Raw genomic sequence first — 72,089 nt, forward strand, 5'->3', positions numbered from 1 at the left:
GCGTATGACGTAGAGGTTGTCCCTGTGGGCCACCATGCAGTGTCCATAGCTCTGGTGCTTCAGAAGTGTACTCACCAGAACCCACACATCCTGGTTTGGGATGTATTCAAAGATTTCATTAGTCTCCATCGGCTTCCACAGACATACAAAAATTCGTCCCATGGCTTTGGTGCATGCGACACCTGCTACCGGTCGAGGTAAATCTGCGGCGAATGTCCAATCCTTTGTGGTGATGTTATATATCTCAACGGAGGACATGATGGTTCTCCGAGACTCTCCTCCGATGGCATAGAGGCAGCCTTCTATCCCAATTAGGGTGAAGTTGTACCGTGGCTGTCTGGGACCTGGCAGCCAACTCCAGGTGTTGGTGACAACATCATAGCAAAAGCTAGCATCAACGGCCCTCTTGTCAACGCCATGCACACCTCCAACAATGTAGAGTCGGTTGTCCAAAACAGTCAAACCAGCCAGAGAGGTGCTGGCCTCCATGGGCAAGGCAGTGAGGACCTTCCAGTCCTCATCATCCTCATTGAGGTAACATACTGTCCTTGTGGCAGCAAGAGGAAGCTCATCCGCAGTGCAAGTTGAATGTGAACCTACAGCCACGAACACACTAGGAACCAGAGACTCTACATATTCAGTCAGCTCCTGAGGAAGGTTCTTCAAATTCTCTTGCAGGTCACGGTACATATTGCGGATGAACTGTGCCGACATCTCATGGAGTCCCCATAAGCCATAGGTGGCCGAAGCTTGATACATGAGAAGGCAGTTGTCGGAGTTGAGCAGATCTTGAAGATGCCTGGAAAGAGGTTCAGCTTGAAAGAAAGCAGCACATTCAATGGCTTCCAAAATCTCGTCACCATTTAGAATGGGTCTCTCACCACTGGCCACGGCCAACATGATTACGAACCCTTGAGCTTTGAGATTCCTCACGTGAATCTCTTCTTGATGGCACTCTACCATCCCCGATCTGTAAAGTGCCCTGAAGTATTCGGACTCTCTTAACAGTAGAGACTTGTTTGTTTCAAAGACACAATCCCCAACTCTTACCTTGACCATATCCATGTCTAGCAGCCTACTTGATTAAAGTGCTATTAGGCTACAAATACTCACTGTTGTTTAAACCCAATTGTAAGACTTTTAGCCTTTGCTTGCACTTTGAGCAATTGTATCTTCCAAAACTCTACCTTAGCCTCGCGTGTCAGTTAACAAAACTGCCCCCCCTCCCCCTCCAGCTGGCACATGGTGTGTTGGGATTTAGTTTTGTTACTAAGATAGCACTTCCTATAGATAGTAGCAGTGCCTCATGACATGACATTAAACAGAAATGGGCAATGACTTGAGAGAGGAACAACACACTCATAACACTTTTTAAGGTCAATGATATGAATTACACTGCATCTGCATCCTCATTTATTGTGATGATTGGTTGTTTGTTCATGCTGTCATGCTGTTTGTTAAGTGTCATTGTATCCAACAATTCAATTAATAGACTTGCTAGACTTTTATATTAAGGGGTATTTAGTGTGTCTTGCAAATGGGTTTCTAAACAGTAAAATAAATCCATATATTTCAACTTAAAGCAACACTAAAGAACTTTTCCTCTTCGGTCGCCCTACAGGTTGGAAGCGGAATTGTCCATTACCGCTGTCGTAAACAATTTAACCGCTCTGGCTTTGGAATGAACGATGTCCACAGACAAGGTAGAGTATGTTGCATGATTTCATGAAAGTATGATGTATTGCGACATCAGAAACAAAGAAAATTACTATTGTAACGCTTGACATAAAGCAAGTCAAATTTGTAGTTCAGTTGCTACCTTGAATTAGGTACAATCAAATTGGCTGAACAAGTCACTTCAACTTAATTTATTTTAAACTGACTTAAAAATCGAGTTAAAAGTAAAAGTTTTCATAAAAGTTGAACGTAATTTAAAAACATGTTGCAGTGACTTATCTATCATATCCTTTTTATAGTGTCAAGACATCAGACAGACGATAAAACAGAAGTAAATCCCAATGTAAATCCCATCGATTTACGGCGAAGAAGGGACCTGTGCCGTATCAAGGGAATAGCATAACCCATATGTCCATCCATTTTAATCCAGATTTTGGGATGGTGCATAAAAATTCAAGATGCACATAAAACTCCAAAATGCATGCCAAAAAAACTTATTTTTTCATAAATTTTATTTAGTAAAAAGACAAAATACGATGTAAACTAAACATGTTTAAACTAGTGCTGTCAAATTGACTAATTGCGATTAATTACAACAAGTATGTATGTATGTATATAGATATATATTTATATATATATATATATATATATATAATCTTAAATTAAGTTACCTGGTTGCCTTAATTTTGAGTTCATTGAAATTAAAAATTTGAGTTAATACAACAAAGGAGATTGGTTTAATAAAAAGAAACTCAAAATATTATGTTATCTGAACCACATTAACTTTCTAAGTTGATTTGACAAAAAAGTTGCAATAACAAATCATGAAAATATTTTACAGTGTATAAATATATATAGATATGTATGTGTTTATGTATTTACACTTAAAATCGTTTTGACAGCACTAGTTGATTTCTTTGATGCACCTCAAATGAGTCATGTGACTTTGCCTCAACAAGTCATGTGACTAAAGGATTTGCTTAGATGATTGGCTACTACTGAACACCCTAGCAACCACATAAAAACACCCTTGCAACTAAACAGAACACCAGGCATACCAATGCCTTGGTAACTACCCAGAACACCCAAACAACCACATAGAAACACCCTAGAAACAATCAAAAACACCCTAGCAACAATCAAAAACACCCTAGCAACCTCATAGCAGCTACATCGAACACTCTAGTAACAACCATCCAGAACACATTGGCAAGAACCTACCAATGCCCTAGCAACCACAAAAGAGCACCCTAGCAAACACACTTTTTAAAAATTCAAGTTTAGTTTACTTTGCTAGCGTGACTCCATCCTGAACTCTTCATCAGAACAGTTCAACATTAATGCTTTGTGGAGGTTTACCTCTCTATTAGAGTAGATCAGACACAGCAGAATACATCCCAACATGGGTCCACTCTCTGCTCTAATAAAAGGTAATTAACCCTCCTGCAGTGCAAGTTATGAGGTAATTGCAGGTCAGTGGACATGCTGAGGGCTTTCATATCTCTGTAAGAGATCAACCTTGGTTACCTAGAGTGCTCAGATTCATTATCTCCACACACCTAGACACAGCGGGTGCCCTCACGGCGTTACTATGGAAACCGTACCGGTGGAGTCCGCCTTGTCTGTCTTGAGTGTCAAGAATCCAACCCCAGTCTGCCTAAATGCTTATAGCACTAATAGAGTCAGCATGACTGTTGAACTTTGACACACACACGTGACACTGAGTATAACCGCAATCACGTGTCTTAGCCCTTGACAGCTGCTTATAATGTGAATTTGTGCTTTAAATGGCCACACGTGATGAGGACAGTGGAGACTCTTGACCTACGTGACCTCGGTTACTGATTCAACTATTGGTGATAGAAGTGATTTATATAATGGACCAGCTTGGCTGCAAGAAGACACGGTTAGTAAAAATTTGTCTAAAATTAACCACACATGCATGAACTAATGTGCCCCTGTGAGCTAAAAGCATGATACCAAATTTGTAAACAAAGGGAACAGCTTGATTTCGAACCATAACAAGTGAAAAGGTCAGCATGTGTTTATGTTCCCCGTGCTGAGTCATGGTGAGCCATGTGCTGGACCATGTGATCTCTTTGTTTTGATCATGTGATGGCAAATCCTGCGGGAGCGGGGCTAGGTAACAGGTTTCAGGCAGGATTGTGTTCAGTGGTGTAACTCATTGTGTAAGTTGGCTATTATAAAAGCTGGCAGTGACTTCACTGGAAAGATCCAGAAAATTCCAATTCTGCTGTTTATTCCCCTTTTCTCTCAGTGGAATCACACAAGAATTTTTTTTAAAGTTAAATTGAACACTTAAAGGGATATTTTACCCAAAAATGAAAATGTTGTCATCATTTACTCATCCTCGTGTTGTTCAATCAAAACCTGTATGAGTTTCTTTCTTCTGCTGAATGTTGGTAACCAGACAATTGACGGTAGCCATTGACTTCCATAGTATTTTTTTCCTACTATGGAAGTCACTGGGGTCCATCAACTGTCTGGTTGCCAACATTCTTCAAAATATCTTCTTTTGTGTTCAACAGAAGAAAGAAACCCATAAGGGTTTGGAACAACTTGAGGGTGAGTAATTAATGATTTTCATTTTTGGATGAACTATCTTTTTAAGATAATTTGAAGAATGTGCTGGCTGCACTTATCCATGCATTTACAAAGAACAATGAACTTTCAAGCTTTAAAAAGAACACAAAAGCTTCATACAAGTTTTTGGAAGCCATATAATATATTCTTGCAGTTTTCAGAAGGAAGAGCTTCATCGAGACCAGAACTAGACAGAGCGTTACTGACAGACCGGGAAGAGAGGTGCTGCAACAATGTAAAATATGTAAAAAAAAAAAAAAAAAATTGTTTTTTTCTACATTCAAGCATGAAAACTGAACCCAGAAACTAAATCAAGACTTTGTAAAAGGACATAATATGGCCTCTTTAAGTGTGCAGCAGTGAACTATATTTAGAGTAGTGTTACTATGAAATCTCTCACTAACACTGTGTTTCATCTAATAAATTAAAAAGCGAGGAAGGCAACCTAAAGAAAGGGAGCTTGAAATATCTTTTTTGTGTGGGTTACAATAGCTAAGTCAGGCATCTCATCAAATCCTATAATTTTATCTGAGAGTGGAGGAAGTGAATGGAAGAGTAGGAGTGAATTGAGAGAAGTGCGTCTGACTTCTTCAGAGAAAGAGAAAGGGTGAAAAGGTCCAATCGAGTGTGTTGTGCAACCGGCTTGATATTATCAAAGCACATTGACTGAACTACAAAAAAAAATAAGATCAAAGAGCACCCAAAAACTCCCCTCAATCAAAAACAAATCGATCACAATTAGAAACCACATCTACTACGGCGTAAAAGAAAGAAGCATACACATCCAAAGAAAGCACAAGCTTAGAGCACTTTAAAGGAAGTGTGTGGGAGGATATAAAGATAGAAGGTGAAACCGTCTATCAATAGGAGAGATCGTGTGTTGTTGTTCCCTACCAAAACACATGCTGGGACCTCTGCAGGACCAAACCACATCAAGCCCTTTGCTTCCCAGCTGCATAAAGGAGTTCGTGACTTCCACAGCCCACTACAAAGAGGGTAGAATGAATGCTCTGCCAACGGTAAAGGAGATGTTTACATTCAGCAAGACCTACAAAGCACACTTGGCAGGGCGATCGACACATGACGGCATGTGTTTCTGGCATTCCGTATGAGTAACTTTGCCACCTGCTTCTCTCTGAGTTCAGCAGGTGACCTCTGAATGAATTTTAAGCTGCCCAAATACTCAGATCTATGAGCTCCTAGTCAAAACAGCATGTGTCACCCTCTTTACATAACGTTTTTATGGATAAATATTATTTATGCAAGGTTCTTCAGAGGGTTGACTATCTGTTCCATATTCTAATTTTGCTCATTTGTGAAATTACACCCCTTATTTGCTCAAGAGTTAATCGTTCTAGCCTTTTAATTAATGAACAAAGCCACAATCATGGATCCTTGATGACTGTGCTAATTTGTCCATTGATTAGCTGAGGAACTAAACAGTGGGGTCGCTTTTTAATTGCCATCTGCTTAACTAGCGTTTTGGGGTGACAAGCAGATGACAGTGGGAGACGCCATCGGGGTCTTCACAACAGTGGCCAAAAATCCATGCCCACCTCCCTCCCACCACCAAAGAATGGTTTCTATAAATACATCACATAAACAAAATGAGGAAAGTTATGTAACATATAAAATATATAAACATTTTATGTTTAATTTAAATACATAAAGAAATAAAATGATAAAACAAATTTTCTTTATTAAATGTAAAATAAATACAATTCTAATTATATTGCCAGAACTTACATGCTTAAATAATAAAAATTAGTTTTCTTTTCAAATGTAATATAAATATATATATATTGCAAATAAAATTTAAATAATATTGCCAGAACAAATAGTAACTATTTGTGGGAAAAAATGAGAAATTATATATTTAAAACAAACAAACAAATAAATCAATTCATTCATTAATAAATTCATGATTTCAATTATATTGCCAGAGCAATAAGTGTCCAGCATATGAAACCTCTTTCATTCATTTTTTTAAAGGCATCCCAAGATGCACCTGAATGCTTATAATTCCTATTTCCATTTATGTTAAGACTTATTTTATTGACTATTATTCAAAAATGTGTAAAATAGTAATAATTAATGTGTAGGTTTGTTGAAACCTGACTGTAGTGTAAATATTGGGAAAGTAATAAAATCCTCTTTGTTTATACATTCACACTAATAGTGTCGATAGAATTGATTTCCTCCGAGTCAGGCTGACAACAACTGTTAATTGTACCACTCTGTGGGATGCAAACACACAATCCATGCATCTTTAAAGAGATGCATCCCCTATAGCATGCATTAAAAACAACAACAATGCATCCCAAAACACACATTCTCATATATCGTTTACTACCTCTTTTGTTTACTACCTCTGTGTCCATATGCTATGTGCATTATAAATATTGAGCTGTCTCCCTGGCTTTGTGTTTGAGGGGTGGGCTGAGGGTGGGGGGTAGAAACACTCTAGATGCGACTGTCAAATTGATTGACAGTTAAATTAAGGGCTAAAACAAAAGAATCTGTGACTCTCGGAGCATTTCATTTGAGATGTCAGATGCTTCAGACCATTGCGCATCAGTGTGCGAACAAGCATTTCATTGGCTGGTGTAAAGTCAAATCAATTGAGGAGGGGTTCAATTTTTTTTTTTCTTTTACTTGATTAAATTATAAAAAAAAGCTTCTGTATGATCATGTCAAGCAAAAAGAAAAGTAATTTCAGAGGCAGAGCAAGTTATTTTAGAGAGATTAAGAGAAAAACACACTGAAAATAAGACATGTACACAAAAGTTCGGTAAGGGGTCGGTAAGACTTTTAAAATGTTTTTGAAAAAACAATATTATGAACTATTATTACAATTTAAAATAAATCAAAATTCTAGTTTGGTATACTTTAAAATGTAATTCATTCATGTGATGCAAAGCTGAATTTTCAGCATCATTACTCCAGTCTTCAGTGTCACATAATCCTTCAGATATCATTCTTATATATTGGAGTCTGTAGAAACATAATTAGTGATATTACAATTCTGACCGATGCCAATAAGCTGATAATTATTGTATGCTACTACAAATAAATTTAAGCATCACAACATTATAATGCATGGATATGCATTTTGAGATTTGCATAAGATAAGATTTCCATAAGATATCCAATGTCATCCGATAACGATAAACTAAAAAAAATCGTCTGATAACCGATACAGTACCAATATATTGTGCATCCACAATGTCATTATAAAAAAGCTTTTTCTCTCTTTAATTAAGAATAATTAAATTCGGCATTAAATAGAAGTTGCGATAGTCTTCCCTATTGTTACTTATATATCCGAGTGAAACAGTTTCTCGGGGGAAAAATGTTGGGGCGGGACTTGATTTTGTCCATTGGGAATTTATTGGGTGGTTGTGGTTTGGTATTGGTCGATCTCATGTGATTGACAGGTTGCCCCGCCCTCACACCAGTAAACACATCATCAGAGAAGAGATGACGCTGCAAGAGGAAGGGGAATTTTTTTTTTCCAATCAAGATTACGAGGACATGAATTTAAAGTTAATAATGTGCATGGATAGATCATTAATCATAAATACTGCAATATTCCATAAAAAAAAATCCCCTCCCAGAAATGGCATCCAATGCATTTTTCCCCTTTTCTGTGCTCATTTCATGTGATGTACAAGCAGATACATCCATCCTTCTGATGAAGGAGATGAAAGAAAGTGGGCTCAGAGTGGGACAGTGTTATAAGAGCGGACTGAGCTTTCTTTTGGGAGAGCTCGGTGTGACCTACATTCCACAGCCCCCAGTCATAACACTGCAGGGTCATGTGACTACCGCCCTCAGTCAAAACAATAACATGAGGAGCAGCGGCTGAGGCTGGGGGCGGGGCTCCGGGATGCTTGCGTGCAGGCGGAGGCTTTGATGTCCTAACTCTTTGCAGGTGCCGAGAGAAGATGGCTGGGTGATAAACTCTCTCTTTACATGGCAACCACAAAAACACAACTGCTTCTTATTTCTGGGCAAAAACCTGCAGACATTGGACAGGAAACAGGCTTCGGTGTCATGACTCGACAGGTTTCACCATTACAGTGGGTTGATGTAACCTACATGACATTGTTAAAACAGCAGGGACCACCTTACAAAGAGGATCTTAAAGGAACGGTTCACCCAAATATGAAAATGCATTTTCATCATTTCTCACCCTCATGTCCATGTTGTGCGGGACACAAAAGAAGATGTTCACGCTGCTCTTTTCCATACAACAAAGGCATATGAATCATTACAACCCTTTTTAATTAGGTGACACCAGGTTCCAATGTCACACAAACCCAACGCTCTGAGTCCCAAATCGCATACTCTCTTACTTATTTCGAATAAGTAATTACTTCACGACCACTAAAAAAGTATGTTCTATATATGAATGGGTCTCATTCATGAAACACGAGCAGAACGAATTTTTGTGTAAATCGTGGTTCTGGCGTAAATTTTCGGATTCATTAAAATGTTTATATTTTACAAATGTTAGTTGGTACGAAAGAAATCTACACCTGCTCCCAGCCACGTGTAAATAGTGAGTTTAACATCCGAACGTTTTGCTCATTAATAACTAAGGCTGCATTTTAATTCACCTTAATCGGGTACATGCATTTTGAAAAAATATTATATATAGTAATTACATAAGTTTTTTCTTTTTACTTCTGAGACTGTTTGATTAACAGATGAAACTCCAGTAGCTGCATCTGTAATATGCTGCCAAGCTTCCTTTTTTTAGGACCTGATATGCCACTATAGCCTTTGAAAATAAAATATGGTGTTTTGAATGAACTTCTGATAATAAAACTTCGATTTCTGCATCTGAGAAATTTTTCTTTTTCATTCGCTTTTGAGAAGACATGTTGAAATCCTTCGTTTGGTGTCATAATATGATGCCCATATATAGTTGTCAGTCGGATTTAATGGGCGGGATTTATGGTAATTGAGAATGAGCGTACACGCGCGTCCCATTTACGACTGATTGGAATTCATTAACACACACACACATTTCACTATCACATCTGACGTTTACGAAGTATTTGTGAATCAGGAGATAGGTTTTCGGGAAGGTCTCTTTACGCGCAAATCACTCTCATATTTGCTCGTATATTTACAAATTTTTCATGAATGAGACCCAATGTGTGTAGGATGAATGTAATTTGGAATAACTACATTCGCCATGTTGTCATTATCATGTGACCTACCAGCGTCAGTTACGTCGATTCACTGTCATTCACAAATAATCTCCCGTGGCCTCACGGGATAGTAAAGTGTCCATCGTATGCACACTTCACAATCTCACTGGAAGTAGTAGGTCATCCGGGTACTTTATTCTACTCTTTTATGAGTACTGTGAATTCGGACATACTTCTTTTGTCACATACTGTTTTTCACTTACTATATAGTAGGGAAGTATGCGATTTCGGATGCAGCTTCACTCTCACCCCGAATACTGATCATCACCTGTTCCCCATCAGCACTGCATAAATGCACACACATAAAAGCATGCTCAGTCATTGTCTGTTCTCATCTATGGACAACGGAATACTTACCCTATGATTCTCCTTGTGAATCCACTACACTCCTTGTGATCTCCCCACGTGTTCCTGTAAGTTTGCCAGTCATCCACTACCTGAATACTCATGCTCGGCCAGCAACGAGGTGTGTGCTCCGTTCATCCTCTGATCCATCTTCAAGATCTCCTCTTCACTCTGGTAGCACAACAAGGACTAGTTAAAATACTATCAACCATAGAACCTGCAAATATTTCCATCCTCACCTGATTGTCTTTTCTGCACCTCTGTTAATAAAAACACTGCTGTGATTGGAAACTTCACCTGTCTCTCCGAGTCTGATGTTCCCTGACAATTATACTGGCATAACAAATTTTGGTTTAATATGGTACAAGCTAAGCTGACGTCTTGATAATTCGCCATCTCAAACATTTCTAAAACAGCTATTTGGAAGTGAAAAGTCACAGCTCAACATGTTTCAAGGTCCAAGTGACACCATTTGCATTTTGCTTGTCCTGTGTTTGCCAACTGGCAGTGATCTTTTATGGATGATGCACTCTCACTAAAAACACAATGCCCGAATTTGGTAGAAACCAGAATGTATTCGCAGAAAGCTATCTGAACTTGTGCTGACCTCTGATTTGCCAAAAGGAAGTATAGGGCGACCCTCTAGGGTTTAATTACATTTATGCTTTAGGTGTAATACGCCGTAATGCTGCACTCTAGCATATTGTCTATTTGTTATCCTATGCTTCCCACCCATATGTCATCTGATTAGACCGTTTTTACTAGAACTCTCTAATCCACGGAGATTAAAAGCCCTAATTTAATGCTGCCAGCTCACCTGAGCCTGATTTCTCCTTTTCAAATGTTGAAAATAAAATCAGCTCCTTGAGTTGTTGTTCTGGTCGCTATGTCAGCAAAATCTACAAATTATGAACAGACAAAAAAAAAATCTTATATTATCAATAATTATCATCCATCAGGGGGCTTTGTTTAACAAAACATAATGTTACATGCCATTATCTGATTAATTTGATTCATAATTGCCATATGTTAATGCACTGACACACTTTAATTTAATTGCACTTTTTAATTAATAGACAGCATTTTGTCCCACAATAGACATTTTAAAATGATATATTCAAAAGTATTTGGGAAAGTAATACATTTTTGAGATGCTACATGTCATAATTTAATTAATATCAATAATTCAAGTTAATTTGCATCATTCATTTAATTACATTTTAAACAATTGAAAGCTCTAGTTTCTGTAAATAACATTTATAGAATAATATATCTATTTATTATATATTGTACATATTTCAAAATAAATTGAACATTTTAGAGAGGATACATGTCGTTAATTTTAATTTCAATTAAAGTTTAACCTAATTATACTGCGTTTAACCCCGGGTTATTGCCATTCTAAACACCGCTTTTAACCCTGGGTAAAGGAAAGTAAAACGATGTGGTGTTAGAATGCTACGTATGTTACAACCAATAGCGTGCCTCATATTCATGTGCTTTGGACAGTCACAGAAACTCTGTGTGTTGTATAAACGAGAAATATAATTGCTGAACCACAGAACCACACGTCACAGCCGACTGAGGACAGCAACTGTGACTTTTTTTCTTGCAAAAGACTGACTTTTTCTCAGAATTGCGAGTTTATATCCCCCTCACTATCTTCTTTTCTCTCCAACATGGTAGATGAGAATGATCATGTTTTTTTTATTTTATTAACATTAATGCCACAGACAACAACAGGAATATTAGGCTGCTGTCACTTTGAGACTACAAGCATATACTGACACATCCTGTTTCTCTCTCAACTGCTCACTTATGACATAACCGAGAGAATACTTGCCCGAGACAGTATTTTGACGTAATTTTGTGTTTATGTGTCCATTCAAGCGTAAGTAAACGTGAAAGAGGAATCAGTTCGGTGTTCGACCCTGAAACGCACCTCTCTCTCTCTGTGTGCGCACCCTTTGGCTGTGGACACAGATAACAGTGCACGAGTTCCGAATTTCGCCTCTTCTTCCGCGTTTAAAATCATTTGAATGTGTAAATTGGCAAGACAAAACATCTCCAAATGATAAACTTTCACTCTATGATGGTTAAACTGAGCAGTTAATGCGCGAATCACATGCGTGCCGAACCGTGGAGCCTGGCCCGTACAGATCACGGATCAACTGCGATCCATTGCGTCCCTAATAATTAATAAACACACTTATCATTATGATTTCTATCTTACCAGAGAAGGAGAAAAATCCCACTCCAGTAAGTAAACGTGTCCCTGTCGCCAAAAAAAGCAAAAAATGTTGGTACTCAAAAGCGCTTCCTTCCACTGCTATATGCATCGTTTCATTTTTACCACGCATGCACACCAGACTTTTTTTCATAATTGCGAGTTTATATTACAATTTTTTTTTCTCAGAACTGTGTGATATAAACTCGCAATTGTGAGAAAAAAGTCAGAATTGTGAGATTATTTTTATAACTTTATTTATTATTTATTTTGTGGTGGAAACAAGCCTCCATAAACGTCATTAATTTTGTTTAATTTCAATAATTAATTGAATCAATTAATTGACCATTTAATTGCATGTTTGAAAATACATATATTCAATAATAAATTATAATAAAAAAGTACCTGAAAATATAATACAAAATAAACTGTCATACAATACAAATTTAAAATATGTAAATAGTGTATTTTCAGGTTTTGAACAATGCGTGTGGTTTGTGGAAGGAGCATATTTCATCTAATACATGTAATAAGTGATTATATTTTTCTTATCTTTGAATATTGGACCATATGTTTCAGCCTAGTGAAAAGGTAAGTGATTGTCTAACCCTGCCCTCCAGTTCACCTCTGAAGAGGATTCTGAACTGTGGACTAAAGCCCCTCTTGTCAGCGCAAACAGTGGGGGTCTTTGTGATCAGTCCGATTAGACGTGTAAAGCTGCATAAAGCCACTTTTGCTACAGGTTATCACATTTTCTTCGGGAATACGTCAGACAGAGGTCATTATGACAGAACAGCGGCTAACAATAGTCCAGTGTGGTTGGGAGATTTGCCATGTTTACTTTGCATAGAATTTACTATAACAGGAATAATCAAGTGTGAATGTATACTCACCAACTAAATCACACATTGGGGGTCTGTAGAAGCTTTTTGTTCACTTGGACACATGTGCTTTGGCCTTACATAAGGTAACTGCTGAAAACCTTGATGGATTTCCCTCCTGATTGCTCCAGTGTGTCTCATAAAAGCTCCCCAAAGCCTTGATGTCCTTCTGAGGTATGACCTAATGAATCTGGCATGAGATGAAAGTGAGGATATGCTCTTTTTTTTCTGGGAAGGTAGGCTATAGGAAAAGAATGACATGTAATAAGAGAATGAATGTCGCAAATTCACTGTCAGATGTAAGATGTTCAATTATGGCTCATTATGTTTTATTCTCAGAAACCATTTGTAGCACTTTACATAAAGTGCAGTCAGAAGTTATGTGTAATTGCACGTTTTATTCATCTTGCTCTGAGATATAGCTATTATTTATCAGACGTTTATGTAAAGGCTAAGCATCGATTTGACTGCAGTCTAATGGGTCTGGGGGGTACAGCTGTTTGCAGAGCATGTCTTATCATATGAATTTTCATAACGACGTTCATCCTCAATCACAGCAGGGGATCACTGTTTACCTTGTCTCTCTGTCTTTGAGACATCCTGTCTGCGTAGTTCCGTCAGCCTCTTTCTAAATTACCTCCTTAGATGAGCGAGATGATGAGGATTGATCTGGACAAAGAGATAATCCCAGAAAATAAATCTGAAAAGCTTCAGTCATATGCTTGATATAAGGATCTAACCGATTATTTTATATAGACCCTCATATAATCTTACACTCTATATCCATTGAATGCTACTTTATGATCTTACACCATACAGTTAGCCTACATGATCACTTATGAATTATAGAACTAAAAATATTTGATAAATATGACAAGTTTGTGGCTATCAATGACCCCACCAGATGCTTATAGCAATAATGTACAGCTGAATATGACTCGTTGCATTGCATTGAAACAACAACAGTATATATACATATAGTAAAAAAAATAAAAATAAAGATAAAACAGACAAATGTACAAGTGTGCTATATACAAATAGAATTAACAGGGATATACAGTACATGTGAATTCAGGTTGATTGGAACATTTACACACACTCAGGGTTTCACAAGGAGATATATATATATATATATATATATATATATATATATACACACTCACCGGCCACTTTATTAGGTACCCCATGCTAGTAACGGGTTGGACCCCCTTTTGCCTTCAGAACTGCCTCAATTCTTCGTGGCATAGATTCAACAAGGTGCTGGAAGCATTCCTCAGGGAGTTTGGTCCATATTGACATGATGGCATCACACAGTTGCCGCAGATTTGTCGGCTGCACATCCATGATGCGAATCTCCCGTTCCACCACATCCCAAAGATGCTCTATTGGGTTGAGATCTGGTGACTGTGGAGGCCATTTTAGTACAGTGAACTCATTGTCATGTTCAAGAAACCAATTTGAAATGATTAGAGCTTTGTGACATGGTGGAAGTAGCCATCAGAGGATGGGTACATGGTGGCCATAAAGGGATGGACATGGTCAGAAACAATGCTCAGGTAGGCCGTGGCATTTAAACGATGCCCAATTGGCACTAAGGGGCCTAAAGTGTGCCAGGAAAACATCCCCCACACCATTACACCACCACCACCAGCCTGCACAGTGGTAACAAGGCATGATGGTTCCATGTTCTCATTCTGTTTACGCCAAATTCTGACTCTAACATCTGAATGTCTCAACAGAAATCGAGACTCATCAGACCAGGCAACATTTTTCCAGTCTTCAACTGTTCAATTTTGGTGAGCTCTTGCAAATTGTAGCCTCTTTTTCCTATTTGTAGTGGAGATGAGTGGTACCCGGTGGAGTCTTCTGCTGTTGTAGCCCATCCGCCTCAAGGTTGTGCGTGTTGTGGCTTCACAAATGCTTTGCTGCATACCTCGGTTGTAACGAGTGGTTATTTCAGTCACTGTTGCCCTTCTATCAGCTCGAACCAGTCTGGCCATTCTCCTCTGACCTCTGGCATCAACAAGGCATTTCCGCCCACAGAACTGCCTCTCACTGGATGTTTTTTCTTTTTCGGACCATTCTCTGTAAACCCTAGAGATGGTTGTGCGTGAAAATCCCAGTAGATTAGCAGTTTCTGAAATACTCAGACCAGCCCTTCTGGCACCAACAATCATGCCACGTTCAAAGTCACTCAAATCAACTTTCTTCCCCATACTGATGCTAGGTTTGAACTGCAGGAGATTGTCTTGACCATGTCTACATGCCTAAATGCACTGAGTTGCCGCCATGTGATTGGCTGCTTAGAAATTAAGTGTTAACGAGCAGTTGGACAGGTGTACCTAATAAAGTGGCCGGTGAGTGTATATAGATAGATAGATAGATAGATAGATAGATAGATAGATAGATAGATAGATAGATAGATAGATAGATAGATAGATAGATAGATAGATAGATAGATAGATAGATAGATAGATAGATAGATAGATAGATGCTGCATTCAATTTAAGTACAATCAACTTGGATATTTAAGTCATTTCAACAACTCACATTAAACTGACTTAAAAATTAGTTGAATCTTGTAAATTTGTAAAAAAAAGTTGAAAATTGTTTATTTTGGTTAACTTGAATAACTTATTTTGATGAGTTAAAGCAATGTAAAAACATTTCATAACGTTTTGATCATAAAATTGTTTTTACAGTGCATGCTTTAATATTCATTATTGTTCTAATTATTATTTATAAAAGGTCATTTGTTGCTAACACACATCATTATCATACTATTAAAACATTATTATTATTATTTCATAGGCACAACCCAGCAATATTACTCCAATTAGTCACTGTGCAATTATATAAACTGTGCAACGTGGTTGGTCTTTTTATATAGCCCAAGCGCAAAGCTCTCAGACGAGGTATCAATGCGCGCCACGCACTATTTACCAGCACAGTATCCCTTTACTGCTGATGAATTGTCATACATTTATATTATCTTTCTCGATTTTGCCACTTAGTATTTTTTTCCCCTTTTGGATCGCTAAAGAATTTTGATGAATGTGTTTGTTTTTAGGTTTGAGCGTATTGAGTCTATCCGTGGCGGAAGGATCTGTGCAGCACGTCCAGCGCCCAAACACGAGAATTAAGAGTTAATACGGTCTCCCCGCTCGCTCTCACACACAGACACACATCAACTGAGCGCGCGCCGACCAGACTCAAAAGCGCAAACGTGTGCAGTTCTCTCTCACTATGGGTGCGCGGGGACATTTGTGAATAATTACCGGAGTTTGACACCTTTGCAGAAGAGGAGTCGGAATCGTTTTGCGACCATTTGTGGGATTTTTCGAGCGGAGTCCCACTACTAAATACATTTTTTGTAGGGAATTCGGTCTTTACTGTGAAGGACGGAGTGCCGGTGTTTCCCGGTCCTAAGCACGTTTACGCATCCTAAGGACTAACAATCGTTTTAAGAAGACAACGAAAAATGTTACTTTCCAAGTTTGGATCTTTTTCTCATATTTGCAACACAACCAACATCGACCACTTACCGGTGAAAATTCAACTTCAAGCAGGTAGGTGACGGTCTCATGTCATAATATATATATTTTTCCATTTTGCCTTTAATAGTGGGTCTTTAATCAGTTATTTGCTCCTAATTTTCCACGCGCCGCCGTTTCTAGATGCTTATTCGGCACGCGCCTGTCCGTGACCCGAGAATGGAGCCATTTTGTTGCCAACCGTGCGTTATACACACGCGGTTTAAATCACATTATTACATTAACGCTGTTTTCTCACTTTCATTTACAGCCAAGACCGAAAGAGAGCCGTTTGAGAAGGTGTATCATGTGGGTTCGGTGCTGGGAAGCGGCGGGTTTGGGACGGTGTACGCCGGTACTCGGATCTCAGACTCATTGCCGGTACGCGTTGGCTTTGTTTTGGTGGCAGCACATGGCCGCGTTTGGCGCCACAGTCACGCATTCATATGTGCGTTTTCTCTTTTTGTCTCTAGGTTGCGATAAAACACGTTTCTAAGGAGAGAGTGACCGAATGGGCTACGATTGTAAGTAAACTAGCATTTGATTTATTTTGATTTTTACTATTATTAACTAGGTTGTTTCTTAACTAGGTTGTTTCTAATACACGCGTATTTATATTCCAGAATGGGTCGCTGGTTCCACTCGAGATCGTTTTGTTGAAGAAAGTGGGAAGTACGTTTCAGGGGGTCATTAAACTCATAGATTGGTATGAGAGACCCGACGGCTGGTTGATTATAATGGAGAGGCCGGAGATGGTGAAAGATTTATTCGACTACATCACGGAGAAGGGCGCGCTGGATGAGGACACCGCCCGGGGCTTCTTCAGGCAGGTTTTGGAGGCGGTTCGGCACTGCTACAGCTGCGGGGTGGTTCACCGCGATATCAAAGACGAGAACCTCCTGGTGGATTTACGCACGGGAGATCTGAAGCTCATTGACTTCGGCTCCGGGGCCATCCTCAAGGACACCGTCTACACAGACTTTGATGGTGCGTGACTCTCACCCATCCTTCTTTGCACCTGTCACGCTTAACAACGCAGTGTCAAATCCTGGATAATAATAATAATAATAATGATGATGATTTCACTTAATAGTCAGCATTAAATTTAAAGAGAAGTACTTTGAGTGTTTCGCCCCCTGTTGGAAAAAAAAGGATTTGGTTTTATCTGATCTCCCAGCCTAAGGTTTTAGGCATTTTTTTTTCACCTAAAAATGGTCTTTGCTAGGTTGAAAGAACATCTTAAACCTGTTCAGATTATCCTAGACCTACTAATACCAGCAAACTATCTTTTTTTTTTTTTCTAAAAATATTTTGATTGAAAAGTGAAAGACTTCAAACAGAATGATGACCTTCCACTTTTAATCTTTTTACAACTCTGAGAACGTTTATATCGAAAAATAACACGTATAGATGTATGTGTATCAAGAGAGGGATGTATAGATGGATAGATATGTGTATGTTTGTGTAGAGAACATGTTTTGTTGATTTATGACCTTAATATCTGTACATTTGTTTTAATGTTGCTTGAAGGAATATTTAAACTATTTTGTTTGCACTTTAAAGTAATTTAATATAGGTTAAAATGATGAATCTGAGATAAGTTAGTGGGATCAGCTGTTACTGCGTAGCATCTGTTTGTTGTGAAACCTGAGTTGCAGGACCACGTGATCTCTTCACCTATCCCTGTTTTTGTTTGGTATCCAGGCGACTCCTGGTCTTTGGGGGCCTGTCACCAACCCCTAGTGAAGGTGCTTTTGTTGGGGGAAGTGACTCACGCTGAAAGCACGGGGAGTTGCCATGGCTTGTGATTGTTTGTACCTGAAAGCGTCCTTTTTAGATCCCCCTCCTGTTTCAGCTTGCTTGTATTTTTGGAACGAGCTGTTCTCCGGGCTCACAGCGAGACTGGAGGAGGGAGGAGCGTTTGTGCAAACGCCAGACCGCTGGCGCCCCCTTTGCTAGAGTCAGCTGACTAGAGTGGCTCATTATATAGTGCTGCAGTGTAATCAAAATCGGTGCTTTTTACGCCAAAAAGGGTGATTTATGAAATGAGCCAGAAATCTCCATCCACACAGGATTGAAAAACAAATGTTTTGTTTTTGTAGGCACGCGAGTGTACAGCCCCCCAGAGTGGATTCGTTACCACAGGTACCATGGACGCTCGGCAACCGTGTGGTCCCTTGGCGTCCTACTGTACGACATGGTGTGCGGCGACATCCCGTTTGAGCACGACGAGGAGATCCTGAGAGGACGGCTCTTTTTCAGAAGAAGAATCTCTCCGGGTACGTTCTAAACAGTCTGATCTTTCAGTTTTAAACCCTTTTGTAGATGAGAAGATTAACCTTGCTGCTTTTTTCTGTCCGTCAGTGTGCCAGCAGCTCATCAAATGGTGCCTCTGCTTGAGACCTTCAGATCGGCCCACTTTGGAGCAGATCTTTGAGCATCAGTGGATGCGGACGGAGGAAAGCCCGAAAGCAGAAAGCGTCGACATCACACTTCACTCTATCAGCACAGAATCGGGCAAAGAAAGCCTTTGACAGATGCGGGGACACCGAGTGAACGGACTCTGAGACCTTTTTGCCCTTGTTCCCAGTCTGTTGGTTATCAGGACTTTGATTTATGTTACATAAATGTCTTTTTTTTTCTTTTCTTCTTCTTCTTGCTAAGGGTGAGTTGTTACCCGTAGGGATTGCGTGAGCAGCAATGCTTGTGATCCTTTGATCTTACTGTTTGCTCTTATAGAGCTTGGACATTATTTTCCTTTTAGACTATCTTTTTAGTTTTCGGTGCCTTTTTTGGAAAGCTGCTTTTATGGGATTCAAGTCACGACAGACGCCAGGTGGATTTTCATGGATTTTAGGGGAACTCCCCTGGATTCATGGGAACCTTCAAAGACTGTATCTAGTTATGTGGTGGGTCTCCCTTGCCCTCTAGTGGTCGAATACTTGAAGTACACACTTACTACTCTCTTAACACTATCTCTGCTGCTCTGCCATTTCATATACACTATTTAGATGGTTTTCCCTTCTGTTGTTGTTTTCTGAACGTCTTCCACTACATCTCTGTTGACGTCGCTTTTTAGACTTTGCTTGGCAGAGACTTGAGTGATGTGCACAATCAATGCAATATTCATGGACTCACTTATCTTTTCCTAATTTCAATTTTTTTGAACTTTTTTTTATTTTTAAATACAAGAATTTGTATTGTATGTATGTACATTAACTTCCATGTATCTTATTTATTCATGCAATACAAACATTCCACATTCAGTGGCTATTTATTTATTTATTCATTTTATACCATCTGCAAAAAGTAAATTGTAAATGTAAGGGTTCCCTGTGCTTATCTTTAGTTTAACCTAAAGCAGTGTTTCTCAACCTCTCCTGCAGGGACCCCCTGACAGGCCATGTTTTTGTTTTAACTCTGAAATGGCACACCTGATTCAAGTAATTAAAGGCTTAATGAGTAATTAGAGTAGGAATAGTTCAATTAATCAATTAGTCAACTACTCATTAAGCCTTTAATGACTTGAATCAGGTGTGCCATTTCAGGGTTAAAACAGAAACATGGCCTGTCAGGGGGTCCCTGCAGGAGAGGTTGAGAAACACTGACCTAAAGGATAATAGACACGCTAAAGCTATCTAATACTGATACAAATATAAGATTGAGATGTTTAGTGATGCCATTTTCTGATGTAGTGTAAAATTTAGAATCAGTTTTTTTCTCCATGTGAAGTGGAAGTAAAAATGTGTTTTAGTCCTTCCACTGTGACAGTGTGGATTTCTTTTTTTTTTTTTGAACTGGTGAAACATTTATTTTTTATATTGGACACAATAAATTCCTTTCATATGTAACATGTTTGGTGTGTCTGTTTTTAAAATAGATAATAACGCCTCTGCACTTACTCCTGATTTCTCAGTCAATAAATGGGAAAACAAAGTAACTTGCGTTACTTATTTGAAAAGTAACTATATTTTGTTGTAAATGTATAATGTGACTTACTTATTACTTAAAGTAATTTTGCAATTCAGTTTAGTCCATTCCCATATTTGAGCTTGAGAGAGGAAGCTACAGATAGTGTATCTGACTCACCCCTTCCATGAAATGTCCAGAAATCCTGATGAATAGTTAATATTACCCACGTTAGTCAACAGAGTATGCAAATGCAATGATGACACATTGGCGTTAAAGTATTACCGTCAAAAAGCTGAATAAGATTTTAATGATTCATTGTTATGTAATGCATGATTCAGATGTAGAATCACCTGAAATCAAGTTTAGTTGTAGCAACCTACTTAAGGTATCAAATATAGGCTACTAGTAGTTACTAAATTAATTTGACACGTAATGCCCATTACAGTATAGGCCATATAAACCTTAAATCGTCATCTAAACTGGAATTATATAAGACCTGCCTTTTGTTATGGTGCCTGTATTGTGACTGGAGTAGTTTACTCAAGATAACTACCAGTAATCAACTTTAGCCTAGGATTTACATTAACATATAAGACCATAATCATAATGATAAACCTGATAATAAGTTGACAGCTGATAGATAGGCCTATTTCAATAAATCAAGCACTTTAGACTAGTAGCGAAACTAATTTTAGGTCCCAATTTTCCCACCCACAAAGTGACTTTCCCATGATTTGTGATTAGCGTAGATCCATTTTACTGCCTATATAAATCCTTAGAACTCAGACAAAACCACTCATTTATTCAGATGATTCAATCACCGATTCATTAATTGAAAAGATTTCGACTAGAATGTCCACATACTTTTGGCCATATAGTAACCTATATTTTAGAGCTGAGCATACCGCAAGAAAAAAAGTACACACTCACACGCACGCGCATTTATTCATAAGCAACAATAAGAGCTGCGCTCTTTTGGTACAGAGCAGACCCGACACATAAAAGGCAGCTATAGTAGGCGAGGATATTCTATAAACGGGCATTTAATTGTGGTCTTTATTTTGCAATGTACAGTCTAAAGTGAATTAAAATGAATAAACCAACAATTTGAATCACACAGAAGAACACACTATTTATTGTGCATTTAATCTAAAAGAAGACAAGAGGCGGGGCGCTGCCTGGTGTCCACTTCCTTGTTTTGACAATGAACGTAATGACGCTATGCGTACGGCGCCGTGCGCGATGACGCAGTGCGTAAGGCGATGGAGAGCTGCAGCCGCATTGTTGTGGGGGGAAGAGAGGCGAGCTAGCCTGCTAGCATAGTGTCCATACGGCCAGCCCAATAACGACCGAAAACAGGCGCATTAGCATGGTCGAGCAGCTATTATCTTAAGCATGTAACTCCGGCTTTTAAATGCTTGTATTTGGATCCGGCAGACCGTTACGGATACCTCATATTACCATCGGAATACAACGGAGAAGCGGCTGGTGGACGGTAGCGCGGCTCGTGCACGGATTAAACCTACTGCTGCTCAGTAGGCCACACCGCTGCTGCTTTTAGCTCGGCCGTACTGCCTTTAAAGCTTCCTTTAACGTCGACGGCGAAGGTAAGAACAAACCGCAAGGCCCCTTTGGGTTTATTTATATATTTGCAGCCTGAAATATACGTGTGTATTCATATTTTACAGCGCCTGTTTTGTTTTGTTTGACGCCATGTTTGCAGTAATGTCGGTGGTTCTCTCCAAACAGCATTAGCTCACTAGCACAACCACCAGCAGGCCGCCGGATACCGTGTGCGTCCTTGCTGTTCAGTTTGAGTGTGTTTTCTTTCCAGTCCAGTGTGTTTGGCCTTGTTCTGCCCTGCCCCCTTCAAACTAACAAAAGCCTGGATGCAAATCGACGCTGTTATCTGTTGTTACACGCCAATGCCTTAATTAAACGGGTTAATGTATCAGATTGCGGTGCTTAAAAGTCAGGTATGGATTTTAATAAAATAGTAAATTAATACTCAAATTGGCAGTTACGTTAAATGCTGCAGTATCAGTAATATCGTTTTTACGTGTATTATTTACAATGTCAGATGGCGAAATGCACATATTGACAACACAAACGCAAGCGTTTTCTGTTTCTATGCCAACGGTTTCAAACTTGGGTTTAAGTTGCCATGGATACCGGATAGGATATATACTTAGCATTACTGTAGTGTAAGACTTACACTACTACAGTAATGCTGCCTTCACGTGCTATCGGAAATGCCCTACTTCCCACGTCTGAAGTCCTGATTTTGGGCTCGTCGTTCAATGCTGCGTTCACCATGTCACAAGTCAAGATGACAACACGTGACGTTCTATTCGGAAATGTTCACGTCCTCGGACTGTTTCTACGGCAACACTATCAACACATACATAATTTGTAACGGTCAGGTTGTACATCATCAGTCACGTGGTACACTACAGGTAACATTTAGGCGCTCTCGGAAAATTCCCATCTTACAAACTGTAATTACGAGGACGTGGACGCTTTTTACAAGTTGAAATCTCGTCATTACAACATGGCGTGAACGCACCTCATGTGATTTGTTGTCGGAAAGAATGCATATCATGGATGACACCAGGTTTACTCTTGCTTATTTTGTATAAAATGTAGCATCGCATTCGTTGACAACAATATAAACATTCGCTGCGCTATCTAGATAGTCATCTCGGTTTCCCAGTATTAAATATTATTTGAGTGGGTTCTCATGTCCAATTTCCCACTAGCAAACTCGTATTTATGATAATACCAATAGCACGTGAAGTCAGCATTAAGGCCTGTTCACGCCAAGCATGTGACTAACGTTAACTGTAAAGTTTTAATATTCATTAGGAGAATAGAGAAATCGACAACACGTCTATAACATAGACTGTACAAAAAGATGAACAACGCACCTTTAACTCTCTTCCGTTGTAGAAAAGCGAAGCCAGTCAAGCCACCAATGTCCCAATGGCGCTGACATCTTGTACTGATTCGTGACCTGAGTCTGCTCAGTAGTGAGCGTGAAGTGGAGCCGCAATATCAAGGCCCACCCACACTCCTGCAGAATCGGTTAGTACAGTTTACTGCAGAACAACTCATTATGTCGTTGTGAAATAAACAGTTATGGAAATGTAGAAATTAAAGTTATAGCTCTGAACTCCTCCCGAAAATCCCCCCAAAAGTCTGTTGGTGCCTCAGTGATTACTTCGCTCAGAGAAGCTGTCAATCTCAGCTGTCAATCATGATGTCACACTCCCGTTGTTATAGCATCAAATAACTAACTAAAAATAATTTTAAAAAAGTAACATTCGTACTTGCATCAGCCGGACAAAACTATCTAAAATGATAGAAACCATCTTTGGAAAAAAATCATTTGAAGTGTAATTTGATTTAGTTTCTCTCTTACCACTTGGGGGCGATCGAAACGTTTTGGGTTAACTTTTCAGGACTTGTGTGGCACACTTGTGCTGCCTGCGTCTCAATTCGCCTACTTGTACTACGCCCTAAAAGTATGTATTAATTTTGTAAAAAAAACCTACGCAAGATAATTTTTTATTATACGCGGTCTGCTGCTTTTAAATGCTCAAGCTCCTTAAAGTCGGTGGATACTGTTATTATTCATCAGCTGAAAAAATTGTTCTGAAAGTGATGGCAATGATACCATCCCTCTTTATTATCATTATAGTTGTAATGTGGACTTTAAGTTAATTTAGTGCCCTTGGTGTGAACAGGCCTTAACAATAACTACTCAGAGGAGCAAGTATTCAGAGGAGGAGGAGAAAGTATTGTCGCAATTACTTTCAGAACAATATTTTTCCAGCTGATTGTCAATTTTTCTGGATGCTAAAATAGTTATTGTTATCTTTCTAGTTATTGGTCTTTGTGTGAACAGGCATTTACTGTGTAGTTGCAGTGTTGGATTGGTTTTATAGCATGCATGTTTGTAATTCAATCTAGAATTGGAGATTTATGGGCAACTTTTTTTTATTCAAAATGAAATATAATCTGTGGGGGATACAAATTGTTGCTTGAAACAGTTAAAAGTTGATGTGTGCTTTTCTTGTACTTCAGTTCCTCTGAGGCATTAAAAATGAGGAAGAAGGTTCGACATAATCGTGTCGCCACCCCGCAGAGGCCTTCCTCTCCCATCAAACCCTCACGCAACCGCGAGACCTTGACCTATGCAGAGGCTCAGCGCATGGTCGAGCTCGAGATCGACGGCCGCGTTCATCGGCTCAGCATTTACGACAAACTGGATGTCATCGACAGTGATGACCCTTTAGCTCAGGAGATCAGCGAATGCACCAGCAACAAGGAGAACACAGAGAAGCCACAACAGGTCCTTGTGCGCTCTGTGCGGCTCAAAAACAACCAGCAGAAAAAGGGCGTCGCTTTGACGACTGTGCAGGGTTCGCCAGCTCAGGGCAGGCTCCCGGAGCCAAAGATCCGGATGGTTGAGTACAACCTCCCAGCTGTGCCGCGAAGGCCGTCTGCATACTTCACCTACGTGGAAAAGACGCTAGACGAGCTCGACGAAGAGGTGGAATACGACATGGACGAGGAAGACTACGCCTGGCTTGAGCTGATCAACGAGAAGAGGAAGAGCGACGGCTACAGCCAGGTCTCTCAGAACCTCTTTGAGTTCCTCATGGACCGTTTCGAGAAGGAGTCTTTCTTCGAGAGCCAGGGCCAAGGAGATCCGCAGCCACTTATCGACGAGGACGCCGTTTGCTGCATTTGCATGGACGGTGAGTGCCAGAACAGTAACGCAATTCTATTCTGTGACATGTGCAATCTCGCTGTGCATCAGGAGTGTTACGGTGTCCCCCATATCCCAGAGGGCCGCTGGCTTTGCCGCCACTGCTTAAATTCTCCTTCCCAGCTCGCAGAGTGCATATTCTGTCCGAATAAAGGTGGCGCGCTTAAGAGAACAGACGACGATCGATGGGGGCACGTGGTCTGTGCCATCTGGGTCCCGGAAGTCGGTTTCACCAATACGGTTTTCATCGAACCAATTGATGGCGTGGCAAACATTCCTCCAGCTCGCTGGAAACTCACCTGTTACCTGTGTAAGAAGAAAGGAGTGGGTGCCTGCGTTCAGTGCAGCAAAGCAAACTGTTACACGGCTTTCCACGTGAGCTGCGCTCAGAAAGCCGGTCTCTACATGAAGATGGAGCCCATCAAAGAGGTCACTGAATCAGGAGCCACTACGTTCTCTGTGAAGAAAACGGTGTACTGCTGCTCTCATACCCCAGACGGTTGCGTGAGGAGACCTCTTACTATATACGAGGACTCCAAACCCAAGAACGGTTTATGTCAGAAGGCCGCTCACAGGGAGAGAGCAAAAGGATGCCAGAAGAAGAAGAACAAAAAGCCAGAATCTGAGGCAGTTGCAGTGGTTCCGACGGTTTCTGGGCCTAGCATTACGCCTAAAAGGTAGGTGTGCATTTGAAAATGTTTTTATGGAAAGATTGGCTGAATCTTTTGTTTTGAATGGTTATGAATAGGGCTGATTTTTTTTCTGATTTTGTTAGGGAGTGCAAAAATAATTTAAATAACTGGAAAAAACATTGTTTTGCTCCTGAAGACAATTTGATATAAAATAAAAATGTGTGATTTTTATTGTGATTATTAAATAAGATCTTAAACAAAATAAGAAATGTTACCTGTAAAATAAAAAATATATAAATTTTATAGTAAAACTGCAAAAATATGATTTACATCTTAATTTCATAATTTTCAAATTCTAGACCATTGAGCTTTTAAATGGATGTATGCGCTGTTCCTTTCAGAGTGAAACTTGGCACTTTGCATGTGTGTGGATGAGCAGTGCCATTCTGGAGCTGGTAGCGTGTATATATACATTTAATTTAATCGCAGTCTGTATGATTTCTCTATTGCGAAATTGATTTTATGTCAATGTATCGTGCAGCCCTAGTTTTGATTCTCTGTGATTCCCTTGTGTTTGACTTGTGGATCTCCTTCCTTATAGTTTCAACACAATCCTCAATCAAGTTTCTGTCCAGAAGAAGAAAGTGTTTGTGGAACGGGTTCTCAGTTACTGGATGCTCAAGAGGCAGTCGAGGAATGGCGTCCCGCTAATAAGGCGCCTGCAGACTGCCATACAGCCGCAAAAAGAACCAGAACAGGTGAGACTCTCCCGGACAGGAGTGATTGACAGCCCAGGTCATATGCATTTGAATTATAAAAGAGGATTTGTTTTTGAATGACAGGCACCAAAAGTCGAGGACCGTCAAGCTCTGACGGAGCAGTTAAAGGACTGGCACCGTTTACGGCATGACTTGGAGCGCGCTCGCTTACTGCTGGAGCTCATCCGCAAGAGAGAGAAGCTAAAGAGAGAGGAGGTACAATTATAATTCTCAGGTCTTGTGATGCCAGATGGAAGAGAAAGAAATATTTATTTAAAATTTATAATATCAAAGTACTGGTACTTTTGAGATTCCTGATGTTCTTGACAAAGTTAATGTAATTTTCGCCATGTTTTGGTCTGTTTTCTACAGATGAAGTTGCAGCAATCGGTTTTGGAGATGCAACTCACTCCATTACCTGTCCTGCTGCGAGCAGTGCTGGATCAGCTGCAGGAGAGAGACCAGGCTAAAATCTTTTCCCAGCCTGTCAATGTCAAAGAGGTAAGGCTGTCTCATTCCTGTGGGCTATGAGTCATGTTGACCTTATCAAACTCTAAATTGTTCTTGTATGAAGATTCCTGGTGTGAGAAAATTGCATAAAAGACTAGTTTAATTTTGCTTTATAGTTTTTAGAAATTAAATGTATAGTGCATATTGTTTTATGAAAAACAAAATGTCATGTAGGGTTTGACTTTTCTTCCTTGCACCATAAAAACTCATAACAATATTTCAGGCTTTGAAGCAATATCTTAAAATATTTCTTGTCATAATATTTTGGGCTCTTTTGCATCAAAGAATAAAAACCCTTATGATAGTTTTGATTTCATTTTTCTTAATTTGTGCAATATTAGTTTCGACGGTTTCACTATCATTCTAAAATTTTGGAAATTATTTCTATCTCTCCAGATTCTTTGAGTGTACATAAAGCTAGTAGGTTTGTTCTATGTTTGATTTCCCTCTTGTGTACAGGTTCCTGATTATCTAGACCACATCAAACACCCCATGGACTTCTCTACAATGAGACAACGCATTGACGACCATGGATATAAGAGCCTGGATGAGTTCGAGGATGACTTCAACCTCATTATAAACAACTGCATGAAGTACAACGCCAAGGACACCTTTTTCTACCGCGCTGCTGTGCGTTTGCGAGATCACGGTGGAGCGATCCTCAGGAAGACACGGCGGGACACAGATCGGATAGGTTTTGACTTCGCCAGTGGAATGCACCTCGCTGAGCCTCCTAAGATAGAGACACCTCCATTATTTACCTGGGATGATGGTAATTCCCTACCTGTTACATTTCTATATTAGACTACTTAAAATTGCAAGTTACAGAGTTTGGTTTATTGGTGAAATATTATAGATTTTATTCTGTTTTTGTACCAGTTGACCGACTGTTAAATCCAGGCAATCGCGCACACATGTCTAAGGAGGAACAGTTGAAAAAGCTGTTGGAAATGCTGGATTTAACCAGTGCCATGAAGTCATGTCCTTCCAGGAGCAAACGGCTCAAGTTGCTCAAAAAGACCATCAGTGATGTGCGAATGGAAATGGGTCACAAAAAGGAGCCCCCTTCATTGGAGCAGAATAATCCCAAGGAAGAGGAAAAAGCGCCTCTTTCTGTACCACAAGCTACTGAGGAAGAAGGTGCACTCCTATTGAATCACATCATCTTTTTTTTTTTTTATGTAGTAAAACCACTTCACATAATTTGACCAATATATACTTTATACATTTATATATAAACATTATATATAAATATTTTTTTATAACACATTATTGTTATTTTTTTAACACTATATATTTATGCATTTAAAATCCAGCCTAGTCAGCATTCGATAATATATGAAAGAAAACCGAGTTTACATCCATCCAAAACTACATCCTTCCATTTGGTCTATGCATTAAAATCCATCTGGAGAATTTGAAAGTGGATTTAAATATTTTGGAACAGACTCATTTTTGCTGAATTCTGCCATGGGATCTCAAAAAGTTCCAAATCTATCTGGATTTAGCAAGAAACCAAACATCAAAAACATAAGAGACATAAGACCAATGTTCACACAACATACCCCAATATACACAGATGAATCTAGATCTGGAAATCAATTGGAAGCAGCTTTTGCAACAAATGAACAGCGTCAGGGTATACCCATCCCTAACCAAAGTTCAGTTTTCACTGCAGAGGCAAATGCTCTATTAGTGGCATTGAAGTTCATTGAGATTACTTCACAACAGGATTTTTTAAATAATAACTGATTCAAAATCATGTCAGTGCTTAAACAAGTTACATGAAATAAATCTTGTTGTTGGGACAAAACATATATTCTCTTTTAATAAACGCTGGAATCAAGCCATTTACACACAATGTCGGATAGGACCCTCGAGACTTGCACAAATTTTGACTATTAGAAGATTATTCACCTGTAGTATATACTGTAAAACTACTTCTAACCCTTTGAGGAATGTTTATTCTGATGATACTTTTGAAAAGGTTTTAACCAAGTAAACCCAAGTTTAGTCTTAAGGTTTTTAGAAAAAAATTAATCTTAAACGCCTTTAGTTTTATTTTTGAATAACTAAACCTGGCTCTCGCCTTGAATATAGTCGTAGAAGCTGGCATGGCATTAAAAAAGGCTTTTAATTTGCACGTTATATATGTGACCCTGGATCACAAAACCAGTCACAAGTAGCACTGGTATATTTGTGGCAATAGCCAACAATACATTGTATTGGCCAAAATGATCTATTTTTCTTTCATGCCAAAAATCATTAGGATATTAAGTAAAGATCATGTTCCATGAAGATATATTTCTCTGTTTGAATAAAGAAGTTACTTTGAAGGCATATGATTTTAATTATCTTCCTTAATAGCTGGTTAAAAGCCATTTTAGCCTCGTTTAAGAACTGGTACTCTTCAAAATGGGTTTGTACTAAATATTTGATCTATCATTACAGGTGACAAGTCATTACCTCCAAAACTTGAGCCTTCAGACTCTGTGCCACTCCTGAAAAACTCAGACAGCCCCTGTGAACCTCCGACACTGAAACCCATGGAGCCCAACCTTGAAAAGTGCCCGAAAAAGGTCAAATTTGACAGGGAGACGTTCTCTACCTCACTTCTTAACGGTCTCTCCCCTGACATTCTGCCCTCTGAAAATAACGTTATGGTCGCTACCTCCACTCTAACTGAACCAGCGAATATGGTCAACCGGCGAACGGCTGTGCTGTTCCGAAAGTCAAAGAGTCCACAGAAGCCGTCGAACACAAGTGAATCCTCAATTGACTGCCCTCAGCTGGGCACTAAGACGTTCCTGTCGGTGGTCATCCCTCGGCTCGAAACCCTTCTCCAGCGCAGGAAACGGACGCGCAGTGCGAGTGGAGACAGTCAGGATGACAACGAGGATGAGTGTCCGATCAAACGCTTGGATACTGGTAAACAGCTTACACTTTTAATCTCGAGAAACATGGTACCATTGCCTGGGTGTATTTTAGACAATGTTTTGTATCTGCAGGCTTGTCTAATGGGTTTTCGGAGCCAAAGAAAGGGCTTCCTGTGAATCGAACGCCAGAGCCTCGCCGCCGCTGTGCTTCGGAGTCCAGCATCTCTTCCAGCGGAAGCGGGAGCATACAGGAAAACACAAGGTGGGAACTAGTGTTGTCAAAAATATCGATATTTCGATAAATATCGATACTGAAATATCTGAACGGTACCAATACTAATTTCCCGAAGTATCGATACTAGCCGAGCGGTCACTTTCACTTCTCTCAAAAGGCGCGTTGACAAACACCACACGTGACGCACTCGTCTCATTCGCTCTGGTTAAATAGCAAAAGTGAAGTGAATGGAAAGATGGCGAGGACGGCGCCCCCGCGACCGGCTTTGGTTGATTGATAAAGAACACCGCGAGCGGGCATGTCGGAGAATAGCGCGGACACGCTTAAAAAACACACCGCGAGCGGGCATGTCGGAGTCGGAGAATAGCGCGGACACGAGCTACACACCGCGAGCGGGCATGTAGGAGAATAGCGCGGACACGAGCTACACACCGCGAGCGGGCATGTCGGAGAATAGCGCGGACACGAGCTACACACCGCGAGCGGGCATGTAGGAGAATAGCGCGGACACGAGCTACACACCGCGAGCGGGCATGTAGGAGAATAGCGCGGACACGAGCTACACACCGCGAGCGGGCATGTCGGAGAATAGCGCGGACACGAGCTACACACCGCGAGCGGGCATGTAGGAGAATAGCGCGGACACGAGCTACACACCGCGAGCGGGCATGTAGGAGAATAGCGCGGACACGAGCTACACACCGCGAGCGGGCATGTCGGAGAATAGCGCGGACACGCGAGCGGGCTGCGGGCACCCAACAGATTGTTTGACTATTAATAATTCCTCACATCACTCATTTTTTACAATTATTGTATAGGTGAAAACAGACTTAAGGAACAGGCTCCAGGGGTAGGCTACTATTTAGCTGCATATGCTCAGCATCAGGGGTGTTTGTTGTTTGGACAGACCTGCCCCCACTGCTAAAAAAAATCCTCAAGGAAACACTGTAACTCTTCTCATTTGAACTTTTCTGAAACATTAACCAAGATGGCCTAGTATTGTTGTTGATAAGAGTCTGTGTTGTCTCGTTTTAATTCTTAAAGTTAACATAATCTGACTGAGGAATCTTAGACAAGTAAATATTGTAACTGTGGTCAAATGTAAATTAACTGGTGCCTATTTAACTTTATTCAAAAATTATTATTTAATTCTGCAAGTTTCCTTCATTAGCGATTATCATCAATTTGATTACACAGATATTAATTAAACTAAACAGCTAGACAATGGCATGTCTGAATTCAATAATGACATGCCTTTAACTGAAAATTGAATGTTTAATCTTATTATTATACATTACTGACTCTCTATCCTCCAATTTAATACTGTTAAGTGCTTTTTTGTTACAGTATATTTTAATTTTTGATAACAGTAGGTAATAAAAATACATCATGTTAGCTCTGGTCCAATTAAAAAATATAAACAAATAGAACTCAGGACATTTTTGTTCATGTAAAATATACCTCATTGTCATGTTCTAGACTTGTTATATTTAGCTTTAAATTAAAAAAATACCCCCTTAATATTGTGGCAGTTTTTTCTCCGTGGTATCGAAAATGGTATCGAATATCGATATTTTTCAAGGTATCGTATCGAAGTTAGAAATTCTAGTATCGTGACAACACTAGTGGGAACGAGTACATAAAATACAATTTCTAAATGCGCACTATACAATGTCTTAATAAATAAGAAAGGCCATATTATGCCTTTTTACAAAGTATTGATTTTGTTTTTGGGTTCGGTTTCCAACAGTTTTCAACGGTTTTCAAAACATTATTTTTCACATTTTACATTAGTGCAGCACCTCTCTTCTCAGTCTTTCAGTAATGTTCTGGTCTCTATGAAGCCCCCCTTTTTCGTAAAGTGCAATGGGCTCTTATTGGTCGGCAGGAGCAGTGTGTTGTGATTGGTCAACCTCTTTAAGCAGGCCTCGGCCCTTTTTTTCTTTTCTTTTCATAATCCTTGGGTGGGAATTATTTAAATAAGAATTTTTGTGACGTGTTCATTCCCAGAAGAAAACTCAAGACTGTTGACTCAGGAAGTTCAGAAACAGTGCACACTGATATAGAGAACAACTCCCTTTGGAGTGACACTGTGATTTGTAACTTTGCAGACCTTTTTCATGCTCAAACAGCAACATTACACACTAAAAATGTAAAAAGCATAATAGATCCTCTTTGAACGCCTTTTTTTCCCATCTCTTTTAGCAATGTCAGTCACACAAAGAGCGGGAAAGGGAAGCTGGCGATGACGAGGCGAAATACGACGGATGATAAAAAAGAGCTGGTCAATTGCGTGGAACCAGGGAACATTTCCAAAGCCAACAAGCTGGCAGCAGGTGAGCATCCAGTTTTTGCAGGCGTGAACGGGTATGTGGGATTGTACACCAGCCCCATTCTTCAGTTCTGAGAAATGGGTCAGACCCAGTTCTGGCAGCTGTTGGTGTCCCGTCAGCTCTGTGGAAGCTCGCTGTTCTTCCTCTTGCTTGCTTTTGCCACTGACCTGCTTTTCATGGCTTTGTCTAACACAAAAAAGACCTCTGCCTACTGCCGTAGTGTCTGCATGTTGAAACCCTCATGTTTTAATAATCATCACGGCTTATCCTGTCCCTCTGGGTATTTGCTGCTTACGTTTGCTCTTTAACATGGTGCTTGATGGGACGGCTCATCTGAAAACAAAAATCCTGTCATCATTTACTCACCCTCATGTCTTTCCAAATCATTCTCTTCTCTCTAAAACACGTGAAATGTTGATTATTTGCTTCTTTCTTTTTCATACAGTGAAACTGTATAGTGATCACAAGCTCACGATATTATGATGATTATATTAGCATTCACACCAACACAATAACTTTTTCACACAATTTTAATTAATTTTAAGCACACTCTGCAGTTTTGTCGTTTGCCGCTTTAAATTTTCAAGCTCTTTAAAGTCATGTGGTTTCTAAATTCTGATTGGCTGTCAGTGTTTTTATCATTCATAAGCTGGACAAAATTGTTCTGAAAGTGATTCCAATGATATCGTTCCTCTGTGTAGTTATCGTTATAGCTGTGGTGTGAAGTTCACTATTCTCTTAGAATTAGAACTAGGGCTGTCATGAATTTAGATTTTCTCTAAACGATTACAGTGGCAAAGAATCATGAATTGATAATATCAGTATCACAATATATGTATTCTATATATTTCTAATTTTGAAAAGTAAGGTCAGATTCATCTTTAACTTGTTTATTTTGTGTTACCAGAGAGTTACTCGCACTGTTCGCAAGAGATCATCGTATGTGTAGCATTAACACAATATCAGTATTTAATTTAATATATATCACAGTTAACGTAAATACCGGTATATCGTGACATCCCTGATTAATATGTTTATTAAAACCTAGTAGTTATCATACTTGGTGTGAACCAGCCTTAACACTGAAATTTATTCGCTATTCATTTAAAATAGTAGCTCTGAAACACTGTTTGCATTTCTGCATATTCAGATTTGGCCAATTATCTTGTTTTGTCACATAATTATATATATATATATATATATATATATATATATATATATATATATAGTCAAATCCCATTTGCTTTGTATATATATATATATATATATATATATACAAAGCAAATGGGATTTGACTGCAATGGCAGAGGGGAAGATTTTTAGTAAAGAAGTAAATGGAGACTTAAAAGTCGGCATGTTCTTTATGCAAATCTGTTATATGATTAAGAGGTCATGGGGACTGCTTTAATCCTGTTTTTGTAGCTTGAAAGTCCCTGTTCTGGGCTGCACGATTAATCGCAATAAAACCGCACGCGATTTGGCAAAGGCTGCGATATTTTATGCGCAGCTTTTCAGTGCAGTGCGGCTGACCGGTAGTAAATACTGCTCCATTTGAACGCCACAGGGCGCTCTCACGCAGACACGCCAAATATGCCCCGCCGCAGAAGTAGAATAACGCGCATCATTCCAGGAAATCCCTATCGCTGTAGCTGAATAAACAGAAGATTGAAATGCTTTGATCGATTAAACATGACTTATAAATACACGACTGCCTTATTCTGTGTAAGAAGCCACATCATATCACAAATTATGCTCATCTGTCGTTATGAAGTGAGTTTGGAGTAAATGCATGTTATTAAATGTTGTCTTTTGTTGGACAAGAGATTCATAAATGCTTCTCATGTTTGGAAAGATGTTTGACGCGTGTTGCTTTTTCAAATGCATGTTATAAGTGACTCAACTCACAGTGCTTTCAGATGGAGCAGCGTTTACAGAGCCGTATATCAATGACGAGTTGAGCGTAAAAGATAATCGCAGCCTTTGCGATTTCAAAATCACGATAAGCCATCTCAATTTAAGTGCGATTACATGTAAATTGCGATTAATCGTGCAGCCCTTGCATAGAAAAAAGTGTTTTGTGTTCAAGGAAAGTATGTGGGGGCTTTTTGAGCTACTTAGGGTGTGTAAAGGATGACGGAATTTGAATTTTTTGATGAACCAACCCTTTAAAGATAATTTCACCCCAAACAGTATTTCTTGACTGCTTACCATCGATATGCTGATGAAATCTTTTGGCCTGCCACGTGCTTTCTCAGAAATGGAAGGCTTACTTCTGCATTCTGACCCGCAAGCATGTCAGAGTCTGAGTGGGCTCATTAGTCTTGTGACATGTTTGACCTTTCCAGACCACACCAAAACCATTTTTAGCACATTTTTTTTTAAATTTCTGTTTTGAATTAAAAATATACAAATCAATTTGTTTTTGGAAGTGGCATTAGAAGCATAATTGTGTCTGGTTATTGGCTCGGCATGCTTCCGTTAAAGAAATGATCCGCTGCTGATTGGCTAAATACTGCCGTGGCTCTTGAGGTGTTCTGCGCCATTTTTTACGGTGAACCCCACATAACTTTCCATTATTCCTACTTTCATAGAGATTGACAGCAGCAATATTTGGATGCCTGCTAACACTACACCACTAAATCTGGAGCCCCTTAAACTAGTTTGGGCCAAGCTTAGTGGATATCCTTCCTATCCTGCCTTGGTGAGTGTGCATGTGTGCATGCCGTCAGAGACTGGTTCTCCTTCTCTTCCTCTTCATTATTTCATGCATCTGCCTCCTCAGTGGCCAACAGTCAACCATAACATTATTGCCAGGTGATACAACCAGGATATGCATGTGCGTACTTTTTTTTTTTTTTTTTTTTTTTTGGTGTATGTGAGTGAGCGTGTGTGTGCGTTCCTGTGTTTGGTGGCAACCATTTCCATTTCCAACAGTTTATACATTAGCGGTCACAGGCACACTCCAGTTACCAGGTTACCAGGACTTTCGAGATGCACGTTCAAAGATTACTGTTTTTGATGGCCTCTCTGCCCACCTGTAGATCATAGATCCTCAGATGCCTCGGGTGGGTTGCCATCTCAACGACGAGTACATTCCCACCCCTCCACGGGACGTGCTCAGGGTCGGAGAGCTGATGCAGTACAGGTCCAAGGAGAAACTCTTCCTCGTCCGCTTCTTCGACAGCAGACGCAACTGGTGAGAAGTCTTTCTTTGAGAGAAGCGTTCAAATATAGCGAAATGTGTTAACAATTTGTCTAACACCAGAGGTTTTTAAGCTTTCCTGGTGGGATGGGATTTTATTAAATGTATTTTTAGGGCAGTCAAACTTAACATGGTAACAATTTTTAACACATATACTGAATTTAATATGTCGGGTTTCATTTAAGTAAGATTAAAAGTATTTTGTTCTATTGACACAATTAACAGGCATTCTAAGCTGCAGTCCGCATTTTTTCCTCTTTGTCGCCATCTCTGTTCGAAATCTGCAATTGCAGTCATTCGCGGAATTATCAACTTTACGTGAGTTGTAGTTTGACACCGCACAGCGCGGATGAACACATTGAGGAGAGTGTGCAGCTGTCAATCACCGCGCCGGTGTCGATACTGCCATTCAGAATCACAGATTATTCTTTTTGGAAGTATGACTAACATAATAATTTTCACCGGAAAATGTTATCTGAACAAGTAACATCCACTTTTGTTCTGGTTCTGACATTGCAGTAAATCGCGCTGATTAAATTTAAAAATCGCTTATCATGCAAAACCGTGCAAATTATACTTTGTTCTCAACTTGTTAATGTTAACAACGTCAGTATTGCGTGACTTCATGTAATGTCCTTCCGATATGTATCCTTGTTTTCGCATGGGTCCGGTTGCAGTCTCTTTTTTTTATGTAAGTTAGCCACTCCGAAGCCAAACAAAGTCTTTTGCATTTTACAGCGGGTGAATCTGTTGTCACTGGTGATTGTCGTTTGAACCTTTCTGGATCCGCCATCAAATTGATACGTTTAATTATATCAAGTTATGTGAGAAAAGGCTATAAATCTCCACCTCCAACATCCTCACACGCAATATAGCCTACTAGCCGAGACCCCTTCTTTATGTGTACAGATGTGACGTAATGACGCAAAGACATGCTCGAATCTCCCGTGGAAATCCACCAGTACCACTGGAATTAAAAACATTATTACAAGCTTACCGTTTGGAATCGAGCTACGGCAAGCAGATAGTTTTGAACACTGGCTGGTTGTGTATTTTCTCAAATATGTATTTTGGATCATTTTTAACCCCAAAAAAAGCTACGGACTGCAGCTTTAATTAATTTGTATACATGTATGTATATATATATATAAATATATATATATATATATATATATATATATATACATATACACATATATATATATATATATATATATATATATATATATATATATATATATATATATATATATATATATATATACATATACACACACATACACTGAACAAAATTATAAATGCAACACTTGTTTTTGCTCCCATTTTTCATGAGCTGAACTCAAAGATCTAAGACTTTTTCAATGTACACAAGGCCTATTTCTCTCAAATATTGTTCACAAATCTGTCTAAATCTGTGTTAGTGAGCACTTCTCCTTTGCTGAGAAAATCCTTCCCCACCTCACAGGTGTGGCATGTCAAGATGCTGATTAGACAGCATGATTATTGCACAGGTGTACCTTAGGCTTGCTACAATAAATGGCCACTCTAAAATGTGCAGTTTTACAAAAAAAAAAAAAAAAATGTTGTTGATTGTGGCCTGTGGAATGTTGGTCCACTCCTCTTCAATGGCTGTGCGAAGTTGCTGGATAATGGCAGGACCTGGAACACGCTGTCATATACGCCAATCCAGAGCATCCCAAACACATTCATTCATGCTGACTGCAGGAATGTCCACCAGAGCTGTTGCCCGTGAATTGAATGTTAATTTCTCTACCATAAGCCGTCTCCAAAGGCGTTTCAGAGAATTTGGCGGTACATCCAACCGGCCTCACAACCGCAGACCACGTGTAACCACACCAGACCAGGACCTCCACATCCAGCATCTTCACCTCCATGATCGTCTGAGACCAGCCACCCGGACAGCTGCTGCAACAATCGGTTTGCATCACCAAAGAATTTCTGCACAAACTATCGGAAACCGTCTCAGGGAAGCTCAGCTGCATGCTCGTCGTCCTCATCGGGTCTCGACCTGACTACAGTTCGTCGTCGTAACCGACTTGAGTGGGCAAATCCTCACATTCGAAGGCGTCTGGCACTTTGGAGAGGTGTTCTCTTCACGGATGAATCCCTGTTTTCACTGTACAGGGCAGATGGCAGACCGCGTGTATGGCTCATGTGGGTGGGCGGTTTGCTGATGTCAACGTTGTGGATCGAGTGGCCCATGGTGGCGGTGGGGTTATGTTTGGGCAGGCGTTTGTTATGGACAACAAACATAGGTGCATTTTATTAATGGCATTTTGAATGCACAGAGATACCGTGACGAGATCCTGAGGCCCATTGTTGTGGCATTCATCCACAACCATCACCTCATGTTGCAGCATGATAATGCACGGCCCCATGTTGCAAGGATCTGTACACAATTCTTGGACGCTGAAAACATCCCAGTTCTTGCATGGCCAGCATACTCACCTGACATGTCACCCATTGAGCAAGTTTTGGATGCTCTGGATCGGTGTATACGACAGCGTGTTCCAGGTCCTGCCAATATCCAGCAACTTCGCACAGCCATTGAAGAGGAGTGGACCAACATTCCACAGGCCACAATCCACAACCTTTTATTTTTTTCCCCCCAATACAGTAAAACTGCACATTTTAGAGTGGCCTTTTATTGTGGCCAGCCTAAGGCACACCTGTGGAATAATCATACTGTCTAATCAGCATCTTGACATGCCACACCTGTGAGGTGGATGGATTATCTCGGCAAAGGAGAAGTGCTCACTAACACAGATTTAGACAGATTTGGGAGAAATAGGCCTTTTTTGTACATAGAAAAAGTCTTAGATCTTTAAGTTCAGCTCATGAAAAATGGGGGCAAAAAGAAAAATGTTGCGTTTATAATTTTGTTCAGTGTTTATATATATATACTAGGGCTGTCAAAATAACGCGTTAATTTCGATTAATTAATCTGAGAAGAAATAACGCGTTAAAAAAAATAACGCAGATTAATCCATTGATTAGTTTTGACCTTTGCGGAGCCGTTCTAGCCGTAGCCACCATTCGTGTAAAAAGAAGGAGGGAGACAAGAACGCGCTGCTTGGATCATTGTTTGGAACATTTACTTATAACAAACAGAGTTCGTCAACTCTAAAGTACCACATCAATGCAAAGCATCCAGGAGTGTGTGCTTGAGTCGGTGAGTGTGTCTGAGAGAAAGCGCGCTTGTGTGTGTGTGTGTTGTAACTTTTCACGCGCTCTCACGTCACACAACCATTTTCTCACGCACAGAAAAATCGCGCACCAAAGAGAGGACACGGAAACAGACAAGACAGAGCACGTTACTTATGATATTTAAAAAATCTCAGCTCTCAGATTCTGTCAATTTTATTACGAAAATCAAACAATAAAATACCGTTTTGGCGCTTGTAAATGTGACATGAGTCATGACAGATCCCATAGCGGCACGTGAACCGATCATCTCTAGCTAATAGTAAATAAACACGAATGACCAATGTTGAAAGATACAGTAGGGCCAGGGCTGGACTGGGACAAAAAATCGGCCCGGGCATTTTGGCCCAGACTGGCCCACTACATATGATCATAAACACAACCGAACTTTGCACGCCCTTGAATATGTATACCAACTCCTATTAAAACCACTAACGCCATGTAATAAGTGAATAGGAGTGAGTAAGAGTTAACAGATGAAATAACTACTAAGTTAAACTATACTCCACAGTAATCCTTAAACAAGCTATAAGCTGCATTGGGTTCGCAATATCAATTTTTCCCATAGGATTTTGTGAAATCTGTGGTGAGTACACCTCTGTCCTTCTAGGGGGGTTCGGGGGCATGCTCCCCCGTAATAAAATTGTGCTTTTTAATGTTAAATTCGTCAATCTAGTGCACTTTGAGAGTTCAAAATTAAGAGCTCCAACCCATATTCAGTGTGCAAATTGAACAAAGAAAAACTCAAAACTCTTTTAGTTGTGATATAGTTTCTGTCTACATTACACTACTACATAATACTAGTTATAATATTAATCCCATGGCAGTAATAGCCATATGTTGTAAAACAAATGCACTGAAAAATAAAAGCAACTTTCATAGTTTCGTACTAATTTCTATACTTGAAAGAGATAAGCACATGATCTTTTATTTTGAGGGAAACGGCATCGTTCTTTTATTTTGGCAAAAAACATGGTTTACAAACTTGTCTCATTACAGTCTATGATTACAATTCTAATAAAATGCGTAATCGTCAAATATGCAGATGTGTAAATAATCCGTAACTGGGTAGTGGGTTTCTACATAGCCCAAGTGTTCTGAAAGTAGCCTAGTTCTGCTTACCACAGTTCTCTACACTCACTCATCTCTCTCCTTATCCTCCTCACTATCCTCATCAGCCACTTGAAGGGACTTTGAAGTGAATTTTTTTTCTCACGCTTTTTCTCTGCACATTCTTTGCGTTTGTTCTCTGACTATTTTGACAGATACACACTGACACTGCTCGCTCACTCAGAGCTCAAAGGGGGAGGTGTTTAAAGATGTGATTGGACCAGCCCAGTGTCAATCAAGAAAATAACCAATGGGCCGCTGATCTACGCGTTTCATGTGCCGGTCTGTGAGAAAGAAAAAAAACCTACGCTGTGTCCAATCCATTACACCGGCACAAAGATCCCAGCGCTGCCAATTAAGCAAAACTAAACTCAATGGGCCACCGATGTGCGAGTTTTATAGGCCGTTCAGACAATTTTTTTAATATATTTAAAGTATGAGATGTATCGGCCCACAAAGCACGTCGGCCCACCGGGAAAATGCCCGGTATGCCCGATGGCCAGTCCAGCCCTGAGTAGGGCAGCCTAAAACTTACCGAAATGTATATTCCTCGATCAATCAGTGTTTTTCAACCGCGAAAAGAGGTCAATAAAACAGCTGGAGAACAATTATGTCACATAACATTTAGCCTAAGTTACCTCAGGAAAGCCATTTCATGACCATATAGCATGTTATAGTTGGCTATAAAAAAAGAGCTATAGAGTATTTTTCTAAATTTATGTAGCCTACTGCTATATTACATATGTATTATATTTTTACTTATATCAAAGTTGTTATTTGTAATAAACACGCATTATATTTAATTTGAGCTATTTTTAACCTTAAATACTACCAGCTGATATGGCTCTCTGTATTTTTGCAGCATTGGGTGAGATTTTTTTTTTCTTGAGAAAAATAAATGCCTATCTTGTGTACCTATTTATCCAAATGAGTCAATATTGCATCAAATCACAAGAATTAAATTAAATTGAAATCGTGAAATTTGTGTCAAGCAATAATAATAAAAACGTAGCTTACCAGAAATTGTACCATGTAAACATTGTAAGATTGTGTATGTGATTAATTTAGATTAATTAATTACAGAGTATGTAATTAATTAGATTAAAAATTTTAATCGATTGACAGCCCTAATATATACATATATATATTAAATAATTATACATTTAAAAATAAAGTGATTTATTTTATTTCATTTTAAAGGTACAATCTGTAATTTTTTCGCCGCCAGAGGTCGCATTTTCAAAACAATAACAAAGACAAAGCTTGATGACGTTATGAAGGAGAGTGGAATGATGGGAGATGTCGTTTTCACCATCCAGAGATGTATGGAATTCACGAATCATATAAATGATATATCAGCTAATAAATCAGTTTTTTTATTACCTGTAAGTTTGAACACACTATTTTATGCCATCGTAATGAATTGGCTGCAAGGAACATGAAATGTAATGCTATATTAGCCTGTCACTAATATGTGACTATTTGTCAAAGGATTTGGTGGGTTAATGCTGCGCAGTTTTACATGTTTAAAACAATCGTACTAAAAGTACATTTAAACAAACCCACAGTATTTGCAAGTAATGGCTAAATATTTTTGTGCAACACATAGCCTACTGTATTTAATTTCACTGCCATAGACTTGGTCACCAGACTTGATAAAAAGCATTACTGAATATCAAACAAAGTGCAAAATAACTGTATGTGTACAATAAGTAATATCGGCATACCTGTCTACTAAAACACCAATACGAGAGCAGAGTCTCTGTCGACAGATCAAGTCCCAAGTTTGTCGCGAAGCTCTCTCCATCTGGAAAACGCCACGCCGATATTGATCCTTGTTTTTTTTGTTTTTTTTTTCAGTTTGTCCCAAAGCTTGCTTGCCTCAGTTGATCTACATTTACCTTTTTTTGGATTTTCTATACACGCCGATCAATAATCGTAAACCATGATGACTGAACAACACAACAGCGGCGTGCGAGATATTGTATCATAGAAATATATACATAGATACCTCATTAGCGGCTTACCTATTGCGGTCCATTGAAACGGTCGCTAATGAGTCATCTATGTATTATGTCTATGGTTTCTACAAACGGAAACCTAGGACAGCGCGGATATTACACCATTAATATGCGACAATGACAAGGGACGAGCCATTATTTAAAACTGGAATTTCTGTGGATTTACAAAATAACTTTTGGGGTAATGTAAGTGCTTTTTGAATATTTTATTACAAAAATCTTACATATTGTACCTTTAAAAGGGTCTTAATACATGAAAATATACAAGGACCTTTGTGTTAGTAAGGGGGTTTATCACAAGGAATCATCATATTTAGGAGTATGCGTCATTGAAACGTTTTAAAACGCCTTTCTTATCCAACCGTCTGTTTCTGTAGTATTGTGTTGGGTATCCATTTCAGTGTGGACAGAGAATGTACTGGTTGGGACACAGTGTTACGTTTAAAAGTTCTGCTTCTGCCGTCTTTTTAAAATAACTCTGTAATCTTTAATCTCCAACAGGCAATGGCTTCCTAAATCCAAGATGGTACCATTCGGAATCGACGAGACCTTAGACAAAAGCAAAATGTTGGAGGGCAGAACGTCAGGCATCCGTAAAGCTGTGCAAAGCGCCTTCAACCGTGCCATGAACCACTTGAGCCTTGTCCAGGACTTAGGCGCTGGAGATTAACCCCCGTTCAGGGGGGGGATATTGGAGGGTCTCATCAAGCCCCACGTTTACCCGACGCTACGCTCCTGTATCCGACTGGCCGTGTTTACCGAGCCCCTCCCTCCCAATTCTGTTAGGAGCTGGCGAGTTTCTCAACCTATGAATGTGAGAGCGCCTTCACTCTCCTGTAATGTGCTGCAAGACTGCTGTGAACTCTCACACTGCCATCTACTTTCCTTTACACTTCCATCACCATCCACGATACACCTCGTGTTTAACTCTGGCTGTAAATAACGTCATCCTAAATTATCCAACACTAATTTATTGTTTTGTTTTTTTGGTTTGTACCGCACATGACCTCCTGGAAGATTTCTACTCCAAGGTAATTTCTCAACCGCGCTGAGGTGCGAACCCATCTGGTGCTACATCACGTGCAAAGCCTTGATTTTTCCATACTAGGGACTTTTGGAAGGGGCTGACGCACTTACTGTATCAAACATTTGTTGTTTTTCTTTTTTTTAACGGTTAAGTTATTGTAATGTCAATGCAAGCTTCTCCTCCTTGGCATTAACATGTTATCTACTTTTTTATATAAAAATATTCTTATGGGACACAACTAAGTGATGTTTGTAAATATTTATATAAAGCTAAGAAATTATATACATGTAATACTTTAGAGTGGTTAAAAAAAAAAAAATTCGGAGAAGAGGAAACAACAGTAGCGATGAAAGCCAGAAGTGCATCACTCATGCAAAACCAAAAATTTTGCTGCCCAGTTTTTTTTTTCCTTCTTTTTTTGGAATGTTTATTCCCTTTTTTTCATATTAGTTTGTGTGAATGTTTCAGGCAGGTAGTATGAAAAAAAAAATCCCCCAATTGGTTGCTTTTTATTTTACTGTGCTCTCGGGAACTGTATTGTAGGTCTGAATAAAGATGTGCCTGTACAAAGGTGTTGTATTAGGACAAAGAAAAGTATGCAAAACTTTATATTTGGAGTAGGCATATTTTGGTGGAAGCTGTGTTTGCCTATTTTTGCTTTGTGTGTGGGTGTTTTAATCATAACCATCTGTTGTGACTGTTTAACTGTGTCTCTCTCCAGTATGGATTCTGGGTAGCATTCTGGGTTAAAACACTTTTTTTTTTTTATGAATGTCTTGTATTGACCGGTACTCTTGTTTCTTTTCTCTGGGAGGATCACATTATAGCCAATGATAGTGAGTGCTGGCGAGATCCAGTATTTTTTAAGTACACTGAAAATAAACACAAAAAAATTACAATTTGTGCTGCATTTGTCTTTTTTTATGGTTAATTTCTTAACATTACTGAAGGTAACATCAACTGTAATGTTCTGTTTGATATCGTCTACTTTGTTGACTTTGTTTGGGGCCCAAATGTATTAATAATAGTTCATTTTGAAATGAAACCATTATTTTCTTCAAATCTTTTAATAATTTAAGAACTTTAAAAATGTTATTGTTTGCTCTTTGTTATTGTATTAATTTGTTTTATATTGTTCAGTTTCATTAGAGAATTTTAGTACCTTGTTTTTTGGTCCTTTACAAACACACACACACTATATATATATATATATATATATATATATATATATATATATATATATATATATATATATATATATATATATATATATATATATATATATAATTACAATATATATATATATATATATATATATGCTGCGTTATGTTGAACTATTTTAAATTACTTAAATACTTTTTTTTTTCACATCTACACTCCATACACCGTATGACAAAGCAAAATATAGATCTGTGACAACTTTGTAAATCTATTCAAAAAAGGAAATGTGAAGGAAAGGAAAAAGTGAAACAATTGCATAGTGACCGTGTGTGTTATTTTAGTACATCTAAATGAAAATGAGAAATGTTGAAATATGAAAAATTTGTAAATTATATATTTTATTTCACTTATTTATTTAAAGCACATTTATTTGTATGGCTTTAGTTCACCTGCAACAAAGTACATTTTACTATACATATTTTTTAGAAATGTGTCTGGTATCCATTTTAGTATTTTTTTCCCCTTCAATTTTCCTGTTCCAGGCCAATTTGATGCAAGTAAAATATAATACAATACAATAATACATAATTAAGCACTTGGCAGGAGTGAGCTGCTACGATGTTAATATTAATCAGAGTATTTTAATGGAAAAAATCATTGCATTTATTCTGGTTTTATATCTGGTATTTCTGAGGCCCCCAAACATAAGCTGTAACATAGGCCTATTTTTCACTTATGTGTTATCAAGTATCAATTCTGTTTAAAATTCTCGTTGGTCATACGGTGAGAAAAAGTGTCAAGCACACTGTTAAGTATATTCTTCAAGATATTAAAATGGCCTTGGGGTCTCCTATGCATCATTGAATTTGCCATCAATTTAAGCACTAAATCACTAGATGGAGCTCTTGAACCGAACACAGCGTTGATGATGGTCGTACTCCGGATGGCCCGGCAAGACCCCCGCCTAACAAAAGCGGTTAAGGTCTGACAGAATGTGATTGTAAAAGATCTCTTCCAAACTTTAATAATCTTCTTGCAAGGTCAGCATTGTCGGTTGTAAAGCAGATTAAAGAGCTCTTTTATTCCGGATCAGCACTACCTGTTCCAGAGATGTCTGGCTTGTCAACCAACAAGCATGCTGGGCAATCTCTCTTTCTGTTTCTCTTCTTCATTTGTCCCACACGTTCAGTGCCTCTGTTTATCCTTGTTTGCGTTTTCTACTAGTGTGCTTTGGCATATCATCTGCAAACATACAAGTTTGCAAAAGAAGTGCATCTAGAAACTCCATTTAAACAGCCTGGATTAGATCCATCATAAACCAGTCCATTTTAATGAGTTTAACATCAATGTACTGCTTATTATATTCTAAATATTATACAATGGTAAATTCTACAAACATAAGGTAGGTTGGGGTAAGATGACCCTCCCCCTCCACCTTCATTTTTTCTCCTGACCATAAATTGATCTAATTTTGTGTCTCTGGAAAATAGTGATCTATGACATTGCATTATGTTGAATATGAAAGTTTTTTTTTGTGCCTATTTGTTAATGAGGGATTTGTAGACACATTAATGTTTTTAGATAATATGTGGAGTAAAAAATTATAGCCTATTAAGTTACATTCAATAATTATTGTAATTAATGGGGTTATTGTTCAGTGTATTTCCATATATGTACATTTCAGACATCTTTGCTTTCATAAAACCTGGTTGAAATCATTCAATTTGCATTCATAGTGTTGCTATAATGGCATATTTTCAATCAAAATATGGGCAAATAAAATATGTAAATATTAATTTGCCTATATATAAGTCATAGAATAATTTTACCTTTCAGATGAATCTCTTTACTGGAATTCTGCTTTGTCTGTCATCAGTTAACTAGGCCATTGTCAAAGTACATTTTTAAATAGGCTACAGTAGTTTATTTAGTATTTTACATTAATAACAACACTTTAATATATATATATATATTAATAGGGGGAGGGGGGCGCCTCTAACCCCTCTTTTAATATTTGACAATGGTCGTATGTTTACCGTTTTCTGTTGGAACGACTGAATTTGCGACCATATTGCTTTCAAAAAACGCACCCCTGATTGTTTGGCATATGGAAAGGCGGAAGTTGAAAGCGTGTTAGCTGAACATCAAGCTGTTTTCATGCCTTTGGAGTGTACAAGATGTGTACAATTTTCTCATCTGTCAACAATAGTTTACTCAACCAACCAACCTATGGAACAGGAAGAAAAAAACTTTTCATCGCGGGAGGGCTTCACCGCTCTTGAAAACAGACGTGTACTTCTTCATAACAGCCAGGTGATATTTATTCCATATAATTCGGTTGCTGAAGTTCTAAAACGAATTACTTTGAATTTGAATTACTTTGTTTTGTGAATGCCATTGTCAGTTAACTTATTCGTTTTATAACAAAAACGATAAAGATGGCACAGTCAAACAATAAAACAATAGCACAGTCCACACTACAACTATAACAATAACGACACAGAGGAACGATACAGTTGGAACCACGTTCCACATACCCAGTTAGATCCTGTAATGGTGATGATACACGGGGCAACTTGCATTGTTGATTTTAGATCGTCGTGGGCCCTGTGTCTCACCTGGCCCGTTGACCGCGACATTGTCCAAAAAGTTGCCACGTGTATCATCACCTTTAAGGCCCGTTCACATCAAAGATGATAACTAGCCTATATTATCGTCAACACCAATGGACAACAGGCTATTGTTTTGTTCATCCACCTTTTTCTCCTTGATGGATTCTAAGTTGCGTTTGTATGATGCCCTGTTCTGGGGTGCGTTTCCCGAAAGCATCGTTACCCAACTATGGTCGCAAATCCCATTGAACTCTATTGGTAACGACGGAACTTGCGACCATAGTTGGCTAACGATGCTTTCGGGAAACGCACCCCTAGTCTCCATAGGACTCCATTGTTAAATGGGGTAAAAAGAGCAACTGAATTAACTTGATTAACTTTTTGAACATTACTAAAAATAAAAATGAGCGCAGGGTTAAGCTGTGCTGTTAATGGCTTTCAGAACAACAGCAATAAACTGAAGAACATCTTGGAAAGTAGGCTATGTGTTTTCAACTTTTCAAATCTGAAAAGAATGTCCGCATTTTATGCCAAAGACTGACAAAAGAAAACGTCTATGTCTTGCAGCACTTAAGGTATACTTCCCATAGCCTATGTGCACTCTTATCATTTTGAGGACAACGCTTGGAAATTGTTCATTTTGCTGTGGCTTTGTTTGAAACAATTTTCGTTGGTGGAGTGAAAGTAGAGAATATAAGTCTAAAATGTCAAATAGTCTGATTTCACTTTTTTTTTTTTATCTTTTCACATAATGCAAAGGGCTTATGTTGATGATAATGGCTTGTCTGAGATGGTCGGCATGAAACTGAAGTATTTTCTTCCCTATTGTGACATATATCCAAGTGAAACGGCTTCTTGAACAAGGAAAAATGTAAGACGGGATTTGATTTTGTCCATTGGGAATTTATTGGATATTCGGATGTTTGTGGTTTGCTGTTGGTGGATCTCATGTGAGTGACAGGTTGATCCCGCCCTCGTGCCAGTAAACACATCATTAGAGAAGAGAAGAGATGACGCTGCAAGAGGTTATTTTGATTAAAGATTAGGAGGGCACATGAATAAAAAAAATAAATAAATAAAATTGTCAATTATTTTGATTTCATAGTGGCTTTAAGTGGAAGCAAGCCAAACATCAAGATTCTGCTCAGTTTGTTAGGATCCAGAGAAAAGAAGCTAGCTTCTCTGGTGACTCTAGAGGTGGGATATATGTGGAGATCAATGAACATCTAATCTTTATTGCTAAACATCTTCGGTTTAAAGTAGTACACAACAATTTATGAAGGCTGTTTATATAAGAATGTCTAACCAATATCCTGACTGCTTTTAGAGATGTGCCAGCAAGAAAAATAATGACAAATCTGTCATCAATCAAACTGTCCCAGCATCCCTACCATGGGAAAACCAGATGCAAACAGCAGCAGCCAGTTGTAACAAACCCCCTAGGAAAACATTTAGCTGTGGTACCTTTACTTTAACTACTAAGCTTTTTCTTAGGTTTTACAACTGGACACAGGCCTATACCTTAGTGTCTTCAGGGTCTCTAGAGTTAAAATTATCAAGCCAATCTTGATTCAATCCTTGCTTTAGTTTAGAGCAACGAGAAACACTGTGCTCCTCAAACCAGCAAAGGCACTGGAGAGCCATGCTTGATAAGCGTTTATCTGTTCTGAATAATTCAATCTAAATTAATATTTAAATATTAGTAAATGAATGTACAAAGAAACAAACTCCCCACTGCACTAAAGAGTAATCAATCATTCATTTAGTAGCACGAAACTGGGTATCTGTAACTAATTTTGAGACCTTCAAAAGCATGTAAAAGCATAAACAAAATGTATAAAAAAGAATAGTATATGAGTTCAGGGATTTTCACAAGGTTTATTAATATCTATCCTAAATGTATCTGAGTAAAATAACCCAAAAGCTGCTTTAGACAAGCTGGATATAAGTTAATATATTTTAATTGGTTTATCTTTACTTCTTAAGGTGGGGTAATGCTGACATCAGATGTAGGTTATGAAAAAAATATACGTTTTATGATGGATGATCTTTGGTTTTATTGCGAGCATTTATTTCATTCCGAAAAATGTTCTGCCTTTGCGTAAAACTTTTCACCATCTGTGAATGATATAAAAACAGTGGCATGACAATATTATTGTACCTCCAGACACTTCAAAATCACATCAATATCCATGAGTTCAGAAGTGTCCTATTAACAAGGCCGGACGCCTGTTGTTTATCATTGAACAGATTTGCATTGATGTTTGTTTCCATGACATTCACCAAGGTTAGTATTGATTTCAGAGGCTTGATTTAGAGAAGAACAAGATAAGTTTGACAATATTATTGATTACAGCTCAGTCAAATGTACAGTATCCTATCTTTACACCATTCATCCCTTGACAAACACAATGAGAACATTCACGATCCAGCATTTATCTGATCCATACACTCATACACAAACCCATCATCAAATTAAAGTGTCTGTTCGACGCGCCACATTTTTAAACGCGTGTTCAGATCGATTTTCGATGCGGTTTGTTTTGGAGTCTCGTATAATTGTTTGGTCTTAAATTATATGTAAAACAACAGTGTTTTCTGTTTAATATTGATTAAAAAATTATGTAAATGATTTAATGTTAATATACCAAACAACTTGAACTATTTAATTGTCCTTTATACTACTGCCGATAAGCTCCATAATAACCCAATGAAAGGCCAAATATGTCCTTTTCTTGACAACTGGCCAGTTATTTGTATTGTCATAAAAGAATAAAATATTACAAATATTACTTAATAAAATTTGTACAATTTTGAATTAAATATTAAATCAAATAACATTTAAATAAAATAAACATGAAAAAACATACCAGCAATGTGCTAATATATGCTAGCAAAGTGTTAAAACATGCTAGCAATATGGTAAGACATGTTAGAAAGATGCTAATTCATGCTAGAAACATGCTAAAATGCTTGAAACATGCTAATCCATGCTAGCAATGTACTAAACATGCTATCAAAAGGCAAAACAATGCTAGACACATGCTAACAACATGTTAAAACTTGCTAGCAGCATGATATGCTAGGAAGCTAATAAAACTTTCAGACAAGGCTTCATTAAATTTTGTCCCAACAAACTTTACTTTCTAGTTATAAATATAATTTAAATTAAATTCAATATAAGGTATTTCATACTTTTTAATTCTTAAATTTAGCATAAAATGGAAGTTGCGACTAACTTCACCACTACTTTTTCCAAGTGAAAGCGAACAAGACAAAATGTATGGTTGGACTCGATTTTATTAATTTGTTGTTGATTGAATTGTAAAGTGAGCATTGTATACTGGAATGGAGGCAAACATTTTCGGTCACACTTTAGATTCGGGTTAACTTTAATTCTCACTATTAACATTAACTATGACTTTTGCCACAATATACTCCTAATTACTTCTACTAGTTAGTAAGTTAGTTGTTAAGTTTATGTATTGGGTAGGATTAAGGGATGAAGAATATGGTCATGCTTAATAAGGTATTAATATGTGCTTTATAAGTAGTAATAAACAGCCAATATCCCAGTAATATGTATGCAAATAAGCAAGTTAATAGTGAAAGTTGAAGCCTACTAAAGTGTTACCATATTTTCTTTTGTTTATGAATACGATTGGCTTAACTCGAGTCTTGTGGTATTGCATACGTCAGCAGTGAACATATTACAGGAATATTTAGCAGTAAAATTACATGCTAATATCTAATATTATTTACAGTGCAAACTCTTTTGTACTCTATTGCGTTGTATATTTAAATGCTGCATCTGATACTGAGCATTATGATTAATCGACCCAGTGTTTTCAACGGCTTGTCTTGGGTCTCTTATTTATCGCTGCTTCATGGAAAGGAAGTATAATGAGTATCATCAGACTATGATGAGAAATATAATTAGTCAGATGGGGAAGATTTCTGACATAATTACAGTGGCTGTTTCTGTCCGCTCGAATTAGGAATCAAGGAAATTTGTTAATAGAGGCTGAGGCGATGGGGTCCCATCGTGCTCAAAAAGTTGGACGTATTCCTGGAACGAAACAGACAAAAGCTTAAAAATGACATGAGGTCGTTAGAAGTAGAATGCGGAGGCAATGCAGTAGTGAAAAGACAAATGAATCAAACCCTCACGGGCTTCCTCAGAAAGGACAGCTATTGAAACACCTTAAAGAATGGGTTTGAATTCATTATTCAAATTAAACACATGCAGCCCATAAACACCTACTTGATCTGCGGAACACAAAACGTACTGGTTTTTAATTATAATCCATGCAAATCTCATTTATATCTTCATCTTTGACGTGAACTTCATTTTTTGCTTTTCTGTGAAGAAAAACTTTACCATTTTAAAATGCTGCAAAATGACTCACCATTAATATCTCTATCTATTTTATTCTGCTTAAAGCCGTGAAACACCATTTCATGGTTCTGCGTTAAATAGCCCATTTTCCCTATACTGACTCAGCCTGGATTATCATTGCTTTCAACTTTACCGTATCACACGTCCTTCAACCAATTACAAATTATGTCATCATTCTGTATTGTTTAGGTTTGACAAGTTCTTGATTGGGAAATTTATCAAACCAGAAATTTTTGGAGATATTTTTTGTTTAGTTAAAGGATCATTGCCAAAAGAAAAATGGCAGAATCAAACTTTGGGATTCAGAGATATTGCTGTAGTAGGTCTTTTCCAAACATCCATACTAGCAGGAGGCTTAACAGCTCCCCGCTGAAGTTTCCTCCTCTTTGATTGGTCACAGCTCTCGTCATTAGCATATCTCCAAACAACACATTGTTACTTAAAAAAACAGTAATAATAGCAGTAGCTGTAATCTTCTCCTTTTTTTTATCAATGAAACAAACAATAAAAAGACAGTCAGGAAATCAAAGCGTCAAGTTGATAATTACATGAGTTTTTATTTTATTTTTATTTTTACCTGCTTTGATTTGTTTTAAAGTTTCGGAAATTGAATGCCTTCCAGTGGGCAAGTATCTCCGTGTATAAATGCTGGCAAGACAAGTAGTTAGGCAATGATAAACCATTGTTTTGTAGTTTCCAATAGTTTAGGATATGTTTAAGAAACATTTATTGAATATTCAGTTGTGTCCAAACTTTAAGTAATTAAAAAAAAAATATTTGAGAAATGAAATTTGCTGAGGCTCACATACAAGATTGATGTACACTCACCGGCCACTTTATTAGGTACCCCATGCTAGTAACGGGTTGGACCCCCTTTTGCCTTCAGAACTGCCTCAATTCTTCGTGGCATAGATTCAACAAGGTGCTGGAAGCATTCCTCAGGGAGTTTGGTCCATATTGACATGATGGCATCACACAGTTGCCGCAGATTTGTCGGCTGCACATCCATGATGCGAATCTCCCGTTCCACCACATCCCAAAGATGCTCTATTGGGTTGAGATCTGGTGACTGTGGAGGCCATTTTAGTACAGTGAACTCATTGTCATGTTCAAGAAACCAATTTGAAATGATTAGAGCTTTGTGACATGGTGGAAGTAGCCATCAGAGGATGGGTACATGGTGGCCATAAAGGGATGGACATGGTCAGAAACAATGCTCAGGTAGGCCGTGGCATTTAAACGATGCCCAATTGGCACTAAGGGGCCTAAAGTGTGCCAGGAAAACATCCCCCACACCATTACACCACCACCACCAGCCTGCACAGTGGTAACAAGGCATGATGGTTCCATGTTCTCATTCTGTTTACGCCAAATTCTGACTCTAACATCTGAATGTCTCAACAGAAATCGAGACTCATCAGACCAGGCAACATTTTTCCAGTCTTCAACTGTTCAATTTTGGTGAGCTCTTGCAAATTGTAGCCTCTTTTTCCTATTTGTAGTGGAGATGACTGGTACCCGGTGGAGTCTTCTGCTGTTGTAGCCCATCCGCCTCAAGGTTGTGCGTGTTGTGGCTTCACAAATGCTTTGCTGCATACCTCGGTTGTAACGAGTGGTTATTTCAGTCACTGTTGCCCTTCTATCAGCTCGAACCAGTCTGGCCATTCTCCTCTGACCTCTGGCATCAACAAGGCATTTCCGCCCACAGAACTGCCGCTCACTGGATGTTTTTTCTTTTTCGGACCATTCTCTGTAAACCCTAGAGATGGTTGTGCGTGAAAATCCCAGTAGATTAGCAGTTTCTGAAATACTCAGACCAGCCCTTCTGGCACCAACAATCATGCCACGTTCAAAGTCACTCAAATCAACTTTCTTCCCCATACTGATGCTCGGTTTGAACTGCAGGAGATTGTCTTGACCATGTCTACATGCCTAAATGCACTGAGTTGCCGCCATGTGATTGGCTGCTTAGAAATTAAGTGTTAACGAGCAGTTGGACAGGTGTACCTAATAAAGTGGCCGGTGAGTGTATTTATATAATATACATGGTGTATCAAAGAAATTACATGATTTTGTTGAAAAAAGAATACAAATATTAAAGTTTTAACCCCATTCTAGGGTTAAACTTTGGCACAAATCTTACCCCACACCATTTGTGCTACAGATATGAATAACACTGACCAAGCTAGTTCTTTTCTGAGTGATTGGACTGATAATTTTCACATAATACATTGGTCAAAAAGGGCGATTAAAAACATCCTTGCAACCCTGCAACATGCATAGCAAGAACATTTGAAGAACACAACAGCCACTGCATAGCAATGCCTAGAAACATCGTGACGGCGAGTTTTGAATGGACAAATGCCACTCACGTTCTCTTTTGAAAATCGCGTTATTGAGTTCAAATAGACTTAAAACACGTTTTGCCACTTGATTGCTCTCCGCTAAAGGCTGTGTGCTGAAAATACACAATATTTGGTGGTTTGAGGCCTGGAATTGTGGTCGCAACCTGCTTTGAAGCTGTCAGGCATTTGGGACAGATGTGAGGGGGATTGTGACTGGAATATATTTCTCCTCTGCTCTTCATAAACCCATAAACACCCAAACATTTGATGGCTGTGAATTCAGAAAGGCATACCTGATTTGCATTTAAAATCAAATCCCAGCTAATATTGCTTCAGATCAGGTGAAGCATGGAAAAACCTGATCTTAGATCAGCGCTTTGCATCATCTTTCAGTCTGACGGTTCATGGATGTTTGGATTAGCGGAGTTATTGTTTGAACTTGAACAACACGAAAGGACGAAACTGTCAACAAACTGATTAATGGTAATGGAATGCAAGAGATTATCTCTCTCTCTCTCTCTCTATTTTGTTTGTGCACTTTTTATCTTGACAATAATTTACGATTGCAAAGACAAAGCGGAATGATCCCAGTGCAAATAAACAGCTGAGCTAGCCATCCGAGTTCGGTAACATCACTTCCAAGGAGTCTGGCTGGGATACTGTGTGAACCTGAGAGCCACGTGCTTTGAATCCCAAGCAGTTTTACAGCAGTCCCGTTGCGGTTCTGCTAGATTTTATCACAAAACACACCCACCTTATTACCATCAGTCATGCTACTCGGTTGCAGCAGTGTAATATTTCTCAGTTATGTTTCTTGTCGTGCTCAACTTTCATGGATTTTGCAAAACAGACCGTATCTGCTCATTTAAACACCTATTTGTTTGTCAGAAGACATCTTGCGTGACCAAGAACAATCTGGTTTATTGTTCCCGATATTGTTCCGTGTGAACACATACCGGAGAACATCTGTCCACATCAGGAGTTTGACCCGGGAGGCCTCTCACCTCGCGTGCGTTCCTTTCTTGTCTTTTCGTCCTGTTTATTCGACTCATTAGCCATCTCAAAGGCCTCCTGTGGCTCTCTCCCAGATGTACGACTGGATCAATGGACTTTAGATGGGTGGAGCTGAATCATAATGTTGGCTAGCCTGCGGATCGGCACACACCGTAGCGGGGCGGATCAATGGAAACTTCGCTGCATGGAGATAAGAGAGGTCATCTTGTAGCGACTGCCCTCTCCTTAATCACCCTCCTTTCCTCACTGATGATGAGCTTTAAAGTTGCACTGTGTTAGCAAGATTTAGCCACACAACATAAAGCCTGACTTTAAGGGCTTATGGCGGCCCCGGTTCAGAATCCATTTATTTCTGCAGCATAAAACTGCAGCGTCCGGTTACAAGTCTTATCTTTGTATCTCGAAGAGGAGATTGCCTGAAAACATTACGTTTTAAGGGAAACAGCTTCTTATCGGATATTACCATCATGACAGCACACAAATATCGCATCTTTTACTTGTCCACCAGAGAACATTGGGTGCGGGGAGTATTTGTGAAGTTAACTGTTTAACTCTCGCTGCTTCGTCTCATAGCAACTGAACCGAGGCTGAGCCAGGTCAACAGAGTGCTTGATGGCCAATATATGCAGGGTTCAGGCTAAGAATAGGTGAATTCACATTAAAGCTGCCGTCGGCAACATTTTTTTGATCATATTCAGTGAAATCGACACTATAATCTGACAGAACAACATAAATAAAGTGGTTTTAGAAAAAAACCCGAGCTTCTAACTCCACCTGGAGCTTGTTATTTGTTTTGCAAAAATCCACAGCTCCCGGTTCATCGGGTCCAATCAGCGCAGGGGGGTGTGAGATCTGACTGTCAATCACAGATCGGGCACACGCCACCCCTCGCGCACGTTACAATCACATGCACACGCCTGAAGTTCGCGGAAGTTCGCGCAGTAACGAAGAGTGATGGCGGAAAATCAAGTAAGCTCATTTAGAGTATAAATGACGTTAGCAATTGCAATCTATCGGTAGATTAGCCAGGACAGCATACCTCCAAATACTCCATGGTGTTGATGGATGCTGATGAGACGGGCGCGTTCCAGGGCTCTCAAGTTTTGAAGACAGGTAAGAGTGACACCCAGCCGACGGGGGGTTGGATACATTTTTGTCATTGGTTGTTGCGTTAAATCTTACCCAGATACAATAGTGCTATTTTCTGATTGGCTATTGTGTAGCTCGACGAACAACACCAGAGGAAACGCGCTTGATTCATGCCGGTTCCACAGTGAGAGCGGCGCGGCCAGAGTTTTGGGCGCTGCGGCATATTAAATATATTACAAATAGTTTTTCAGCGTGAGAAATACAATGTGTGGCGGGAGAGCGTGACAAAAGACCGAAATGAGTGACTGTCACGCTCAATGCTTGACACTTGAGAGCCCTGGCGTTCACTGAAAATCTGGTGCACACGCACTGACGAGCATGAACTCGGTGGGAGGGTATCCTTTGATAGTGGGGGAGGGGCATGAGAGTTGTAAACATTCAAAATTTTCCTAAATCCACTCAATCTGCCAGACTTGCCGACTGGAGCTTTAATATCCACACTGGTGGCACATAAGAGCACTGCTGAGGAAAAAATATATTGCTTAATTTTAGTATTTGTCTCAGATTTTTGTCCTAAATATCTTGAGGAAAGAGTGTAATATATACACAACACACTACTGTTCAAAAAGTTTGGTTTTTGACAGAAGTTTCTTCACTGTAAAAAATCATATGATCAATAATTTATGACAACATATGTTTTTACATTGCTTTAATGTCAAAATAAGTTAAGCAATTTTCAACTTTGTTATACAAGAATCAAGTCAGTTTAATGTAATTTAAATGACTTAAACATCCAAGTTGATTGTACTTAAAAAATTTAAGGCATCAACTTTTTTTTCCAGTGTCAGATCTGTAGTAAAAAAGTGGTTGCACTGTAAAAAATTATGATCAATCAAGTTATGACAACATGTTTTTGCTTTGCGTTTAACTCTTCAAAATAAGCTAAGCAATTTTCAACATTTTATGTTATACAAGATTCAACTCATTTTTAAAGTCAGTTTATTGTAATTTAAGTTGAAATTACTTAAACATCCCAGTTGACTGTACTTAAAAAAATTAAGAAAGCAACTTTTTTACAGTGTCTCAGATCTATAGCAAACTGTAAAAAATTATATGATCAATAATTTATGAAAACATGTGTTTTTACATTGCTTTAACATCAAAATAAGTTAAGCAATTTTCAACTTTACATTAAACTGACTTGAATCTTGTACAACATAATTTAAGTCGAAATGGCTTAAACATCCAAGTTGATTGTACTTAAATTTAAGGCAGCAACTTTTTTTTCACGGTGTACAAAGAGTTTACGAAAGCAAAAATCTGAAAGTCTTCCATTCCATCTTTTTTATAGTGAAAATTTGCCTAATTAAAACACAATTTCCAGCAGATATATAATGAGTTAATTAGTCAATCATAAATTAAGTGGTTTGGACAGCTGCGTGGTCAGTAACACTGTCTGTCTCACTTCTCTACATTACAGCCAATCTGCCACTGATTGAGAGACTAATGACTTTATAATAAGACAAGACCTGAGAGTCTATCTTAATGGAAATCACCAAGAGCCCTTGTACCAGTCGTATTTCAATGCAGCTCAGCCTTTATTTGCTTCTTCTCTGTTTTCCAATAAGAGTTGCACAAGATCTTGATGTTCTCAGGCGATTTAGAAGTGTTGCACAGCAGATTGGCACAGACATTTGAATGAATCTGATAACACTTGTTTCAAGTCTAGATATGGGAACTAAAGAAAGACATTATTCTCAGATCAAACGGATAAATCATTGATAGTCTTCCATGAATTGTCAGTGGATTTATAAAGTAATATTGCAACAAAAAGTTGTTTTTTCCTGAAAAAAAGAACGATCATAAAAAATGCATTCAATTCATGTTTAAAAATGGAGTTAAATGTATACGCAATACATAACAAATTGATGAATCATTTAATAAAATGCGAGATTTAATTTGCATTTACCCTTTAAATTATTTTCTTTATCAATTTGCCATGAAATGCCATGCCTTTTGAATAAATTAAGTGATATATTAATTTGTGTAACCTTTTGTCTGTTTATTTGTCAATTTGAAATGTTATTTATTTATTTATGGTTCGGAATGAATGGTAGCCTAATTGAAGGTGCACAACTAGTCCTTCATATCAAACCTTTGAAATGGTTTATCAGTAGATTTATAAGTTTGCTCATAAAGCCTGTTTTCTCTTTCCTCTATGGAGAACTGTTTGTGTTCAATGAGGCCTTGACCTAAAACACTGCACAGCTATGGCGTTAAATGCTAAAAATCTCTCACATAACCTGATGATTTCATAGTTATCCAGGGTTGTTGTGGAAATAGATTGCTTTTGAGATTTATATTGATTATTAACAGTGTGCGTGCAGTAGCTAGCAAAGCCCTATTTACAATTAGCTGCATACACAATATATATTACACTGAGGCAAGCACTTAAGTGTTTGGAAAGGTTCAACATCATAAAGCTGTGACTAGTGGTCTCTGAGAGCTATAGCTTATAGAGAAAGACATCCATTAACGGTAAATGGAATATATTACTGTAATGACATATTCATATATCAAGACCTCACAATGATTCTCTAAATGTGACCATAATGGCTTAACAGTATATTATGATTTTATGCACACCAGTGTTTTGTACATTGCAACAACGAACACTGTCTGCAATGTCTGATTTGTTGCGAACAAATGACTCTTATGAACCGGCTCTTTGCAATGAGGCAGGCAAGAAGATTCATAATTCAGTCTCAAACCGACTCATTGGTTTGGCATTTGAATCAGTCAGAAAATCGTTCAGAGACTTTACTGAGTTATAAAGTTTGTAACCTGTTGAACAGTTCTGTAAGAGTAAACCAATGAAGACAGAGAATGGGAGCTCTGAAGCTCTGGTGTTCTCAGCAATGTCAAAATAAATGTCCTGCTTCTGACACAAACAGATATACAATGCCGATAATTAAAAATTGCACACACTGTTAAGCACAATCAACTTGGATGTTTAAGTCATTTCAACTTAAATTATATTAAACTGGCTTAAAAAATGAGTTGAATCTTGTAGAACTTAAAAAAAACTTGAAAATTATTTAACTTATTTTGATGAGTTAAGCAATGTAAAAACATATGTTGTCATAACTTATTGATCATATGATTTTTTACAGTGCAATATATCCTCCTTGGCATTTATATGGGTTGACCTACAGAGCAGGGCTGTTAGCGCGGTACAACAGGTGTGTGCTTGGGACAGGCGTGCTACTAGGTTCATACATGACTTTTGGTGATGTCCGATTCAAATCCAACCTGCAGCAATACTCACAGTTTTGTTTTACTCTGGTCCTGGACCCCTATTATGTTTTTTACAACATGTTTTTTCCCCACTAACAAACACAATATGTAAGAGACTGTATTCGTAGATACTGTTAACTCTTGATTGGTACAGAATTTGTCGAGATATTAACTTCTGTTCCGAAGCATCTAGCGCTCGACAGCCAACTCTGATGCAGCTCGTCGAGCAACTGCGGGTTTGAGTCTGACACATGGTCCACATTTTGGTCACAGTAGACTCCTGGTCTCATCACACACACACACACACACAGATGGGCTCTACTTGTTTATTCATAAGGGAACTTTGATCTTTCTCCAGTGGAGTCACATGGTTTGAATCCGAGGGGTCACCAGATGCCAAAACTGTCGGATACTAAATTCTTTTCCCTGCTCCATGTGAAGCTCTAAATGGCTTCTCTGTAACCTTCCACTTGTGTGATTACAAAGCACATAAACAAACGTTTGCGTTCTCACGTCTGATCTGCACTATGAAGTTGGCTTCAAATGCGAAGATGTGATGTAGGCTATTTTTACATTCTTCTTTTTTTCGAGTTTTGTTTACTACATGTTTTTGTTAATCATTTATTTATTTATTTATTTATTTTCATGTTCTGATTTAATTACTACCATAATGTGCAGCACCACTTATTAAGATGATATAAAAAGCTACAGAGCCTTCAAAAGAATGTGCAACTTTGCTTCATTAAAATTTGAAAACTTACATCAGTGTGGCAGGGCTTCATTACTGTCATTATCAATTATGCAGGCGTTGAGAACGTGCATCTTATTGAGAATGCCCGGCTGTGTTTTGCATGCGGTCTGCCTAGCTTACTTCTTCTCCGCACTTTCGATATGCATATCCATATTACATCCTTGTTCAGGTATTTTTTTTTTTTTTTTTTTTGCCAACTAAGTAACCAATCTCGTCGTGCCTAATCAAGTATGTCATGTATGCTAATTTCAGCCTCAAACCGTCGACAGTTACTCAATATTCATTTCATCATGCTAATGAATGATGGGTTTGCATTTACCTGGCTATGGATTAATAAAGGCCAATCAATACCTTTGAATAAAAGATATTTGATAGTGTCTTTGTTCAGCATACAATGAACTTCAGGTTTTATTGAGCAATGTTTAACATCAATTTGACTAGAACGAATAAATAAACAAATATCTTGACCTATGTTGATGAATTAATTGGAAAAGTTTGAAAACAGGAGATGTTTTTTGGTTCCCTCTGCTAACTGAATTCATTTGAAGAACGGCAACTGCTTTACATAAGTTCACCCAAAAACTTAAGATTTTTTTTTTTTTTTTTGGGAGAGAAACCAGCTTTGATGTTTGAATATATTTGTGCATACTCTCTAGTTATGCATGTTGATTTTTTGACAACAAGAGATGCAACTTTTGTCAAAGCCTTGTATGGGGATTGAAACCAAGATGAGATCACTTTTGCCTAACAGAGTGTAAAATATTTTCCATCTCTATCCCTATTATTGTAAATGGAAGGATACAAGACCCCGTGAAGTAAAATCCTTTTATTTTTTCCCAAAATGTTACCGAAACACCTATTTGTCGCTATGCATTGTGATGTTGAGGTAATTTCATTGATAATATGTTTTAACAATTTTTGTTAAAAGGTGATTAAAAATAGTTTTTCAGATCCATACACACTGTGGTCAAAGAGGCAACTAAAAACACTCTTAGGGAGGCAGAGGAAGAAAATGCAGAACGCCTGCAATTGTTTTCCGTAAGTGGGGAGAAATGGATTTGTTGTCAAGGATTTGGAAAGTGTGGCCACTTTGAGTGCTCCAATCATGATGGGATTCATTCGGGAAATGTCTCTATACTAACATCGAAGCTCCAAGATGTGCAGCATTCAGGCGCTAAAAGCAGAATAATACAGGAGTTCTTATAAAATACTTAGTTAAGAGGTTATGAAATGCCAAAAGGGATTTAATAAACAGGAAATTGGCGCACCATTAACTAAAGTGGTTATTTTGAATTTTGAAGTATGTACTTTAAACCTTGCTCAAAATATTGTCATGCATTAAAGTGTTTGCATATGGTGAGAAATGTTGCATCAAAAGCTTCTCTAGCTGACTTTTACGGGATTTTTATTCAAAACGTTTATATATTTTGTTTTTCCTTATATTTTGGGACCACAGCAGAAAATATAAACAGGTGTTGCAGTAGCGTTTATTTATTTAATTTGAATGGTATTAATTCATTTTCTTATGCTTATTTCTAGTATTATATTTTTTACATTTCTTCTGAGACAATGCTTTTAGGCACACCCAACAGACAGATCAAAAGGATTTTTTATATTACGAATATTTTATGTATTTATTTATTATTTGATTAGATTTAGCTTTTTCTCTGAACCCATGTTTTTAGGCAGATATTTGTAACAATAAATTATATATATACATACATGCATATATTTTTTTCATTTTCTCTGAGCTAATGTTTTAGGCAGATGTTTGTACCCAACAGACAGATCAATATATTATATTATATTATATTGTTTTTTTTGCATTTGTTTCTAAACGCATGTTTTTAGGCAGATGTTTGTACCCAACGGACAGACTTTTTAAATTCTTCTTCTTCTTAATCATCTTATTCTTCTTCTTCTTCTTAGACCAGAGACAAAGACTTTATTTAAGGAGAATCTCTTGCTCTATACCCAATGTATTTGTAATTGATGTGATTCCTTTTTAATGAATCATAAGATTCATCTCACGCTGTACTACAGTATATATGATTATAGCTTCAAAGAACTTCCATTGTTTTCTCTTCATTTCATTTAGGTGTTTCCTGTTGCTCTCCTCATTTGGAACTCAGCAGGCTTAGTCACCCTTTCAGAAAAGCTATTTAAAATCACATACCTATTCATTTTCATCCTCAGTCAGAATGTAATTAACGGAGCAAAACTAAATAAACGCTGAAAGAATGAACAGCGTTTTAAAACATAATTATAGAACACCACCGAATTATCAAATATAATCAACAAATATCAGATCCTTTGAGTGTCGAGTTGGGTATAAGATTGTCATGTCATTGTCAAGGTTATATTTTTCAAACGGTCAACACCCACTCCTCTTGTTAACTTTTTTTTTTACACCATTTCTGGAATGAATGACTTTTTAATTTCTTTGTCAGAAGCTTGTAAGTATCACTGTCAGGCAGTTCTGCTAATTACTGAGTCTTAATTATCTCTGAGCCCATCTTTCTTACACAGACTTTTGTACCAAACATAAAAATCAAAAAGATTTATTTTAAAATTCTTATCTCCTTAGCATTTGTCTCAGACTTTGATGCCAGTATCATTGTCGAAGTTGTCACCTTTGATCAGACAGTCCGATCACAATTAGGTGAAATCTGCAACAATGTCTGGCGAGGACTAATAGAAGACAGATGCTGTGATTTGTTCTTGCTGCTTCTAATAGGTTTATTCCACTTGCACTATTGCGTGCAGTTTGGATGCTCTCCAGGGTCCTGAAATTACCCAACTCGACTGGGGCGATTCAAAGGATTCACTCAGATCAAAGATACTGGGAAGTGTTCAGCCGTTGCGAGATTGAAGATCGAACATCAATGTTCGTAATGTAATTGGTTCATAATGTTAAAATAATTTAACTTCTGTTGACGCTTAGTTCTGTTTTTTATCAGGCAAACTAAATTTGGCTTTTATAGATCGTCATAAAACATACAATTTGCATCAATTGGATTGAATTAAAGGAGCTTTAAAAGCTTACATCCAGTGGTTCCAGTTATAGTCTCTGTAATAATTTATTCTGATTGGTCAGTCACAGGAATTTTGTGTAAATATCTGTGTTTAATGAACTCTAAACTGTATATTTCACCACTGTTCATTTTCATTCTTTTTATACCAATGCAAGTTAATTGGTGCCGTCTTGTTACTCAAAACGTCCTCTGTGGTAAAATGCCCTTTAAGGACTTCGATATTAATTTTATGGGGATCATAAAGCTTTTATGGCTAGAGGAGCCCCTACTTAAAGAAAGACAATGAAAAGAAGAAAAACACTGTCAGAAGAACAACATTGAGTATTTTTGTCGTATTTTATAGTTAAAATAATGTTTTAAAAAAGTGGTACAAAAATCCTTGAAACAGGCTAAATTTACTTGAGAAGCAACATTGAATAAAAGAGTCTTTATGTCTTATAAAGTGTTGCTTCTCAAGGAAACTTAGCTCGTTTTGGGGATTTTTAGATGTTTTTTAACTGGAAAACAAAAAAAAAACTTAACTTAAAATAGATCAAAACAAGTGTCTTGGATTTCAGAATAATAATAGTTAAATAAATAATAATAAATAAACGAGTTAAATACATTTTTAAATAATAATTAAAGTTAGAATAAATATGTAAGCTTGTTGCTGTGTTTGTCTTATCGCTTTGATTGTTTTCATTGCAATGGACTATTTTTCTTATTATATATTAAAATAATGTTAATGTAATGCAACAGGGATCTTTGCAGCAGTTTTTAATAAAGAAAACATAATAGGGAAAACACAAGTGCAAACTAAACGGCTTTGCATTAGCATAAATACACAGTGACAACAAACTAAACAAGACACAGGTGAGGAACCAACTTAGTACCTCTAGAAACAAGACTTTGTTCCTTATATACATACATATAAATATTTCATTCAACACCCTGTATATTAAATATATGCATAAGAGTCCAATCTTAACAATCTTACTTTTGTAACATCAATTGTAATCTTGCCAAACGTATTCATCCTTGCTGATTTGATGCAGTCGACATTGTGCTGATGCTCAAAGTCTCACATCTCTTCATTATGTGCATTAATCATTCACATTATTTCAATCTTCAAGCATGATTTGAATATTGAATTGCCCTGATGCATCAAGCAGGATCAGCTTCACTTAATCTTTCCGTCTTGCTTTCTTCCATTTTTACACACATTCTCCCTCTTTCTCTCTCACTCACACACACACAGTAATTCCATCAGCAAAGGCTATAAGACGAAGCCTCCTCGTAAAGTCACTAGCCAATATCGTTGTCAATGCTCTGAATCTTTTATGCTTTCTAGGGTCTCGGGAAAGAATGTAGGTCATGTAGGTCAATCCAGTAAACATCTGTGGAATGGATAAGATGAATACGGGGTTAGTACGCTTAGTCTGTTGTGTGAAAACCTCAGAGACTGTATGCACAGTACTCGCATCTGTTGCATCTGTTGTCATTGGCTTCGTTGAGAACAGATACTGGTCTTACTAGAGCTCAAGTGAGATGCTACAGTGTGGATTTCATGAGGCAGTCTGAAGGCTGAGCTGCCACTATCCTCGGCGTCACTGATTTCAGAGGTTCACAAAGAGGAGATTGTTTATGTGGCTGCATCTGAGTGGAAGCCATTTTCCCCTCATATCTTGCCAACAATCAAACTCGGGATGAACAACACACACACACACACACACACACACACACACACACACACACACAGAGTCTAGTCAGCTATTGCAGGAGAGCTCTGGGAGGATTGATTGTCGATAGCTGCTCTATTAATCCTAATTATTTTGATTGGTTTCATACAGTAATGAAATGTAAGGCAGACTCCATTGTCTGAATCTCTGGGATACTTATAGAGGGGTCCAAAAGTCTGAGACCATCGGTGAAAATGCTTTGATTTAATACAGTTTGTTACAGCATAACAATTTGAGAAAAGTTTTTTTAAAATTAGAAATAAAAAAGTTTCTTAGTATTAGTATGTCCCACTTTTGCTTTAAAGGGATCATATAATGGTACATGCACTTTTTCAAGTTGATTGTACTGAAATGTGTGTTGGCAGTGCCTGTACACAACCATCATATAATGATAAAAATCCATCCAGTGTTTTTGTTTTAATCTCCTTATATGTTTTCCCCTGCCTCAAATCGAGCCGTTCGACCGTGTGACGTCACAAGCTCGGAAGCCCCTCCCACGATTGTTGAATGACAGCCGGGTTTCAACACAGACCCGCCCTCGCTCGTGAGCCAGCTGTCAATCATAGTCTGCGCGGTCATTGTTGATATGCTGGAGCTGTCTATGAGCAGAATGGCATCTAAGCGATTGTGGTGTTCTGTTCTTGGGTGTAATAACGAACACAGCAGTCTTTTTAATGTTCCTAAATCCGAACCGCTGAAGACGCAGTGGCTGTGTTTGTTTTCGAAGGGAATATTCCCCACGAGCAACATCAATGCGTTCATGTTTGCGCGAATCATTTCTCACCAGACTGCTTTATAAAGGAGGATCAGTATAAAGCTGGTTTTGCTAAGAAGCTACTCTACTTTGTTTCTGAATAAAGGATCGATATCCAGATATTTATAATGAACAACGCGTTATGGTTATTGTGTTACAAACGTGTACGCACAGAACAGAGAGGCGGGGTGAGCAAAGCTCATTATCATTTAAAGTCATATGCACTGAAACGGCGTGCTGAAAACAGCTGTTTTTGACCAGGTAAAATAACTGTTTTCTTACAATACTAATGAGAATTTTTAATTAAAGTATATTACAAACTTTTAATTTAGACCCTAAAGAATCATATTAGCTTGTAAAAAAATGGCATTATATGACCCCTTTAATGACAGCATTATAGAGCTGCATGAACTCCACAATCTGGGGCCGGTTTCACAAAGCTATTTTAGACCGGTCTATAGTGTTAGACAAGGTTAAAAGTTGCCCATAGACGAGTCTAATGCAAGTTAGACTGTTTCACAAAAATAAAGACTGACTTAATTTAGGCCAAAAACATTAGACAACTAACTTAGGTCTAAGACTCTGTTACCTTGGCAACCAGCAGTAACAATCATTACAAACATTGTGAACGCAGCATATATTTTACCTTGGCAACCAGCAGTAACAATCAGTTACATTACAAACAGCCAAAAGAAAAGGGAAAATGGCCCTTTCCAAATGAAACATTTCTTCTTGTTACTGCATTCTCCGCTAATTTTCCCAAGTAAAATTTCCTTGTAACTGTTATACTCCTCCAACAAACACATATTTCCGCTGGGGTAAACTGCACTGAGCGGTTGAATGCGCTTACTCGATCCGCCATGTTTTTTGTTTTGAAAAGTGTCTTATTTTACCCAGAATGCATTGCAGTGTAGTCCTACTTAAGATAGTCAGAGTCTTAAGTGCTTTGTGCAATGGTCTGTGATTTAGATGTCTATCTGAAGTCTGACTATCTACTATATCTAAGCCGTGGTCAAAGTCTATCTTTGTGAAACTGGCCCCAATTGGTGTGAAACCTGACGATCATGTTCTCCAGGCTGATTTGAGATGATCTATTCTAAAGAGTGTCTTGTGCTTCAATGGAAGCAAGAACATCTGAACTTTTTTACAAAGGAGTTTTCAAATTTAAAGTCACTTGTTTGATTTTTGACCTAGAAATAGTTTTTTATTTATTTATATAATTTTGTATTTATTTCACATTATAATATTTCCTTGTTTTCATTAAAAAAAATTGCTGTTTAATTACAGATTTAAGTTTGCTTCAATTTGTTTTATTGTGGTGTTATAATAATATAATAAAATATAATATGATGTAATTAATGTAATAATAATATAAATATTTTGATCTGTCTTTCGGGTAAAAGCATTTGCATTAAACATTGGCTCAGAGAAAATGCAAAAAAAAAAATATTATATTATATATAAATAATATTATATAATATAAATTTTTTTTTGCATTTTTTGCAAAAATATTTTTTGCATTTTCTCTGAGCCAATGTTTAATGCAAATGCTTTTACCCAAAATACAGATCAAAAGATTTATATTATATTACATTAATTACATCATATTATATTTTATTATATTATTATAACACCACAATAAAACAAATTGAAGCAAACTTAAATCTTTGCCATCACAGGAATAAATTGGTAATTTATTCAAGGATAGCCTCTTGTGCAACATCTCATTTTTTTAAGAGGGTCCTATAAACACAAATACAAAATACAAAAAACAAATCATAAGAAAACATTACATAACATACATTACAGATACACATACACAACTCATTTATACACAAGCTCTCTCACCCATGACCCATGTAATTTGAGTGGGTGAGAGAGCTTGTGTATAAATGAGTTGTGTATGTGTATCTGTAATGTATGTTATGTAATGTTTTCTTATGATTTGTTTTTTGTATTTTGTATTTGTGTTTATAGGACCCTCTTGAAAATGAGATGTTGCACATCTCAAGAGGCTATCCTTGAATAAATTACCAATTTATTCCTGTGATGGCAAAGCTGCATCATTACAGTCTAAAATACTGATTTGCTGCTCAAGAAACATTTCTCATTATTAATGTTTTGCTGCCTAATATTTTTTTGTGGAAACTGGGATACGCGTTTTTTTTTCCAGGATTCTTTGATTTTTTTTTATTGAATCTTTTTGAAGATTATAAATGTCACCTTTAGCCAATTTAATGCATACTTGTGATATCCAGTGATATATTATATTATATTGTATTATATTATATTATATTATATTATATTATATTATATTATATTATATTATATTATATTATATTATGTTATATTATATTATATTATATTATATTATATTATATTATATTATATTATATTATATTATATTATATTATATTATATTATACAAAACATGGCTGAAGTTCTTGAATTTTGTGTAATCTCGGTCTAGGGACCTAAAATTACACTAGTCATTAGACATTACATGCAAATAGGTACATAAGAGCTGCTGCTGTAATTCCACTGAGCAGAATCACAATGTAAGATGATAGATTCCCCATATAAATCAGCCTTTCCTTTTATCAGACGCTTTTGCTTTATTCATAGGCATTTACAAAAGTGCTGAAAAGAAGGTGCAGCAAATAGAGACTGACACACAGTTTTGAAACTTTGGACCGACGCTTGTTCTGAGGGCTTGTTGGCAGCTGAGAGGCCGATCAATGCAGAGTCCCCGTGGAGTCTTTAGCTTTCTCAGGAATAGACTTGACTAATTGGTGATTGAAAATCCCAACAGTTTCCAGTGTGTTTAAAGGTCAGCTGTTGTTCTAAAATTGAGTGCCGTGTTGTAGGTTGTAATTATTGTGCGAGCTCAATAGTTTAGCTCTTCGGTTAGCCAGAATGTAGACGCAGCAGCACTTGCGCACTGACAGCTTCAAAGACCAGGGACATTTTTTCTTTGATATTTATTAAATGTATCCGCTTCTGGGAACCATTAGGAGTTTTGTCGTTCATCATGCATGTATGTGTCTGTATATATCTAAATATTGATGCTCTTCAAATGGATAATGGGTCCATAGTCGCGTTGAGAGAGCTACAATAAAAGTCGGTATTATAGCATTATTAAGATCAATGACCTGAGTCACAAGTTGCATGACATACTTTTCTCGACTTGTGCATTTCAAAGGAATTACAATTTTTGATAAAAAAAATGCATATTCATGTATTCCGCATCTCATTATCCTGATATAACATCCCTCATTTGCATAGTCTCCTAATGAGGCACCACAACACAGAGTAGCACCATCTGAAAAATAGCACTTTTAAAAATGAACGTTATTATATTTGAATGTTTAAAACGGGGGCTTTTAACGGACTATATTGGAAGGTGCACTGCATTTCCCGCCCTCAGTTTTTGTGCAAGTAAAAGATTCATGAGACTCACTGAGAGACAGCAATTCAGCATCCATCTGTCAGTCCTAACTGACAGGCTGTCAATCAAAGTCGGCGAAACAGGTTGTAGTGGGACCTCTTTAGATTAGTCAGCCCGCTGAGAAAATATTTCGAGTGTGTAACAACTGAAAGCGAGACAGATGGAGAAAGAAGGTAGCTGTGGATTTTTATGTATGAAGCAATGGAAAGTGCAGATCAGAGTTTGTTTCTGCCGTTTGTGCCAAAGGGATGACGGGGTATTTATATTTGCAGCGCGACGGGGGAGTGCTTTGTATTTTTTGAACCTGCTTTCACAGCTTGATGCAAAACATTGACGGTGCCAAAGAAAAGTGCAGCTTAGAGTACATTTCAGTCCAACTTTTAAAAAAAGACACCCAAAATGAGCAACAATAATCAATTCCACTCTTATAAGATGGGGCAGGGCTTGTGGGATACCAATAGCTGAGAAAAGACATCTGTACGCTTGCCAGCAATCGATCTGTTCTTGGAAAGGACGGTATAAACACAAGAATTGCAATCCAATACCCACTAAAATTTCCATCCATGACTCAAACTGTGAAGGTGTCGGGCCTGTAAGCCTCAATTAGAACATGGGAAAACTGACGAGTGGATGGGAGAAAACGGCAAAGCAATGATAAGAGATTTGATGTGGCAGACCAATTTCTGATCCCACAAGACCAGAGCTGAATTACCACGGCAAGTATTTTTAGCTTGATGTTTTAATAATAAGCGTCACACTGATGTAATTGAACAGGAATGAGATTAGGTTTGCCGAATGCACGTAAAAAAAAAAAAAAAAACGGTGTGTATGAAAAATGAATAATCTCCACCTGTTGGGACACGCGGTCGTTCCTATTTCTCCGTCATTTTATTGCAAAACAAAATCAATTATGCTGATCTTCCCGTGCATCCCTCATAAATTAAGCACATAACTGCGGCATTCCTGCGCTGCGATACCCAGTTACAGTAAATGTGTTCAGATGCAGTCGTGACCCAGCCTCCCCGCTATATGAAATATTAAGAATTAAGCTTTAGATTAATGTCCAAAAGGCTTGTCTTGTTCATTTTGTGGGGCAATTCATCTTGAGAGAACATGATTTGGTTATGTAAGTGAATGTGTGTGCAATTTCTCACAGCTGGCTCTGTTTGTCACCCCGAAAGGTCACCTCTGATTGGTCCATCGAGTGTGACAAGCATGTCAAGGGAAAACTAAATACCAGGTTTTGGTGGCCACTGGTGCTTTATGGGGTAGCAGGACAATTTAGTTTCTGATGATGATGTGACGGTGATGAATAATGGTATGAATATGAATGTATAAAGACAGGATAAGTACAAGGTACTGAGAAACTTTCACAGTGAGACATTCTGGGATATTTTCAATCCAAAGACGGTTCAAAGTCAGGGCTGTAACCACCATAACACAGACACAGCCATGTCAAGCGCGAAATGGTTTAAGACGTGCTTTTTTCCAGCGTTAAATAATGGTGCAAATACCCGTAAATTGACTCCCGCAAAGTCGCAAACCTTAATAAATTGCGTGACTTATTTAAATCCTGTCGTCCCATAAATTTTGCTTCTAAATGGGAAACTCCTACAGATTAGTGTTGTCAAAAATATCGACACTGAAATATCCAAACCGGTTCCAATACTCCTTTTCTGCAGTTGCAGTATCGATACACCGCAGTATTCTCACTCTCTCTTTTCTCTGACGGTAAATTGACACACTCCCACCTCCTTTCAATCACTTGTTTCATTCACTTCTATGGAATAGTGCTTGTATTACGCATAATTTTACTAATTCTCGCAGGTTTCGTGCGCACACCACTGATCTATATAAGTGGCGCTCTCATAAAGCCGCCTCTCAAACAGCTCACGAGTAACTTTTTCGTGGCTTATTGCGCTTAAACAGTCAAATGCATATTTGAAAATGATGTCCAATGCCCATATTGCCGAGTATTTGGGTAAATAGTACGTTTTGGAACGTAAATAGTTGAGAGAAAATGCATGTTGTGTAACAGTATATTGGATCAGTGCATAAGCTGTTAAAGTGACAGCAGCCTAATAAACATTATTTTACATTTAATTACTTTCATTTCTGTGGTATTTCTTATCTGAATATACTGTTAGACCCACCTGAAAAACTTAAAGCCATGTTTATTTCAGTTGTCTCTTTATTCTATATGTGTTATCGTTTACAATTTGTTTATTGTTCTTATTTTATTATTGACCGTTTACTTGTCTTTTTTTTTGTAAATCTAGTTCAATGATTCAAATAAAGCCTCCCTGTGCTGTGGAAGCTATTGCAACAAAATTACCCAAATTATCAAAAAATAATAACAACTTATCTGTATGGTGGTGTATATATGGAATATTTCCCAGTGGTATTGAAAATTTTATCGAATGTCGATATTTTTCAATGTATCGTATTGAAGTTTGAGTTCAATACGATCCTGTGTTTCAGTTGTCTTTTGTCAGTCGTTATACAGCAGTTTGTAAATCTGGCTAGTAAATCATAAAACTTGAATCAAATTACTTCTAAAGCACATTCCTGGTTTCATAGTGGACAATTATTTGTACACAATTGTCACCTCACCCGTATTGGACAATATAGAATAAAAAAAAAAATGTGTTACATTTTATCTTTGCGGTCATCGAAATGTGCGGTCACATTCACTGTTGCAAAATCAGTCTCAAAAGGAATTCACACGATAGGGAATTTTGCGTGAGGGTGAAAGATTTCCCAACTCCGATTTCGCAACGGTTTTGCCACTTTGACTAACAAAAGGCTGCTTGGTTTAAAAGTTTCCCGAAAACTCACAATTTTTCATACTGCACATTTTAATATTGAAATGCCTAAATTCTCTTGTAGCATTTAAAATGATTGATTTTTGTTTTTAGTGCATGTTTTATTAATTTAGACAAAATGGTATGTGCCAAACACATACCGTTACTGTGCAACGGTGCACTGAAGGACAAATACAAGTGTCAGAGTAAAGTAAGATGAAGATTGTTCAGTCACGCAGTTTGTGGCAATATGGCAGACGGCTGAATTTGAATGAATGTCATTGTTTGGAGACGTCGGTCTACGCGCTGATCAATTTTCCACTTTTGAGGCAGTGATTAACTTCAGCAGATCTTATTAGAGCACTGATGGGGTTGGCAGCCTTTCTTTTATGTGGCAGAGTTTGATTAATGAGATATCAACATAGATAGGAGACCTCAGTGATCCCAAAAAAATAATAAAAAAGAAAGAACAAAAAAAATTAGAGGGTTATATCTGAATGATCCAAAGCCAAAATTACTGAAAGTTTTTAAATGCAAATAAAGCTTCAGAAAGAAGAC

The 72,089-nt window shown here is 38.0% G+C and overlaps 3 protein-coding genes and 1 long non-coding RNA gene across 5 annotated transcripts in view; 2 read left to right on the forward strand and 2 right to left on the reverse strand.

Annotated features, from left to right (window-relative positions):
• The window catches only part of kbtbd13b (kelch repeat and BTB domain containing 13b), a 1,393-nt gene extending 308 nt beyond the window's left edge, over positions 1-1,085 (reverse strand). Inside the window, exon 1 of the mRNA XM_056271022.1 lies at positions 1-1,085. This exon is cut by the window's left edge and continues 308 nt beyond it. Within this exon, the coding sequence (XP_056126997.1) occupies positions 1-1,065 (1,065 nt within the window). The 5' untranslated portion in view covers positions 1,066-1,085.
• Positions 1,086-16,114: 15,029 nt separating this feature from the next.
• pim3 (Pim-3 proto-oncogene, serine/threonine kinase) lies at positions 16,115-19,755 on the forward strand. The gene is made up of 6 exons (XM_056271032.1): positions 16,115-16,525; positions 16,761-16,870; positions 16,963-17,013; positions 17,113-17,476; positions 18,592-18,768; positions 18,854-19,755. Exons 1-6 carry the CDS (start codon positions 16,438-16,440, stop codon positions 19,021-19,023), a joined length of 960 nt encoding a protein of 319 aa, XP_056127007.1. The 5' UTR covers positions 16,115-16,437; the 3' UTR covers positions 19,024-19,755.
• On the reverse strand, positions 19,642-20,258 carry LOC130104473 (uncharacterized). Its single transcript, XR_008809498.1, has 2 exons — positions 20,099-20,258; positions 19,642-19,844 (listed from the first exon to the last, which is right to left on the reverse strand). It is a non-coding gene; the product is annotated as an uncharacterized LOC130104473 (long non-coding RNA).
• Positions 20,259-21,660: 1,402 nt separating this feature from the next.
• brd1b (bromodomain containing 1b) lies at positions 21,661-44,003 on the forward strand. Of its 2 annotated transcripts, XM_056271000.1 has the most exons (13): positions 21,661-22,008; positions 24,488-25,852; positions 26,409-26,565; positions 26,650-26,781; positions 26,938-27,066; positions 27,535-27,847; positions 27,955-28,215; positions 29,527-30,003; positions 30,084-30,213; positions 32,392-32,522; positions 35,111-35,220; positions 35,561-35,715; positions 42,579-44,003. In XM_056271000.1, the coding sequence occupies exons 2-13, from the start codon at positions 24,507-24,509 to the stop codon at positions 42,745-42,747; spliced, it is 3,510 nt and encodes a 1,169-aa protein (XP_056126975.1). In that variant the 5' UTR covers positions 21,661-22,008; positions 24,488-24,506; the 3' UTR covers positions 42,748-44,003. The 2 variants fall into 2 exon arrangements, with proteins under 2 accessions (XP_056126975.1, XP_056126976.1); XM_056271001.1 differs by lacking the exon at positions 35,111-35,220 and having other exon boundaries at positions 42,579-42,725.
• The last annotated feature ends 28,086 nt before the right edge of the window (positions 44,004-72,089 follow it).

The sequence above is a fragment of the Rhinichthys klamathensis genome, unplaced genomic scaffold (assembly GCF_029890125.1).
Source record: "Rhinichthys klamathensis goyatoka isolate OS25496 unplaced genomic scaffold, OSU_Roscu_1.1 h1tg000310l_1, whole genome shotgun sequence".
Taxonomy (NCBI): domain Eukaryota; kingdom Metazoa; phylum Chordata; class Actinopteri; order Cypriniformes; family Leuciscidae; genus Rhinichthys; species Rhinichthys klamathensis.

Coding starts and splice junctions, on each gene's coding strand:
- brd1b (XM_056271000.1), top strand. CDS start 24,507: ATGAGGAAGAAGGTTCGACATAATCGTGTCGCCACCCCGCAGAGGCCT. Junction 28,216..29,526: donor ACAAGCTACTGAGGAAGAAG/GTGCACTCCTAT, acceptor CTATCATTACAG/GTGACAAGTCATTACCTCCA. Junction 30,214..32,391: donor AGCATACAGGAAAACACAAG/GTGGGAACTAGT, acceptor CATCTCTTTTAG/CAATGTCAGTCACACAAAGA.
- pim3 (XM_056271032.1), top strand. CDS start 16,438: ATGTTACTTTCCAAGTTTGGATCTTTTTCTCATATTTGCAACACAACC. Junction 16,526..16,760: donor GAAAATTCAACTTCAAGCAG/GTAGGTGACGGT, acceptor TTTCATTTACAG/CCAAGACCGAAAGAGAGCCG. Junction 18,769..18,853: donor CAGAAGAAGAATCTCTCCGG/GTACGTTCTAAA, acceptor TCTGTCCGTCAG/TGTGCCAGCAGCTCATCAAA.